The sequence below is a fragment of the Adiantum capillus-veneris genome, chromosome 19, assembly GCF_014529385.1.
Source record: "Adiantum capillus-veneris isolate H3 chromosome 19, ASM1452938v2, whole genome shotgun sequence".
In the NCBI taxonomy this organism is placed as follows: domain Eukaryota; kingdom Viridiplantae; phylum Streptophyta; class Polypodiopsida; order Polypodiales; family Pteridaceae; genus Adiantum; species Adiantum capillus-veneris.
The window spans coordinates 146,200,761-146,272,849 of NC_140949.1; the positions used below are offsets into that span (position 1 = coordinate 146,200,761).

Here is a 72,089-nt window from a genome sequence, read left to right on the forward strand (position 1 = left end):
TAGCTGCAAAAAGGAGGGTTTGGAAAAAGAATAGGTCACAAGCATGGTGGGATAGGTGCAATGAGCCAGATTTTCCGGACTCTGAGTTTCACCGAGCTTTTAGAATGAGCAGAACCACCTTCGATCAGCTTTGTGAGGACATTGGTCATGTTGTTTCCAAGGAGGACACCATGTTGCGCCAAGCAATTCCTGTTCGACAGCGCGTTGCCGTGTGTATATGGCGTCTTGCATCAGGTGAACCTCTCCGCCTCCTCTCTAAAAGGTTTGGCCTGGGGATCTCCACTTGCCACAAGCTCATCTTGGAAGTATGTACTGCTATAAACCTTGTGCTGTTGCCAAAGTACATCACATGGCCATCGCACGCGCATGCCCAAGCTATAAGAGAGAGCTTTGAGCGCATTACAGGGATTCCTGATGTCGTAGGTGCTATTTACACTACCCATTTGCCCATTATTGCACCGAAGGTGAATGTCACGTCTTACTTTAATAAGAGGCACACAGAACGGAGCCAAAAGACCTCATATTCAATAACTATGCAAGGAGTTGTGGATGCGCATGGGTTGTTTACAGATATTTGCATTGGCTGGCCAGGCTCGTACTCAGACGAGGTTGTGTTGGAAAAATCGGCGTTGTACGAAAGGGGACTCGATGGTTTTTTACATGGTGATTGGGTGGTTGGGGGTGGAAGCTATCCGCCATTGGACTGGTTGCTCACCCCCTATCTTGAAGAGCAGCTCACATGGGCACAGCATGCATTCAATGAAAGAGCAGAGGAAGCCCTTAAGATAGTGCAGAGCGCGTTTAGTAGGTTGAAAGGGCGATGGCAGTATTTGACGAAGCGTGCAGAGATCAAGGTCCAAGAGTTGCCTGCTATTCTTGGAGCATGTTGTGTGCTGCACAACATCTGTGAGCAACTTAATGAGCCCTTTGATTTGGACCTTTACTTCCCCGTTCAAGATGATGATACATGTTGCGAACGCTTACCGTGGTCTCATCTCTCACTGGAAAGGCGTGAACTCATTGCTCAATCTCTTCTGCATAGCATGCATTCTGGAATGATGTCTTATTAGTGCTGCTTCCATTCGTTATATGCGTGTAAAATCTGTGCGCAGCTTTCAGATCACGCTCCAAGTAAGCACTGGAGGATTGTCTGCTGTTCCATGATTTTGTGGTAATAGTGGCAGAGGATGGCTTTGTACTAAAAGCATCCAGAGCTTGTATTTTGAGCCAAGCTGAGTAATGTGGATGCTTCCAAGTGTGGAGCTTTTTTAAAATTATTGCAATTTGTTATTATCAGTGTTAGCATTCTTTTGTACTCTTGGTCTCAGATCTTTTGTATGGGGATTAAGGTGTTCATGTACTTGTCCATAATTATCTCATCCCTTGTTCTGTTCTGAGTAGAGGATTGAGCACTTGTTGTTTGATGAAAGCCTGCTCCAGGATGGTGACGCCCTGGTCCAAGTCGCAGGTGCTGGTGCCCTAACCACTCCTACCTGTTCGCCTGTTTTGATTTGTATGGAATTCAGATTGATGTTGTAATTATGGAACCAACGTAAAATTGGGAAATGTAGTAAGTTTGGGTATTGGGGGCGACATTTTGCAAATTTGGGCACAAATCCACGGCTCCGATTTTGCCTTTGGTGCCTCTAATAACCCCCACACTAGATACCCTCCCACCATGCCCGTGTCACTTAAGAGAGTGAGGGAGGGGGGAGGGGTCTCTCTGACACAAGCGTCAACTGGTATTGTATTAGTATGTAGGTATGACTCGTGGCGGACAGTTCCTTTTTGGATCCTAATTTCTAGGTGAGATTTTGAATCATGTAGAAATGAAGCTGTGAATCATCCAGAAAAATATCCAAATCAAACAATCCTGCAAAAGTCTCAATGCATTTAAGAATGTCCATCACACCCGAATTCACAAACTTCAACTTTATGCGATGGCCATTTACAGTCTTACCAATTCTCAAACCACCTCTTGTTTAAAATTAATGAGTATGACCTAGACCCAAGCTTACTCTCTAGGTCTGTGTGAGAGAAGTATGGCTGACACCCATGTTTTATCCTCGTGACATTGATGATTTGCTGGACTTGCTAGCTTAGTCATTAAGCGGAAGGGGAATTTGCTTTGACCCTGTAGATTGGACCCTTTAATCTCTGAGAAGGAAGAATGGCCCAGAGAGTGATGGAGCACCATGAGAGAAGACAAACACAATGTGCAAGTGAGAAGATCACTTGAGCAATAACTCGATAACTCAAGCTAGTACTCATACAGCTGGATAAGGGAGAAAGAGTCTTGGCTCACCTTTAGTAACCTAGAGCCTTGTAAAAGTGGAGGTGCCCAGAAGGGCTGACTAATACTTAGCAATGTGCCACATCATCAAAATAATGAGGTGGCAAAATGCTAATAAATGTGTGGCATCAGCATAGAAGCTACTAAAAATGGGCAAAGTGGACAAAAAATGCAAATGCAGGGCCATGTGGCCATAAAAACATGAGCGAACCTAGAATGCCAGCATATGGTGATGACTCATCTCCAACTGAGAACCTATTTGAAGTTTCTTGGTGCAGTAAGATATAATGTATCATTGGTACTCAAAAGTCTAGACATGTACAAAAATGATCAGTTTGGCCATAAGCTGTTCAGATCATGCTTTAAGATATATGGCTTTGGTTTCAGGCAATTGGTGACCTACATGTCTGCAAATCACAAACACATGATGCTTGTTTCCATAAAGGTAGCTCCTCTTAATTCTCTAAAGTAGTTGATCAAAATAAAGTGTGCAAGAAATTGCAAATGGTTGAAGAAATAGTAGTGAGAGCTTATAATGTCATAAGCTCCTCTTAGTATCAATCACGCAGTTGTATGCAAAAAAATATGTTACAAGCTTATGTGAATTGAATGAAAGGCATCTAATAATTCTACCATCTCAACTAATGTCTTATCAAAATTAACCATCAAAAGTCATTTCAAATCAAAAGATCTTGAAATAGGAAACATTGAGACAAGCATATTGGACATTTTGAATCATGTATTGTACTAGAAGTGCTTATTGCGGTGCTTTTGTAGCGATAAAGTGATACATAACAAAGCATATGGTTGTCATTGCGAAGGTGGTATGGATCGATAAAGAATAGTATAAAATTTGAGGTCAAACGTGTTGGCACTATCAAAGAGAACTCTATAAAACCAATTATACCAACAAACCAATGGCATACCCATGGGGCTTGCTTGCGTGTAATCTCTATCTTCATCTCAAATTTGAAGCTGGCACAAAATCATATTGTGGCAATTGCTTTTATATAACAAATATAGAGACACTTTACTGGGGAGAGATAGAGAGAGACAGTTCCAGAGACAGATTACAGATTTCTTTTCACTAAATATGGGACAGCCAGAGAAGCAGTCATCATTGCAAAGCTCGGCCCACACTCATTCGGCCACTACCGGCACTCTCATCGACCGAGCATTGGAGTTACAAAGATCCAGACGGCCACGATTGAGGAGAGGGGCTACACAGCATCGATGAAGACTACAACAAAGGATTCGAGCCATACTCTCTCGATATCCACAATGCCGATGAGGATGGATTCTAGTAGTAGTATCTAGTTCTTTTGAACCCAAACATGGTATTAGATTCACCATTTTGTAACAGATTGGTCTCATAAGCCATTTTGGCGATGGTGACTTTTGGGGGGGGGCGGGCACGTTTCCTCCAGTTAATGGGATTTATATTTAGATCAGCCAGTATGTATGTCGAGGGTAAGAAGAGAGTGCGCTTGCACAAAAGCTCATGAAAATCACCATTATGCTTCAATAATTTCCACTTTCCCGTACCTTAGGCTACGGCTAAATTTAGATTGCTGTCTCAACTATTCAACAGTCTATTTAAAGTTTTTGCATTTCTAGTGAAAGGTCTTGCAAGTAAAAATTAGCAGTTACAAAAAGAGAACAGGGTGGGTCCACAAAGACCGAGGACAAGGTGAAAATGGACCAGGTGGATAGCATGTGTTTAAAACCTGCAAATGCTCAGGCTTATAGGACAAAAATCATATTGATTATTCTTTTTGGATACTCGTGCTAATTGATCCTATTGGGCTTTTAAATGATTAACCATACTTCAAGTTCAAAGCAAATGAATATTTGCCTTTACAAGCTACAATATCTTATAACTAGATAGAACTATTGATGATATTCAGAGGCTGTGATTGATAGTTAAGGTTGAATGCCACCTCTACTAGCTTGTTTTCAAAAGGCTAACTAAGTTTAATGCTTTTTCATGGTGACTTCCATATCCTTGGCAACTCACAGAGAAGACCATTACATAAAGAGGAATGTGATTGCTAGGCAATTGGTCTTTCATTGGCTACTCCAAAGAAAGTTTTTCGAAACCTATGCGATTCCATGCTGCATGGCTTTTGTGAATATGTAAAGACTTTATACAAGATGTGATGCATGTAAATATGTATCAAAATGAAGTTAGCAAGAGGGCTACTCAAAGGCTGATGATGATGGAGGTCTTGCTCATAAGCCCAGGTTGATTTCTCAACCTCTCCATGGCAGGTAGACCCCCTCCCCCTGCACATGCCCATGATTCAGGACCCTTTGCATACGAGAATGGTGAGACCCAAAGTTGATATGTACATCAGAAGCTACCGTTAAGTTGCTTCATTTGAGATTACACAGCAGCATCTTGGGCATGTATCAAATTTAGCATTTTAAAGTGGTCGTACACAGAATTAAAGAATGCTACCCAAGACCAATGTTATTACTAAAGAATGCTTTCCACACTGTAGACACCCACGACCGATGTTATTACGTAAGAATCAATCTATCAACATCTGCAGAAATTAAATATCATAACAGCAGAGAGTAAAGAACAAGACTACCACCTCCGTCGCTTCTTGCCATACCATACAGCAAGCAAGCTAACACCAATGGCAACAGCAATCCCTGCAGAAATTTGGAGTACAAACGGTGAAGGCTTTTCGAGTAACATCTGGCCTCTATCTGCCACAGCTGCTATAAGTGAACTCGACTGGCCTAGTTGCTCTTTAAAAGTAAATGGGAATGCCAGACCCTGCCTTCCCAGGAGTTCCAAATCCAAAACACACGGCTTCAATCTGGCAACTTTTTCTAGAGCAGAGTATTCCTCCTTGTTGCCACCTTCAAGAAATGCCCCCACCAGATGCCCTTTTTCAACCCAAAAAGCGCCGAATTTTTTGTCATTCGGCTCCCCAAACATGATACAATCGCCCACATTGTCTCCATAGAATTGCCAAGATAGAGTGAAGACCCTGGAATAGAAAAACGGAAGATAGTCGTATTCATGCACTTTCTCCGGGGACATAATTGCTTGCACAGCATGAGCAGCTGATTTGCGAGCATGATCCACATGCTCCAACCTTCTCGTATCTCTGTATGACTTCAACGGGAAAGTCACGACATCTCCTACAGCATACACATGTGCATTGCTTGACTGCATCTTTCCATTCACTTTAATCCCACCTTTCTCAAGTGTAAGCTGACCTTCAAACAAACCAATATTTGGTCTGATTCCAATCCCTACAACAACCATGTCCGCTTCGACATGTCTCCCATCCTTCAAGACAACTGCAGTCACCTGCTTCAGGGGACACGGCAGCTTTGTAAGACTACTAGGAAAGTGAGCCATTTTAGAGTACCTAGACTGGTGACATGGATCGCGAAATAAGTACGCACCTTCTTCTCTTCATTACTCTCGAATGCAGCCATGACGGTACCTTTTATGAACGTCACCCCTCTTTTCCTATAGTAACCTTCATAAAATGCCGCTATCTCTGATGTGAACAAACGAGCCACTACGAAAGTAGCAATAGAAAATCAGATAAAAACAAACCTCTCTCTCTCTCTCTCTCTCTCTCTCTCTCTCTCTCTCTCTCACACACACACACACACACACACACACACACACACACACACACACACACGGGAGTGCATGTGTATGTGTGTGTGTGTGTGTGTGTGTGTGTGTGTGTGTGTGTGTGTGTGTGTGTGTGAGAGAGAGAGAGAGAGAGAGAGAAGAAGAGAGTTTTAACGTCGTAGGAAACTATCCCGAGAGAGAGAGAGAGAGAGAGAGAGAGAGAGAGCATACATTTGAGTGTGCGTGCGTGCCCGCAGAGAGAGAGAGAGAGAGAGAGAGAGAGAGAGAGAGTCTTACTGCAATGATGCTCAGGAAACACCATTGTAACTTTGATGTTATTAGACACCAAAGCTGCAGCACACTCCATACCAATATAGCCTCCACCAATGACAACAGCCATTCCCCCTTTGCAAGAAGCCATGACTTGCACAAGTTTATTAGCATCTTCCAAATCACGCAAATAGCATATATTATCCGCATCGGCTCCCGTTACACCAAACTCCTCAAGCCGTAGCACCTAAAACCAGATAACAGTTCATCTCTCTCTCTCTCTCTCTCTCTCTCTCTCTCTCTCTCTCTCTCTCTCTCTCTCTCTCTCTCTCTCTCCCCGAAAGGCCAAAATTTTCTTATTATGGTCAAAATGTCAAAAAACAATGATTTAAGCACTCAAAACTGAAGATAAGGCAGCTAGACGCGAAGTATTGTGTGTGTGTGTGTGTGTGTGTGTGTGTCCTTGTAAATAAATAAGTGGCTTGGGCTCCCACTCTGCAGAGCATCTGGACGTAGAGTCTGAGAGTGAGACCCAACCACTCTTGTTCTTTGAACTCAGATTAATACAAAAAAAGAAATACCGAAAGGGGCGCCAGCCTTTGGGGCCAATATCTCTAGGCACGTAACTCCACCAGGCCAGTGTAAATCTATTCTTAACTGTGAATTGTTTTGAAGTGGTTATTTGGTGCTGTCGCGGTCGATTCTTGACTTGGGGTGTCCAAGTCTGTTATAGTGGTATCAGAGCACGGCCGATTTCTCTTCTACGGGAAATCCGATCCCAATTTTTTTTCCGCGGCACCTATGGCTTCACACAAGGATCAGACGACTCCCTCTGCATCCGGAGATGCGGGCAGGGATCACAACGAAGATTCCGGCAAGGAGTATGGCCCGCCTCGACCTACTCAGGCGAAGCGACGAGAGATGGAGCATCGTCAATTGATCGGCGATGCAACAAAGATGATGCTCAATTTTACGAAGGACCCAAAATTTGCAAAATATATGAGCGAGACTTCTTTTCAGAAAGTGCACGAGCAGTGGCAGAAAACCACACCACCACCCCTGACACCCACTCTCAAGAAACCTTCTGTTCACAAGAAATATTCAAAGAAGGAATTAGAAGAGGTGGTTGATGCACGGATTGCTCAGCTTTTTGACGCACAGAACAAAGTTAAAAAGCATGACAAAAAGCAGAAGAAAGGCACTGACTTCCCGGGATATTTGGGTCGTCAGTCGACATTTGGTAAGGCAAAGAAGTTCGATTTGAAGGAGTACCCAGTTCTTCTTCTTCTTATCTTCTTCGGATGTGAAGAACCTCTTCGAGATTAGGAGGTTCAATGGAATAGGTTTTGATCTTTGGAAAGACAGGATTCAGGGAATCCTATTTCTTAAGGATTGCGAAGGGGCACTTGAACAGGTGAAGCCACAGAATATGACAGATGAAGCATGGGTTAGCATGAACAGGAAAGCCGTTATATACATTAAAATGGCCATGACAGATGAGACCGTCATTGATGTGAAAGGCCTCACGATTGCTTTTGATGTGTGGGAGAAGTTAAAGGGAATGTATGAAAATACAACGCCTGTCAACCAGGTGCACTTGATGCAAAAACTTGTTGGCATGCAACTAGATGAGTCCAAGAGAGCGGCAGAGCACTTGTCGTTGTTCGCAGGTACTTTGTCACAATTACAGGATTCTGGCTTGCCCCCTTTTGATGATAAGTTGAAAGCTATCTTCTTGCTTATGACATTACCTGAGTCATGGGAAACTTTGGTGGTTTCGTTGTCCAATAACCCCAATTTGACCTTTGATGGTGTTAGGGGTTCTATCTTGAATGAAGAAATCAGGAGGAAAGCAAGTGGAGAGGAAGGCAGCTTTGCCAACATGGTTAGAGGTAGGACAGAAAAGAAGAATGCTTATGCACAAAGGAGTAAGAGTAAGAGTAAAGAAAGGGGAAATGCAAGCAAAGGCAAGGGTGATGTGACTTGCTATCAATGTGGCAGGAAAGGTCATAAGAAACCCGATTGCAGGTACTATAAAGCTGAGTTAGAAAGGAAAAAGAATGGCGGAGAGAAAAAGAAAGAGAAGAAAGAAGTCAAGGCAGATGCACAGGATAGCTCAAAGGACAAAGAGAAGGCCAATGTGGCTTCTAGTGTCATGATTGAGGAGCTGTCAGATGTAGAGGACATCTTGTGTACCACTTTGTCAGATGATGATGCTTATGACTTAGATGCCTCTCTAAATGTTCATTCACAGGACATGCAGATCACCAAGAGTGATCTTATTGATGCTTTGTTGACTGTCAATGATGCATTGTCCCAAACTTGGATTGTTGATTCCGGTGCTTCATTTCATGTGACTCCTATCAAGGAGTGTTTCTCTACTTTTGATGTAGGCAAGCGTGGCCATGTATACCTTGGAAACAATCATGCATGTTCCATTGAGGGTATTGGCACCGTGCATCTCTCCATAGATGGCACAAATGAGCTTGTCTTGCATGATGTTAGATATGTGCCAGGAATCAAGAAGAGTCTACTTTCTGTTGGTCAGATGGATATGCATGGTTACAGCATCTTGTTTGAGAGAGCATCATGAAAATGACCAAAGGCTCAAGGCTGATTGTAAAGGGCACAAAGAAAGGGACACTTTACTGCATGCATGGAAAGGCCGTGTTGGGCAAGTTTATTGCATTGGCTGAAATTAACTCTCACATGGAGTTGTGGCACAAGAGGCTTGGCCATATGAGCCAAAAGGGCCTTTCTAAGCTTTGTACTTTGAACAAGCTTGATGCTAAAGGCACAAAGCTTGATTTTTGTAATGAATGTCAATATGGCAAGCAAGTAAAGCGTTCTTATTACTCTGGTGTCCCTCGTAAATCTTGTGTTCTTGATCTTGTACATTCTAATGTATGTAGCATGCCTACTAAATCTATGGGTGGTGCATGTTATTTTGTCTCCTTTGTTGATGATCATTCTAGGAAAATTTGGGTTTATTTACTTAAGTCTAAGGATGAAGCCTTTGCTGCGTTTAAGAGATTTCATGCATTTGTGACCACCCAAACTGGTAGAAAGCTAAAATGCTTGCGTACAGACAATGGGGGGGAGTACACAAGTGCTGAATTTAACAAGTTTTGTGAAAATTTGGGCATTAAGAGAGAGCTTACTGTGCAATACAGCCCCTCTTCTAATGGTGTGGCTGAAAGATTCAATAGGACACTTTGTGAGAGGGTGAGATGCATGTTGTCCACAGCTAATCTCTCTCATGGATTTTGGGGAGAAGCTTTGAAAATTGCAGTGCATATATGCAATCGATCCCCTCACATGTCTTTGAAAGGTGACATCCCTGAAGAGGTTTGGTCTGGCAAGCCTGCTTCATATGATCACTTACGCATTTTTGGTTGCGAAGCTTTTGTGCATGTTAAACCTGAGTTGAGGAGTAAACTAGATACGAAGTCCATTAAAGGCCTCTTCATGGGATATGGTGAAGAAGGCGAAATGGGTTACAGGATTTGGTTACCTCAGCTCAAAAGGGTTGTACGCAGCCAGGATGTTTTTAATGAGGCAAGGCTGCTTCAAAACAATTGTGCCTCAAAGCATGACCATAAAAGGCTGAAATTTCAGCATAACCAACCTCCTGTTAGGCCTATTTTTGACCCTCAGGATGCACCACAAATGGCTGAAAATGTAGACGATCTAGTGGTGTTTGAGCTAGATGATGTTGGACAGCAAATTGAGGCTCTTGAAGGGCATTTGCAGCCAAGAAACAATGCTGAAAATGGTGCTGAAAATGATGTACAGCAGCCCATTGTTGATGATTTTGTAGTGCCGCCTGATGTAAACTAAAACCGGCCTGTACAACGTAGAGGGCGGTACTATTTCAATTACCTGTTGACTTTACACAGAGCACTGAGAAGGGAAGAGAGCACAGTTGCGTCCAGCGACTAGAATGTCACTGCACACACAAGACTGACACCCTATAGGCCCCAAAGACTGGCGCCCCTTTCGGTATTTCTTTATTCAATTAAAGTAGACGATCCGACCACTTCGCACAAGCTTTCACAAAGCTGTCCAAACCTGGCGAGGGCTGAAAACGTAGGTTTTCGACCTGATTTTGGCAACATAACGGCGCAACAACCCCTGTAGGTTAAAAGCACCTGTCTAGGACGGATTCCCTCGCTATTTGGAAGCTTTCTGGTGAGCTGTCACAAAAATTCAGCGGGCTGTAATTCCCTGTTTTTCACTGCCGGGTGCCCAAAAGCCTGTACACGCATCCCAAGGCTCTCACGAGGCTCCCCCGAGGTTCCCTTGCAGTTTAGGTGCGAAACCCTAAACCTGCAGAAAAACGCAGCAGGCTGTAATTCGCTGTTTCGGATCGTTTTTAGCGGAGCGAACACGCCTATGCGTGTCCCAAGGGCTCCCGCACGCAATGGGACAGTTCCCCTGTGAATTGGACGAGTTTTCACGCGAGAAAACTCTCCAAACTCGCAATCTTTCGCGATGGAACTATGCGTACCTGTGGGGGATTAGCAATTAGCTAATCCGGTTCCTGTTCAGAAGGCTCTTGCCTTGGCAAACGCGCATAAACCCCCAGAACTGTACATGTTCATCTGAGTAGCCCATCTAGTGGGGCATTACCATATGTGCCAAAGGGGAGAGAGAGATGCACGAGAGCAAATCATCGCGCTACATGAGACAGAGGAGAAGGCAAGCTTTCCATTAAAGCTGTAGACCTGCACCCACTACTCACACACACACTGTAGGTCACTTATCATCAAAAATCAGCCTCCTCTCTCAAATTGGGCGCCCCCTCTTCAGCTGGAAGTAGCAAAACTGCCAGGAGCGGCCATGTGTCCAGTTTGCCCCTTTTGAGTTAATTTTCTAGTTCCCACTGACTTATAAAGTTATAAGTCACTTTCCGAGTGGCCCGGACTTCATTTGGCGGACACAGGCTTCCATACTCATCAGAATTCAGTGCTAACTCGCCCGACCAGTCCCCGATTGACCGACTCAGACTCCCGATGTGAGAAACCTATTCGGCCGCAGCCGTTTCACACTGGCCATGCAATGTCCACTTGCACCTTTTCAAGGGTTCTGGGGAAAACAAGTATAAATAAAAATAAATAAAAATATCTAGTACTTATTTACGGAAGGCAATAGGAAAAATACACCTCCTCAAAAATCTTGTCCTTAGTCTACAAAATGGGCGGGACTTTCTTCCCTCCTTCCACTATCTCAAATGGTGCCTTACCTGTTGACGTATGCATAGTGTTATTGTAAGCATATTCAACCAATGGAAGATGGTGTTCCCAAGTTGCCTTGTGCTCTGACACATAACATTTGAGCAGGTCTAAAACAATAGAATTTGCCTCTTCTGACTGTCCATCAGTTTGCGGATGAAACGAAGAAGAGAACTTTAGCGTAGTGCCCATGTTCTCAAACAATGCCTTCCAGAAAAGACTCGTCATACGTGGATCCCTGTCACTGACAATTGACTGAGGCATCCCGTGATATTTAAAGATATTGCTCATAAATATCTTGACCATGTGTTCTGGCTTTATCTTCTTCCTCAAAGGAATGAAATGGGCCTGCTTACTGAACCTACAAATGATAGTCCAAATCCCATCATTGCCTGTTTGCGTCCTTGCAAGATCAAAGATAAAGTCCATTGCTATGCTTTCCCATGGCCTATCTGGGATCGGCAATGGCTACAACAATCCCGGTTGCTTTTGTCTGTCAAATTTGACTTTTTGGCATACTAAGCATGATCTTACAAATTTGTCAACATCTTGACGCAAAGCTGGCCAATAGAAGAATGCCTCAACCCCTTTCATTGTCGCATCAATTCCACGATGCCCAGCATAAGGTGGAGCATGACTTTCCATCAAAATCTTTGGCCGTAACTGTTCAGTAACGCATAACTTTCCATGCATCATGAGAAAGTCATTCTTAAGCATATAGTGCTCATGATGTTGCCCATCAACAAGCTGGTCATAGATCCTTGCAAAATCTGAATCTTCAGCATATTGTGTCTTCATTTCGTCTAGTTCACAATGGTACGGAATTGACACTACTGAAATTTGGGGCTTTCGTGACAACGCATCAGCCACCACGTTCTTTTTCCCTTGCACATGCACAATCTGAAAACGGAACATTGACAAGATGTTTGCCCATCGCATGTGCTTCTCACACAGCTTCGTCTGTGTGAGAAAATATCGCAAGGTTTGATGATCCGTTTGGACAACAAAATCAGCCCCTAGCAGATAGTGTTTCCAACTAGTGAGAGCATGAATTATTGCCAGCAATTCTTTCTCATAGACTTGCAAGTTCCTTTCAGTCTTCAAAAGAATTCTGCTCTCATATGCGACTACTCGGCCATTCTGCATTAGAACTACACCAAGACTATGGCCACACGCATCACACTGAACCACAAAAGGTTTCGAAAGATCTGGCAAAATGATTACCAGATCTGAAGTCAGCTTCTCTTTCAAGTGTTTGAACGCTAAAATTTCCTTGGCTGTACACTTGAAAATAACTCCTTTTCCTTGTAGTGCATGGAGTGGAGAAGCAATCTCAGCAAAATTTCGGATGAACCTCCTGTAGTAGGAACATAAGCCTAAAAAGCTTCGAATGTCATGTACGGACTTCAAGTCTGGCCATGACCTAATTGCTTCCACTTTAGCCGGATCCATGCGTACCCCATCCTTTGAAACAATGTGCCCAAGGAAGTGAATCTCTTGCAAAAAGAATTCACTCTTCTTCGCATTAATGAGTAGCTTGTTCTTACGTAACTCATTGAAAACTGCAGTCAAGTGATCCCTATGCTCCTCTTCGGACTTCGAATAGACAATCATGTCATCAAAGAAGGTACCCACGAAGTTTCTATGTGGTCTAAAAATTATGTCCATCATTCTATTAAACGTGGCAGGAGCATTTGTGAGACCAAATGGCATGACAAGAAACTCATAGAGACCAAATGTTGTCATGAACGCAGTCTTATGGACATCTTCTGGCCTAATGCGTATCTGATGGTAGCCACTCTTTAGGTCTATCCTTGTAAACAATGACGCTCCCTCAAGCCGATCAAGAATGTCATCTATCCTCGCTATGGGGAACCTGTTCTTGATGGTATTCTTATTCAAGGCGCGATAGTCAATGCACATGCGCCCTGAACCATCCTTCTTCTGCACTAAGAGTACAGGCGAACAAAAAGGGGATGAACTGGGCTGAATCAGCCCCTTCTCTAAAAGCTCGTTGACCTGACTCATAATCTCTTTCTGCTGGGCTGCACTAACCTTGTATGGTGGTATATTCGGTGGACTAGAACCTGGCACAAGATCGTATGATCCTCAGGTCTCTCAAGAGGTAACTCCCCTGGCAAAGAGTCCGAAAAACAATCACTGAAACCACTCAAAAAAGTTGACCTGTCTTTATCTAAGGTAGACAAATTAGATACAACTTGAGGTACTTCTTTTGCAAAGATCAAGTACGCAGAAAGATGATTCTTTATTACAGATGAAATAGCAGAAGCAGAAACAACTGGAACAGACTCGCCTTAAAGCTTTACATCAAGGACATGAGTCTTTCCTCTATGTACAAGGGTAATTTTTTTGTTGTAAGTATCCACCATAGCATGCAACCTGTAACACCATGGGATACCCAGTAACACATCACAGCCCTCAAGTGGCATAATATGAAACTCTTCCGCATCCACATAACTCTGAATGTACAGACGAAGCTTCCCCAAAATGGGAGTAACGGGCTCTGAATGACTTGGGCATTCCAGACTTGCTTCACCTGTCATACCCATCTCCTCTGCATGAATGCCCAACTTTGATGCCAATTCTGGTGATATGAAATTTGCACGGGCTCCTGGATCAAAGAAAACCAGCACTGTCTGGTCTCTAACTTTGCCCCAAGCTCTGCACAACTCCGTGGCATCTGTGTTTGGCTGGTCTCCAACCAAATCTGGAACAAGTCCTGCACTTGGCTTTGGCTTCTTCCCTTTATGGTCTGACTTGTCATCCTTATCCTTTGATTTCTTCTATGGGCATTCATTTGCAAAATGTCCTTCCTGTTCACAAATGTAGCATTTCTTGGCCTCCCTAAGAGCTTTCCGTTCTTCAAAAGTTTTGCCAGAAAAATGCCTCTTTTGTCCTTGTCCTCGTCCCGAAGAAGACTTAGACTGCTTCTTGGACGTATCACCTTCTTCAGTGGAGGGCTTCTTTGTGGGAGGCTCAGAAGGCTTTGCTGCAACATTGCCCTTGGCTGAAAACTGTTTTCCCTGGGACCCTTTCTTGTGGTTATTAAATCCATCGGAATCTCCCTTCGACAGATTGTTGGCCACTCTTGCATTCTCTATCAACTGAAACATATTCATGACAGTAGTCTTTGTGCAATAGTCCTTGATTTTCTTGGGCAATCCGCAACAGCACTTCTCAATTTGTTCTGACAATGGCACAAACCTGTAAGAGGTGACTGGCAATAGTGCGGCCCAAAACTGTTTATTGTACTCTTCCAAGTTCGCACACTGTTTAGCATTCAACTCGTGCCATTCTGTCATCACATCCACTTCAAAAGTGTTTGTCAACCATGCAGGCGCAAAAAGCTGTTTGAATTGGACCCACGTTGTTGGGGCTTGACCCTGGTTCAACAATGCGGTCCACCATTGAAGCGCATTCCCTTTCAAGAAAGTGGCAGCCTTACGTATAAGCGCTCCCTAGCGGAATTTGTCCGAGCAAAAAACGCCCAAAAAAAAATTTTATGCCGTATTGTACCGTACGGAAAGGTACCGTACGTACGTACGGATTCTACTCTACTGGAAAGTCAGTGCTTTTCTTCTGCTTTTTGCCGTGCTTTTTGGCTTTCTTTTGCGCGTCAAAAAGCTGAGCAATCCGTGCATCAACCACGTTCTCCAGTTCCTTCTCCGTATATTTTCTTGGAGGCAGAAGGTTTCTTGAGAGCGGGTTTCGAGAGTGGTGGTGTGGTTCTCTGCCACTCCATCTGTACCTCTTCCAAAGAGGTCTGATTCATATATTTTGCCATCTTCGGGTCCTTAGCAAAATTGAGAATCATCTTTGTTGCATCGCCGATCAACTGGCGATGCTCCATCTCTCGCCGCTCCGCCTAAGTAGGCCAAGGCGGGCCATACTCTCTGCCGGAATCTTCGTTGTGATCCCTGCCCGCATCTCCAGATGCAGAGGGAGTCGACTGATCATTGCCTGAAACCATAGGTGCCGCGGAAAAAAAATTCGGGGATCGGATTTCTCGTAGAAGAGAAATCGGCCGTGCTCTGATACCACTGTAACAGACTTGGACACTCCAAGTCAAGAATCAACCGCGACATCACCAAATAACCACTTCAAAACAATTCACAGATCACAATAGATTTGCACTGGCCCGGCGGAGTTCCGTGCCTAGAGATATTGGCCCCAAAGAAAGGCGTCCCTTTCGGTGTTTCTTTTTATATTAATCAGATCAAAGTACAAGAGAGTGGCTAGGGTTTCACTCTCAAACTCTGCGTCCAGATGCTCTGAGAAGTGAGGCCCTCACCACTAATTTAAAGATTACAAGGGATGCCCAAAAGCAAACCCCAAAAGCTTTTAAAATAAAAAGTATCAGTTCTCTCTCTCTCTCTCTTAGAGAGTCTTTTCTCTTTCTTTATAAAAAAAAAGCAAGATTCACATCGCTCATCATTTCCAAAAAAAAAAAAAAAGCCTCCGCGATTTTCGGAAATTAGGGTTTTTGGCAGAAATTAGGGTTTGCAAGAATTTTAGGGTTTCTGGCAGAAATTAGGGTTTCTACTATCCGCCACGTCATCACTTTGTGACACCATATGTCTGGCAAAGAACGCCATGTTTCATGCACGCACAAAGCATATTGATGTGCGGTATCACTTCACACGAGAAGTGCTTGAGGATGGCCTTATTACATTAGTTAAGGTCCATACATCACAAAATCCAGCCGATGCTCTCACTAAGTGCTTACCCAAATCACAACATCATCTATGCATAGAGATGGTGGGAGTCACGTAGCTTAAAGGCGCCATTTATGCCTTTAAGAGGGAGGTTGTTGGGTTAAAGGCCCAAATGGCCCCCTTTAATGTACATTTTAAAGGTTGGCCAAGTTCACATTGAACTTGGCCACTAATTTATTAAATTGGTCCTTATACAATAATAAAAGGGATAGTGAGTTTTTACAAACTCACTCACTCACTTATCCCCTTGAGAAACTTACGTACCCTCTCTCTTCTGCTAGCGCTTCCTCTCTTGCTGGCCTTCGCCTCCCCTCTCTGCACACACACTGCACTTCCTCGCGTGCTCTTTCACTTGCACACACCGCCGCGCGCCCATTGGGTGTCAGACACTGCTTAGAGAGCAATCTTTCCAGATGCATTGCGGTTCATTAGTGATTGCCAGGGGTGCCCGCAGTGGCTTGGTATATCCTATGCATGTATCTGAGGTTCGAGACGTCATAGTTTCGGTTTTGTTGCTGGCATGCGTTGAGCGAGAGACAAGACGTGTCTCCTTCGCAGGTGAGCTCCACCATGCTCACGAGACAGGGCATTTAGCTGTGCAGGACGTGCCAGTAGACTCTATAGAGATAGAGGTAGAGCGACAGTGCTCTAGTGAGACACAGCAGTTGTCATCGGAGTTTGTGCACAGACAGGTAAAGCAAGTCTGCTCCCTAGACACACAGGCAGAGATGACGGACATGGAGTTCTTTGATATGCTCATGCTAGAGGCTGATGAGTTGATGCCAGGACACACATTACCACCTATGGATGAGAGGGCGGTAGACATCCCAGTGTCGGTGATGACACATCCATACGTAATGAGTAGTTCTGATCATTCAGTCCATGCAAATAGCATTGAGGAGGCTAGTACAACCAAGTTTGCACATATTTCATCAGCGTTCGGGCGTCTCATGTACGACCTTCTAGTGTCGAGGCCCGACCTAGCAACTGCAGTGGGAGCATTTGCAGCAGCGATTGTCAATCGTACGATGACCGACACTAGCATGGTGCATAGTGGAGTTTTGCAGACCATAAACAGTTGTCTGCGAGATTTACATACAGGCTCTAGCGTGGATACGCACGCTCGCCTATCACGAGAGCCAATACGACTGCCTGTAGATCGATTGAGCGACCTAGTGGGCGTAGGTTGAGAGAGTCTCTCACCTATTTCTTGTATATACTAGTAGTTTAGCTAGTAGGCTCCACTTATCGGCACAGTCGCCTTTAAGTGGGAGGTTGTTGGGGTTAAAGGCGCTGTGCCTTTGCCCGGGTCGGACGTCCAGTGTCCGGCCGCCCACTGACTATCCTTATTCTTATGTATATACAAAGAATAAGGAGCAGCTCATCATTGAGTCTGGCTCCACCCACACAGTATCTCTCCCTTCTCCTTCTCCGCAAGCACGCATTCCGCACTACTGCACACTCCATTTGACATCGCTTTCGCGGGAGGACGCTACTCAGAGCACTCCAAGATTTGGAGAGCTGCCTCTTATTTTAAGGGGAATGCTCGAACTTGGTGGTCCACGCTTCTTTTAAACAAGACTGCGCCAGTTAAATGGCTGAAATTTAAGAAGCTTTTTATTTCTTCTTGGCTAACTCAAGAGTATGAACGCGATATACGAGCTGCTTGGAACCATCTTCGGATGACCAAGAGAGATACAGTGGACGCTTATTACGAGAGATTCTGAAGCTCTTTTCTACACGCCTCTTCATTCAAGAAGATTTCGTTCAGAGAACAGATTGAGCGGTTTACCTTGGGTCTACCTACAGAGATCCGAGATCACTACTTGGAACAGAAGTCAATTTCTATTCAGGAGTTGATGAGTCATGCGAAACGGGGTTTTGCCATTCACTCTGGCAGTCTGACCTACCCCACCGATGAGGTCATGACACAACGAACCGAACAGACTTCAGCGAATGAAAGTAGAAAGAGAAAGAGCAACCCAGAAAAGAAGGATGCAAGACCCAAGCTTACTTCTCAGAAGAGAGCTCGCTTCATCAGGGAGGGGAAGTGCTTTGGATGTGGGGAACATGGACATTCTCCACGAAGTGCCCTAAAAAGGCACAGAAAGAACAAAATGACAAGGACGACGAAAGGCCTGAGAGTTCAAGAGTTCGAGAGCAGCTGAGGAACGTGGAAGAAAAGGCAAGATGAAAACAGGACTGGTGCCAGATTGTGTGGGAACGGATCCCAACACCATGGGCGAGAGTACAGAACTTTGCCGAGCTTAGGGCAAAGTGAAAGACCAAGAGGCCTTGATCTTCTTTGACGGAGGAGCCAAGGCCAACTTCATTTCACTGGAATTGGCGGCGCGGCTCGAGATCACTCCCGATCGGATGGAACCACTTGCGGAGGCTGTTCTAGCGACACCCGGCAGGGACGTAGCCATTACACCTGTCATTGGCAAACTTCGGTTGCATTGTCAGGGGTATTTGGGGCATGAGGACTTTTATATAATTCCTTTGGAAGGTTGTGATGTTCTCTTGGGAATTCCCTGGTACCACAAGAACAACGCCGTGGTCGATTATCGGGCGAGGAAATCGACATTGACTACAGAGAAGGGCAGAACCATTGTACTTGACATTAAACTGAAGGGCGAGTCTGTCCCTATTGTATCGGCTTCGGCCATTTCTAAATTAATGAAATCCAGTCTGTTTGTTTACTTGATCTTTATGAAAGGATTGAGTGATAAGGATAGGACAAATATGTCTAAACTTAATAAAGAATGCCAAGATTTTCTCCACTCTCACGCCGATTGCTTCTCAAAGGGCCTACCAAGCGAGTTACCACCTACTCGTCCTGAAGATCATACCATTGATCTGATACCTGGAAGCACACCACCGAACCAGCCACCTTACCGCATGACCCGAGCACAGAATGAAGAAATTATGAACCAAGTGAAAGACCTCTTGGAAAAGGGTCTTGTCCAACCTAGTACTTCACCATATTTCTCTCGAGTGTTGTTGGTTTTGAAGAAAGACGGATCTTGGAGAATGTGCATCGATTATAGAGCTCTCAACAAAATCACCATCAAGAACAGATTTCTGATTCCTAGGATCGATGATATACTCGACAGATTACAGGGATCCTCGTGCTTTACCATGATTGATTTGAAGAGTGGATATCATCATATCAAAATCGCACCGGGAGACGTCTGCAAGAAAGCTTTTCGGACTACTTTTGGGTTATTTGAGTTTTTGGTGATGCCTTTTGGCTTAACCAATGCTCCTGCGACATTTAACCGGGTGATGGACAGGACTTTTCGAGAGTACAAGCTTCTTTTCTCCAAGAATGAGGCAGAACATAGAGATCATCTGCTTCAGGTCTTGCAGGCATTACGAGATCACAAGTTAGTGATTAATGCTGTCACGTGACACATCCAACCCCATGTGTCCGTGGACGAGCTACAGCATAACAGGGTTCAGTCAGTCCAGTCCGTCTAGATTAGAAGTGATCTAGCACTTTTGTGAGTCTATTCGTAGACCGTGCATGCCCAGTCACTTAGTATAGATGCATATCCTCTGGGTGCACACAGCATGATCATCAGTATTCCCATCAGATTCCATCACGAGAATTTTCCAGTGCATTTAGCCTATTTTCCCTATTTTTGACATTTTTCACTCATTAATTTAAGTGATTTTCCAACAAAAGTAGGTAGGGCAATTTGGGTAAGAAAATATATAAGCAAACCAAAGTTAGCACTAAATGGCAGAAGAGGCAGCAGGAGCTCCACGCTCAACAAGCAACTTCTCAACAGAACCCCCCCAGGAGACCTAGCGTTTTTGGAGCAGAGCCATCACCTAGCGTTTTCATCACAGATCAGCCAGCAATTTGCTTTTGCAGATTCCGGCGACACAGCAGAACCTCAGAGCAGCCTAGCGTTTTGCATTTTGCAGAGCAACTGGCGACAGCAACAAAAATTCAGCCCTAGCGTTTTTGGTTTGCAGATCAGCCCCGGCGTTTTGCAGCTTTACCGCGACAGAACAGCAAGGAATATTAGCGTTTTCAGTTTTCAGCAGTTAGCACCCGCAGATCAAGCCCCGAATGTAACCGGCCCGTGGGGGCGGTAGACGTTGGCTTTCACCCGAAATTCTTTACTTTAGACACACACAGAGAGAACGTGCAAAGTAAACCTGCTACGGGAATTAACACTTGTATAAACACACGGCTCGGAAGCTAGAATGCCCCGAGCAGACGCCGACAACCTGTAGGCCCCAAAATTGGCACCCCTTTCGGTATTTCTTTATTCTTTAAGAGGGTAAATTACAAAGGAGAGTCCCGGGAATCTTTCACCTGTATCCCGCAAGATACTACCTGATTTGGCCAAATTTCGACAACATAACAACCCCAAAACTTGCACGAAATCAATTCCCCTGCTAGAACTCGCTTCTACTGGCGTATACCCTCTGACTTCTGCCCAAAAACAGTAAATTCAGCACGCTATTTATTGGTTTTTGCCCTGTTTTCAGCCCCAAACGGTCCCCTAGCTGTCCTCTACCAGTGGGGCACGATTCCCAATGGTCCTAGCGTCCGTATGGCTGAAAAACACAGTCAATTTACAACGCATACACCGCTGATTTTGCACCTATACGGTGAGGTTATGACCCTCACCGGTGCCTGCTTTGGAGTAGTAGTCAGCTACCCCTGTTCCTGCTCAAAGAGGCTCTTGCCTCAGCACAAAAGCATGAACCCACACAGCTTTACATCAGTCAAATGAGGAGCCCTCTTGTGGGGCATCACATAACTGCACATAGGGGAAAGAGAGAGCAGTGTGTAGCGTGCAGGGCATCACCACACTGTACATAAGAGGAAAAGGAAGCACTCCATAGCTCTTAACCTGTGACAAAATGCAAATGAAGTCCTCTTCCAGCTTAAAATTCAGGACATTTTTCCTGTAGGAGGCAAGTCCATGAAAAACTGACACTTGGCGCATTTACAAGCATTTGCCCATTTCGGGTTTGCCGCTTAATATCTCAACCGAAGCGTCAGTTAACTTCGCGACAGAGTTGTAAAATGTTCCCCTAGTCATACCGGAGGTAGTGACGCGAACACATTTCACGGCCCAAAATAGCAGTTCCCTAAATTTTAGGGAACGATTCCGTTGGGCTCCCTGTGGTCATCTGACCATCTATCCTCATCGGGACCGCATCCAAAAGTGCAATGTGGCCCAACTGTCGGATACTTTCTGTTGGCAGTCACACCTTGACTTTAGGCCTTTATTGAGTTCACTTCCTAGTATCCACCAACTTGCTAAGTGCAACGGGGGGGACCTATATGATCTTGCTCTGAGCCTAGACATCCTCTTACCATACGAATTCCAGTGCCGACCACTACCCATCTGCGGGTGAAACTACCGTTCACATTGGCCATGCAATGTCCGACCGTTTGCTACTTCAAGAAGAGGGTCTCAAAAATAAAACAAAACCTCTTGGAAAGAAACCAACAACTAAAGTTAGCAGTTGCCACGTCCTCGTGACATAGTTAACAGTTGCCACGTCCCCGTGACATACCCCCCTCTTGAAATCGCAAACGTCCTCGATTGCATACCATAAATTCACGCCACTGATGATCTTGTGCTATCAACACCCTTTTATCATCGCATGTATCCGCAAGAAAGGTCATCACATATAGATACAAATGACTTAATACTTTTGCCATTTCCATCTATTACACTGAATTCATATGTACATTTGATGTACTAGTTGTATCATTACTCCTCCTTTGCACACGTTGGGTTGGGACATAAGTAGGTTGTAACCCAAAGGCTTCAAGGTAAAGCTGCAATACATTTGGTGACTCTGACAGTTCATGCTCTTCCATCCACTTTGCATCCATAGGGGGATAGTTCTTGAACTTCACCAAATAGCGTCTTGCAACTTGTTCTTTAACTTTTCTGTCCTTATGTGCCAAGACTTGCTCAGGTACCAGGATCTCATCAAGTTCCTCAACTTCTAGTTGATCCTCATTCGGCATATCTTCTGGCACATTACCCACGAAGGGTCTTAGAAGACTCACGTGAAACGCATTATGAATCTTCCATGCATCAGGCAATTTCAGCCTGTAATCCGCATCGCTGATCTTGTCAAGCACTTGAAAAGGCCCATAGTAACGCATGCTGAGCTTAGGAAACAGCCGTTCCTTGCCCTTCATCTTCTTTAACCTTGCCTTTTCGAACCTTAACAGAACCCAATCACCAGGTGATAACAGCAATTCACGACGGTGACGATCAGCAACCTTTTTCTGCTTTGCCTGAGTCTTCGGCAACTTTAATCTTCTTATACATCTCATCCGTGTTTTCAACATATCGATCTGCCTCAATGATCTTGTCCTTTGTATGCAAAACGGGAGGAACCTTTTTGCCGCCTTCAACAATCTCAAAAGGTGCTTTGCTAGTAGACGAATGCACCGTATTATTGTACGCATACTCAAGCATAGGCAAATACTGTTCCCACTTGCCCTTATTATCTGACACATAGCATTTCAACAGATCTAAGACAGTAGAATTAGCCTCTTCTGACTGTCCATCAGTTTGTGGATAAAACGAAGACGAGAACTTGAGCGTAGTGCCCATGTTCTCAAACAATCCTCTCCAGAACAAACTGTTCATGCGAGGATCACGATCACTGATAATCGATTGTGGCATACCATGGTACTTAAACACATTGTACATAAATAAGTGTGCCATCTGATCAGATTTTATCTTCTTCCTGACAGGGATAAAATGGGCCTGCTTGTTGAACCTGCAAATAATGGTCCATATACCATCATTCCCTGTTGGCGTTCTTGGAAGATCAAAGATAAAGTCCATAGCAATGCTTTCCCATGGCTTATCCGGAATCGGCAGTGGTTGTAACAACCCTGGTGCCTTTTGCCTGTCAAACTTGACCTTTTGGCAAACTATGCATGCTCGCACAAAGGCATCCACATCTCTCCTCAAGGTAGGCCAATAGAAGAATGTCTCTACCGCTTTAACTATTGCATCAATGCCACGATGCCCTGCATACGGTGGGACATGACTCTCTTCCATGACCTTATGTCGCAGTGACCTAGTGACACAAAGTCTGCCATGCATCATCATAAAACCATCTTTGAGGAGGTAGTGCTCGTGATGTTGCCCCTCTTGTAATACAATTGTTCCAAGATCCTTGCAAAATCTTCATCAGCAGTATATTGTTCCTTCATGTCATCTAACTCATGATGATAAGGAATTGACACAGCTGAAATTTGTGGCTTTCTTGATAACGCATCAGCCACAACATTCTTCTTGCCTTCCACATGCATAATCTGGAAGTGGAACATGGAAAGAATGTTTGCCCATCGCATATGCTTTTCGGATAACTTTGACTGTGTCAAGAAGTATCGCAAGGTCCGATGATCTGTTTGGACAACAAAATCAGCACCTAAGAGGTAGTGCTTCCAGCTAGAAAGCGCATGAATCACGGCCAAGAGCTCTTTCTCATAGACTTGCATAGTTCTCTCTGGCCCTTGCAAAATTCGGCTTTCATAAGCTACTACCCGTCCATCTTGCATTAGCACTGCTCCAATGCTACTACCACACGCGTCACACTGGACCACAAATGACTTCCTGAGATCTGGCAAAACAATAACTGGATTTGAAGTCAACTTTTCCTTTAAGAGACTAAAAGCTGAAATCTCTTTTTGGGTCCATCTGAAAGTGACCTCTTTCTTTTGCCAAAGAGGCGATGCTATCTCTGCAAAATTTCTGATAAACCTTCTATAGTAGGAACACAATCCCAAGAAGCTTCTGACATCGTGCACACTTAAAGTCTGGCCATGTCTTGATAGCTTCGACCTTTGCGGGATCCATTCTAACACCATCCTTTGAGACTATGTGGCCAAGAAAGTGGATCTCTTCGAGGAAGAATTCACTTTTCTTAGAATTGACAAGTAACCTGTGACTGCGCAGCTCTTCGAACACAATGGTCAAGTGATGCCTATGCTCCTCTTCATTCTTCGAATACACTTATCATGTCATCGAAGAACGTTCCAACAAACTGTTGATGCGAGCGGAAAATCCGGTCCATCATTTTGTTGAACGTGGCAGGAGCATTTGTTAGCCCAAACGACATCACTAGAAACTCATAAAGACCAAATGTCGTTCTAAACGCAGTCTTGTGCACATCCTCTGGCCTTATACGAATCTGATGGTACCCACTCTTAAGGTCTATCCTGCTGGAAATTGCAACACCCTATAAACGATCGAGAATATCATCAATTCTAGGAATAGGAAACCTATTCTTGATGGTATTCTTATTCAACGCACGGTAATCAATACACGTGCGCCATGAGCCATCCTTCTTCTGCACTAGGAGCACTGGGGAGCAAAAGGGTGAAGAACTAGGCTGAATCAGCCCCTTCTCTAATAACTCCTCAACCTGGCCCATAATCTCTTTCTGCTGCGCCGCACTAACCCTGTAGGGAGGTCTATTTGGTGGGCTACACCCTGGCACCAAATCTATCCGATGGTCCTCAGGTCTCTCTGGCGGCAATTGCGACGGTAATGAATCAGAAAAACAATCACTAAACTTTTGAAAAATGCTGACCTTTCTCTATCTAACACAGATAAATTTGATTGATCACTATCTGAGACATCACGTGCAAAAATCAAGTACACAGAAAGATGATTCTTTATTACAGAAGTGATAGCAGAAGCAAATACAATAGGGACTGACTCTCCTTTAAGCTTTACATCCAAGATGTGAGATTTGCCCCTATGCTGTACAGTGATCTTTTTGTTGTAGGCATCCAAGACTCCATGCACTCGGAACATCCACGGGATCCCCAACAAGGCGTCACAACCTTCCGGCGGCATGATGTAGAACTCTTCTGTCCACATACGACTGAATATGCAGACGCAGTTTTCCAATGATGGGAGTAACACACTCTGAGTGGCCAGGACATGCCAACCCTGCCTCTGCTGTGTACCCCATCTCTTCAGCCCTGATGCCCAGCTTCATAGCTAACTCTGGTGAGATAAAGTTCGCTTTGGCACCTGGATCAAAGAAGATAAGTCCGTCTGATCCCTAACTTTACCCCATGCCCTGCATAACTCACTGGCATCTGTATTGGGCCTGTCACCCACCATGTCTAGCACTAAACCTGCCGTGGGTTTAGGCTTCTTGCCTTTCTGGTCTTCTTTATCCTCTGAGTCAGCTGGCCTTTTCCTTTGTGGACAATTGATAGAAAAGTGACCAGGTTGCTCGCATATAAAGCATTTGTTCTCAGCCATTAAGACCTTCTTTTCCTCGAGCGACTTGCGCACAAAAGGCTTCCTTTTCTGTTTCTTTGCCTGCGCTCCAGAAGTCCCGGCTAAATCCTTGTCTTTGGTGGCCTTTTCTGACCCCTGTGACGCATCAGGAGCCGTTTTCACAAAAGGCTTCTTCGCTGAATTTTTATTTTGCTGCCCTCCTTTGTCACTACTCGAAAATCCATTGTCCTCTCCTTTCAACAAGGCAAGACCAGTGTTCGCAACTTCCATAAGCTGAGTGAGGGTAGCCACTCTGTTCTTTGTACAGTAATCGCAAAGCCCTTTAGGCAACCCACAACAGTACTTCTCTATCTGCTCTGTCAATGACACAAATCTGTAGGAGGTCACTGAGAGTAACGCTTTACAAAACCTCCTATTGTACTCCAGCAAGCTCTTGCACGAAGCTGAAGTAAGCTGGTGCCAATCTGTCATGACGTCGGCTTCAAATTCATTTGATAGCCAAGCATATGCAAACATTTGCTTGAAGTAAACCCAAGTGGCGGGTGCCTGTCCTTGCATTAACAATGTCGTCCACCATGTAAGCGCATTGTCCTTTAAGAAAGTGGCAGCTTTCCTGACCTTCGAGGCCTCTGTAAAATTCCCTCCCGCATAAGCTGTATCAAACTGCTGGAGGAAGGTAAGAGCCTTCGTCTTATCCTCGAAACCACTGAAGGTACTAAACTTTACAGCTGCACCACCTTCTTTGTAAGCCTTCGGCTTCTCTAGTACCCCCAAGTTGTCATATGGAATGGTCTGCACCATGGGCACTGTAGTAGGCATGATCGGCACATCTTGGCCATTCACATTTTACGTCAGAGGTGCGATATCTGGCTGCTGTCCAGAAAAACCAGCCATGCCAGAATGACCCTATGGCACCCCAAACTGGCCCTGGTGGCAGTGGAAACCTTGTTGCATGCCGATACTACCATACATGGGGTTTGGCATGATGCCTTGCATACCCCCGAACACTATTCCTGGCATGTACGACTGACTTCCAGGCGCATAACCAGCCATACTTTGGAACACTGATCCACCCCCGAAATACCCAGAATGTACCGTGGGTGGTGGAAAAACTCAGTGCATAGCCTGGTATCCAGTTCCCTGTCCATTCAAGACAGCATGCTGGCTTTGAAAGGTGGCGGGCTGAACTGGCATAACCTGTGGAATAGGCGTTCTAGCCACCTGTTCAAGCACGGGAGGAACTTTTTTGGAGCCCCTAACTCCGCAACATGCGAGTGTTCCCTTTCCTCCTGAGCCGCATGAAGTACCTGGGCTTGAGCATTAACAAGCTCCGTACGGGGCGTAGGTTGCCTATTTTGCTGTTGCACTGGTGGTGCTTGCATCAACTCCATAAACCTCGGATTCTGCACCAGCTGCGAAAAGACATTCACCGCGGCAACTAACTGAGTCTTGAACGCATCATCCTCAAGTTGCCCAGTCATAAAGCCCTGTACTATTGGAGGGACATTCATATTGACAGGAGGTACAGACTCACGTGGCCGTGAGCTCTCGCCAATCTCAAAAACCATAGGGATCTCCTGCCTGTCCTTTGAAGAGGAACCCTCTTCCATAATGCCCTTCCCCTTGTCGGCCATAGTGTAATCCCCGCGTTCCCGCACTCTGTGTCTTTACCCAAAACAATCAAGGCTCACTCTTTGAGGAAAAAGTGATTGATGTCCCGGCAATGGAACCATGTAACCGGCCCCTGGGGACGGTAGACGTTGGCTTTCACCCGAAATTCTTTACTTTAGACACACACAGAGAGAACGTGCAAAGGAAACCTGCTACGGGAATTAACACTTGTATAAACACACGGCTCGGAAGCTAGAATGCCCCGAGCAGACACCGACAACCTGTAGGCCCCAAAATTGGCACCCCTTTCGGTATTTCTTTATTCTTTAAGAGGGTAAATTACAAAGGAGAGTCCCGGGAATCTTTCACCTGTATCCCGCAAGATATTACCTGATTTGGCCAAATTTCGGCAACATAACAACCCCAAAACTTGCACGAAATCAATTTCCCTACTAGAACTCGCTTCTATTGGCGTATACCCTCTGATTTCTGCCCAAAAACAGTAAATTCAGCACGCTGTATTTACTGGTTTTTGCCCTGTTTTCAGCCCTAAACAGTCCCCTAGTTGTCCTCTGCCAGTGGGGCACGATTCCCAATGGTCCTGGCGTCCATATGGCTGAAAAACAGTCAATTTACAGCGCATACACACGTTGATTTTGCACCTGTACGGTGAGGTTATGACCCTCACCGGTGCCTGCTTTGGAGTAGCAGTCAGCTACCCATGTTCGTGCTCAAGGAGGCTCTTGCCTCAGCACAAAAGCATGAACCCACACAGTTGTACAGCAGTCAAATGAGGAGCCCTCTTGTGGGGCATCACATAACTGCACATAGGGGAAAGAGAGAGCAATGTGTAGCGTGCAGGGCATCACTCCTAGCACCACATTGTACATAAGAGGGAAAGGAAGCACTCCATAGCTCTTAACCTGTGACAAAATGCAAATGAAGCCCTCTCCCAACTTAAAATTCAGCGTATTTTTTCCTGTAGGAGGCAAGTCCATGAAAAACTGACACTTGGCGCATTTACAAGCATTTGTTAGCTGCAGCGGAATGAATGTTGTATTTTCTCAAGATTAGTGATCTTTATTGCTCAAGGTTCCTTTTAGTTCTTAGGGAAAGAGAGAGCTTTCCGTCTTATGGAGAGTGCTATGATCACGAACAAAGTGAGTGGATTGTGCGTGCAAGTGAATGAGACTAAGAGAAGGAGAGAGAAGAGATACGACACTCGAGAGGTTGTAAAACCCTCCTCCGAAGGCCCCACTCTTGTTGGCGAGAGTGGTCTACTTTGATTGCACAAAGGTGTACAATGCGAATGCAATGGACAGATGCAAGTTGGACTATGCCGATGACGACGACGGTGATGACGACGGCGACTGAGGCTGAAATCTGTGATCTTCCTTATGCTGAATTTCTTGGACTGTTTTAGGGCTGAAAATGATTGTGGTACTGCTGTTTATGGCTGAAAATGAATGTCTTGCTCGGGGGTCATGCCGAGGGGAAAAACGCTGAGTTACTGTACCTCTTTGGCTGCGTTTTTAATGGCTGATGTACCTGCTGAGAATTGATGTAAAAACGCTGAGGCTCTAGGTCAAGATCTGCATCTTAACGGGCTGAATATCTGCTGCCAAAAACGCTGCCATGGGCTGAGAATCACTAACGCTAGGGTTGTTGTTCTCCTTGCCAAAACGCTGGCTGTGGATATCAAAAACGCTAGCAGTTGGGGGCTGATCTGCATAGGAACACAAGCGCCAGAGATTGGAGGTTGTGGGCGATGACTGCAAGAGGGAAAAACGCCAGATGAGGGGAGATGGTGGCGATGGATCTGATGCTAAGAGGGGGTACTGCTGAGAAGTTGCCTGTTGACCGGGAAGCTCCTGCTGCCTCTACTGCCAGATAGTGCTAACTTGGGTTTGCTTATATATTAACTTAGCAAAATTGCCCTACCTACTTTTGTTGGAAAGTCACTTAAAAATAATAAGTGAAAATAACCAATAAATAGGAAAATAGGCTAAATGCACTGGAAAATTCCCCTAACTGATGCTAATGGATTCTTATGGGAATTCCGATGATCATGCTGTGTGCAACCGGAGGATATGCATCTATGCTAAGTGATTGGGCATGCACGGTCTACGAATAGACTCACAAAAGTGCCAGATCACTGCTAATCTAAACTTGACTGAACTGACTGAACCCTGCTTTGGTGTCGCTTGTCCATGGACACATAGGGTTGGGATGTGTCACGTGACAGCATTTGCCCGTTTCGGGTTTGCCGCTTAAAAATATCTCAACCGACGCGTCAGTTGACTTTGCGACAGAGTTGTAAAATGTTCCCCTAGTCATACCGGAGGTAATGACGCGAACACATTTCACGGCCCAAAATAGCAATTCCCTAAATTTTAGGAAACGATTCCGTTGGGCTCCATGTGGTCATCTGACCATCTATCCTCATTGGGACCGCATCCAAAAGTGCAATGTGGCCCAACTGTCGGATACTTTCTGTTGGCAGTCACACCTTGACTTTAGGCCTTTATTGAGTTCACTTCCTAGTATCCACCAACTTGCTAAGTGAGACGGGGGGACCTATATGATCTTGCTATGAGCCTAGACATCCTCTTACCATACGAATTCCAGTGCCGACCACTACCCATCTGCGGGTGAAACTACCGTTCACATTGGCCATGCAATGTCCGACCGTTTGCTACTTCAAGAAGAGGGTCTCAAAAATAAAACAAAACCCCTTGGAAAGAAACCAACAACTAAAGTTAGCAGTTGCCACGTCCTCATGACATAGTTAACAGTTGCCACGTCCCCGTGACACCGAACCTCGCAGATCTCACCTTCCCGTAGTAGCAGTTCCTCGAATCCTCGCCGCACGGTCAGGTTCCGCAAGGTTTACAGTTTCAGCCCAGAAAATGCAGATTTCAGCATCTGCATTTTCAGCGCGTTGTCGTTGCATCGTCGTCGTCGACATCGTCACCGACAGAGTCAGAATTCAGCAGATAGAAGATTAGCAGATTTCAGCCCATAGCGTTTTTCGACAGCAGTAGAAAGATTGCAGATTTCAGCCCTTTGGTCGACTTCATCATCCCCGTCGTCATCGTTGACATAGACTAGACTTGCATCAGTCTCATGCATACCATTTGTACCAGATTGTGCAATCATAAGTAGACCACTCTCGCCGACGAGAGTGGGGCCTTCGGAGGAGGGTTTTACAACGTCTCTGGTGTTGTATCTCTCTTCTCTCTCTATCTCTCAGTCCCATACACTTGCACGCACAGTGTCCATTCACTTTGTTTGTGATCATAGCATTCTCTCATTAAGAACGGAAGGCTCTCCCTTCCGTAAGAACAAAAGGAACCTTGAGCACAGTTCGGAGCAGTCATCTTTAGCAAAGCGCAAATGTTCATTCCGCTGCACCTAACAAATGCAAAGAAAAGTGAATTTTTCCTACCAGAGATACACTTTTTGGGACACATCGTGTCCGCAGAGCAGGAGTGCAAATGGATCCGGCCAAGATAGAGACTATCATGATTGGCCCGGTTTGAAGAATATCCATGAAGTTAGAAGCTTCTTGGGACTGTGTTCGTACTACAAGCGGTTCATTCGAAAGTTTACGGATGTTGCTTCCCCTTTGCATATCTTGACATAGAAAGGAGTCCCTTTCTCGTGGGGACCCACAGAGGTGACTGCCTTTCCGGCATTGCAAGATAAATCGACTACGGGACCATTTTTGACTTTGCCGGACTTGCAGAAGTCATTTGAAGTATATTGTGATGCTTGTGGTCGTAGTCTGGGTGCGGTCTTAATGCAAGAAGGCCATGTCATTGCTCACGAGAGCCGATTGTTCTCAAGGCCGGAAATGACAGCAGAGATTTATGAGAAAGAGCTTTTGGCGGTTATCCATGCTCTTACTCAGTGACGACATTACCTACTAGGAGCGGATTTTACTGTCACAAAAGCAGCTCTCGGAAAAGCAGATGCAGTGGGCGAACATCTTGTCACAGTTTCACTTCCAGATTGTCCATGTGCAGGGACGGAAGAATGTGGTGGCAGATGCTTTGTCTCGAAAGCCGTTGGTTCTTGCTATTTCCGCGATACATCATAGGAGCTTCGAGGATATGGTCGACCAATATGCCACAGATACAGACTTCGCAGACGTTTTTACACGGATACGAGATGGAGAGACAGTAGCGGGATATTCCATTCGGGCTGGCTACTTGATGAGATAAACCATGTTGTGCGTTACACAGCTGTTGAGGGAAAAGGTTATGACTGAATGCCACTGTCCACCTTTTACGGGTCACCGCAGCATTACTACCATCATGAAAGGGGTAGAGAGATACTTATTTTGGCCGAGACTCAAGAAGGATGTGGAAGAGTTTGTGCACAGATGCTTGGTATGCCAGAAGGTCAAGTTTGACAGGCATAAAGCACAGGGATTGTTACAGCCTTTACCCATACCCACCCGCCCCTAGGAAAGTATTGCAATGGATTTCATTTTTGATCTCCCGAGAACACAGAGTGGTCACGATGGTATCTGGACTGTTATTGACACATTTAGCAAGCAGGCTCAATTCATTCCAGTAAAGAAAACAATCAAGCCGGATCACTTAGCGAGATTGTTTGTGGCGCAGATTTTCAGATTACATGGCATGCCTGAGACGATTGTCTCCGACAAGGACCCCAGATTTACGAGTTTGTTTTGGAAGGCAATTTGAGAGAACATTGGCACGCGGTTGCAGGTCTCGCCATCGTTCCACCCGCAGACTGATGGGCAATCTGAGATTGCCAATTCAATGGTTTAGATTTATTGAAGTCTTATATCTCGGATCAGAAGACTCAATGGGCAAAGTACTTACCTTTGGTGCACGATACACTCTTCAACGGGGAAGGCGCCATTTGAGATTATTGAAGGTGCTGCGAAGCTTCCACCCTTCCTAAGCACGAAAGATAAGATTTTTGAAGCGGATGAGTATACGCGAGACTTAGACACGGCTTTTGCCAAGGTTCGCGAGGCTTTGCAGAAATCTCAAGAACGGCAGAAAAAGGCAGTGGATCGCCATCGTCGCGACTTGAAATTGAAGGAGGATGATTGGGTGCTCTTACGTTTTGAGAAGGCACGCCTGAGAAATAAAAAGGGAAAGGAGAGGCTTTTTCCAAAGCTTAATATGCTATACTATGGACCTTTCCAGATCTCTGAAAAGATAAATGATGTCTCCTTCCGACTGAAACTGCCTGACACTTGGAGGATTCACAATGCATTTCATGTCAGTCTCTTGAAACCTTTTAAAGGTGATGTGCTTGATGATAGGGAGCCTGATGAGCAACCCGAAGTGGAAGAAAACGAAGAGATCCTTGTTCCTAGACAGATTTTGGCAAATAAGGATACGAAGAATGAAGGTAAAGTCCGAAGGCGGTTCTTGGTTAAGTTCAAGAACTATCCTACATTGGATGCGAAGTGGATGGAGGAGGAGGACCTAGCAGATACTCCTCAGATTGTGAAACTTTACCTTGAGGCTTTTGGTTTAGCATAGTCTACTCCAAATGGAACTCAAGAATTCAGCTTGGCCGGAGATCTGGTGCAGTGGGATGCACAAGAGGGGAGTTACTCCGCTCCTTTGTCAACAGATGCCTCGATTTTGATACTAGAGTCACTAATGTCTCTTTGAGCTTCAGAGATACTAAGAGCTGACAGTATTCTGCTGTATGACTTTATGAAATGGAATTCCTGAATATGAAACTGATTTGTTCTTGACTTCTTTTTAAGTGCAGAAACTGATAGACGAAATGACTGCAGCATTTTGGTCTACTTGATCTCAAATAGACATGGTTGCAATAGGGGTTAGTCAATCGGACATCGATGAGGTCCCGAGTGGATCTAGATGCGATTGCTAGCTACATTGCCGATAAATCATGATCTAAGATCCAAATGAATGTTGAAAGTCATGTGATGTCCTCTGATGTCGTGTTATGTGACTGTCGATTGGTACATGTGCTAGATGTGTGTTCCTAGTACGTAGGTGCTAACAGTCAGTGTCTGTTAAGACAGTTTATGGCCTCCGTCTGTTTGCAAGCATAATCGAGGACGATTACAATGCTTTCAAGAGCGGGGTATGTCACAAAGTGATGACGTGGCTCAGGGGAGGGTCGGAAAAACCTCTTGGTGGGGAAAATTCTTCACCACCACCCTCATGCTCATCACCTCCATGCGAAGTATCCATGCCGCTTCGGGTGATGACTATCCACTAAAGTCTTGGGTTCTTAAGTTCACAAGGAACTTGGGTTCTTGTGGGTCTTGGGTTCTTGGGTTCTTGGGGGTCTTGAGTTCTTGGGTTCTTGAGGTTCTTGAGTTCTTGAGATTCTTGAGTTCTTGAGGTTCTTCTTTCACTTGCAATCTGTGTTAGAGAAGGATCTTCTCTTCACCCGAGTTCTGCTCTTTTCCGCGGGCGCACCCCATGGCGGCCTTGCACTCACACCAAGGTTGCTTTTTCCCACCTCACGTCGATTGGCCGGTCGCTAAGTGCACGGTCCGCTCTCAATGAGTGAAAAGAGGCACAAGGGGAGGCTGGACAAGCCCTTCTTTCTTGGTTTCCTGTCACTCTTCAAAAACACGATTAGGAATCGACACGCCCAAGAGGACTTGGGTTACGTGCGACCGCAACAAGCAAAAAAAAATAAAAATTATGTGGTTCTTGTGGTTCTTTCCTTGAGTGATACAGAACACTGCCAAAGCTCTGATACCAATGTAAGGTGCAGCAGAAGCGAATGTTGAACTTTGCTCAAGATGCGTGCTCCGAATTGTGCTCAAGGTTACTTACGAAAGGGAGAGCCTTCCGTTCCTTTAGTGAGAGAGTGCAATGGACACAAACAAAGTGGTGAACACTATGAATGAAGGTGCATGAGACTGAGAGATGGAGAGAGAAGAGAATACAACACCGGAAAGTTGTCAAACCCTCCAACAAGGGCCCCACTCTCGATTGCGGGAGTGGTCTACTATTGATTGCACAATATGATACAAGGGTCCAATGCAATGAGTCTAAATGCTGCTATGTCAAGGTCGACAGTCTGGACGACAAGGACGAGTCTAATGCTGAAAACTGAATGTTGAACGTTGAATTGCTGCTGTTGCAAAAACGCAACCTGCTGATAGCAAAAACGTTGCTGAAACCGCTGGTTCATGGCTGTTTCAAAACGCTGGTAATGGCTGAATTTGCTGCTTCTTATGGCTGTAAAAACGCTTGACAACAGGTTGCAAAAACGCTAAGAGTGCTTAGAATTCTTTGCGAAGACGCCGTTGCGGTAGGGATCTGCAACAAGGGCTATCGCTTGCTAATCTTGGCTGAATTTGCAGCAATCTGAAGTGAAACAAAACGCTGGCTGAATCTTGCTTGTCTAACTGGCGTTAGTTGATAAGTCCAAAAACGCTGCAGTAGGTACTTGATTTGAACTCGCTGGCTGAAGTGGGAAGTTCCAAAAACGCCAGGCTGAGGGCTGAAATCGCCAAGTCTCCAAGGCTGAAAACGCTATGGGTTTTGTCACAAAGTGATGACGTGGCGGACAGCAGAAACCCTAATTTCTGCCAGAAACCCTAAAATTCCTGCTAACCCTAATTTCTGCCAGAAACCCTACTTTCCGGAAATCGCGAAGGCTGAAATATTTTTTTAATTTTATTTTATTTTTTTTGGAAAATGATGAGCGACGCAAATTTCGCTTTTTCTCTACTTAAATGAGAAAGAGAGAGAGAATGCTTTTGCTTTCATGTTTTGACTCTCTGTGAGAGAGAGAGAGCAATTGCTTTTGATTTGAAGCTTTTGGGGCTCTGCTTTTGGGCATCCCTTGTAACCTTTAAATTAGTGGTGAGGGCCTCACTTCTCAGAGCATCTGGACGCAGAGTCTGAGAGTGAAACCCTAACCACTCTCTTGTACTTTGATCTGATTAATATAAAAGAAATACCGAAAGGGGCGCCAGTCTTTGGGGCCAATATCTCTAGGCACGGAACTCCGCCGGGCCAGTGCAAATCTATTGTGATCTGTGAATTGTTTTGAAGTGGTTATTTGGTGTTGTCGCGGTCGATTCTTGACTTGGAGTGTCCAAGTCTGTTACAGTGGTATCAGAGCATGGCCGATTTCTCTTTTACGGGAAATCCGATCCCCGAATTTTTTTTCCACGGCACCTATGGCTTCAGGCAATGATCAATCGACTCCTTCTGCATCTGGAGATGCGGGCTGGGATCACAACGAAGATTCAGGCAGAGAGTATGGCCCGCCTTGGCCTACTTAGGCGGAGCAGCGAGAGATAGAGCGTCGCCAGTTGATCAACGATGCAACAAAGATGATGCTCAATTTTGCCAAGGACCCGAAGATGGCAAAATATATGAACCAGACCTCTTTGGAAGAGGTACAGATGGAGTGGCAGAGAACCACAACACCACTCCCGAAACCCGCTCTCAAGAAACCTTCTGCCTCCAAGAAAATATACGGAGCAGGAACTGGAGAACGTGATTGATGCACGGATTGCTCAGCTTTTTGACACGCAAAAGAAAGCCAAAAAGCACGGCAAAAAACAGAAGAAAGGCACTGACTTCCCGGGATATTTGGGTCGTCGGTCGACATTTGACAAGGCAAAGAAATTGAAGAAGCGCGTCAAGTTTGAAGACCTGCCCAGTTCTTCTTCTTCTTCTTCTGACAGTTCTTCTAGCTCCTCGAATTCGAGCGAAGAAGACAAAAAAGGTAAAAAGCGAAGCAAGAAGCAACGCTTTGGAAAGGGCAAGAAAAAGGCAAAGAAGGCTACATCTCGCCCAAAGACTGACAGTTCTACTGAGGACTCGTCTACAGACTCAAATTCCGATGACGGAAAGTTTTATGCGAACAAGAAGAATTTTTACAAAGCCAACCAGTATGACTTTCTCGAAGATAAAAGCAAGAAAGTCCGAGAGTTTAAGGAAGGTGGCAAGTTTGATACTTTTTCAGGATACTCGGATGCTTCGAAGGCTGTGTCTTTTTTTCAGCAGTTTGACATCGCTTTCGCGGGAGGACGCTATTCAGAGCACTCCAAGATTCGGAGAGCTACCTCTTACTTTAAGGGGAATGCTCGTACTTGGTGGTCCACGCTTCTTTTAACAAGACTGCGCCAGTTAAATGGCTGAAATTTAAGAAGCTTTTTATTTCTTCTTGGTTGACGCAAGAATATGAACGAGATGTACGAGCCGCTTGGAACCATCTTCGGATGACCAAGAAAGATACAATCAATGCTTATTGTGAAAGATTCTGGAACTCTTTTCTACCCGCCTCTTCATTCAAGAAGATCTCGTTCAGAGAACAGATTGAGCGGTTTACCTTGAGTCTACCTACAGAGATCCGAGATCACTGCTTGGAACAGAAGTCAGCTTCTATTCAGGAGTTGATGAGTCATGCGAAGCGGGGCTTTGCCATTCACTCTGGCAGTTTGACCTACCCCACAGATAAGGCCATGACACAACGAGCCGAACAGACTTCTGGGAATGAAAATAGAAAGAAAAAGAGCAACCAAGAGAAAAAGGATGCACAACCCAAGCTTACTCCTGAGGAGAGAGCTCGCTTCATCAGAGAGGGGAAGTGCTTTGCATGCGGGGAACATGGACATATCTGCGCGAAGTGTCCCAAAAAGGCACAGAAAGAACAGAATGATAAAGAACGACGACAGGCCTGAGAGTTCGAGAGCAGCTGAGGAATGTGGAACAAAAGGCAGATAGAAAAGCAGAACTGGTACCACATGGCGTGGGACCTGCACCGAATCTAATGAATGAAAGTACAAACTTTGCCGCTTTTGGGGCAAAGTGAAGGATCAGGAAGCCCTTTTGAAGGAGCCAAGGCCAACTTCTTTTCACTTGGAATTGGCGGCTCGATTTGGAACTACGCCCGACAGACTGACGCCACAGGCGGAGGTAGTTCGACTGGCACCAGGATGGGATGTTGCCATTACACCGAGCATTGGCAAACTTCATTTGCAATGACAGGGGTGTTCAGGGCACGCGAGTGACGTTCTACTCGGGATCCCTTGGTACCACAAGAACTACGCCGTGGTTGACTACCGGGCCGAGAAAGCGACTTTGATAAATGAAGGGCTTAGAGATTGTACTTGATGAACTTCAGTTTCTTACTCATTCTTTTGGCAAAGAACTGAACGCTGGATAAAGGTTGAATATGTTTTGACCTGATCAAAAGAACGCCAAGATTTTTCTCCACACTCATGCCGATTGCTTTTCAGAGGGCCTGAAGATCAAACCATTGATCTGATACTTGGAAGCACGCCACGGAATCGGCCACCTTTCCGTGTGAGCCGAGTACAGAACGAAAAGATTATGAACCCAGTGAAAGACCTCTTGGAAAAGGGTCTTGTCCAGCGTAGTACTTCACTGTATTGCTCTCCAGAGTTGTTGGTTTTGAAGAAAGATGGATCTTGGAGAATGTGCATCGATTATAGCGCTCTCAACAAAATCACCATCAAGAACAGATTTCCGATTCCTAGGATCGATGATATACTCGACAGGTTACAGGGATCCTCCTGCTTTAGCAGGATTGACTTGAAGAGTGGATATCATCAGATCAGGATAGCGCCAGGAGATGTCTACAAGACAGCTTTTCCGACGACTTTTGGGTTATTTGAGTTTTTGGTGATGCCTTTTGGCTTAACCAATGCTCCTGCGACATTTAACCGGATGATGGATAGGATTTTTCGAGAGTACAGGCTATTTGTTGGCACTTTCTTGACGACATCATTGTTTTCTCCAAGAATGAGGTAGAACACAGAGATCATCTGCTTCAAGTCTTTCAGGCATTACGAGTTCACACCTTAGTGATTAATGCTACGAAAAGTGAATTTTTCCTACCAGAGATACATTTTTTGGGACACATTGTGTCAACAGCAGGAGTGCAAATGAACCCGGCCAAGATAGAGACTATCCGTGATTGGCCCGATTTGAGGAATGTCCATGAAGTTAGAAGCTTCTTGGGACTGTGTTCGTACTACAGGCGGTTCATACGAAAGTTTGCAGAGGTTGCTTCCCCTTTGCATACCTTGACACAGAAAGGAGTACCTTTTTCGTGGGGACCCACAGAGGTGACTGCCTTTCAGACATTGAAAGAGAAATTCACTACAGGACCAGATTTGACTTTGCCGGACTTGCAGAAGTCATTTGAAGTATTTTGTGATGCTTGTGGTCGTAGTCTGGGTACGGTCTTGATGCAAGAAGGCCATGTCATAGCTTACAAGAGCCGTTTGTTCTCTAGGCCGGAGATGACAGCACAGATCTATGGGAAAGAGCTTTTGGCGGTTATCCACGCTCTTACTCAGTGGCGGCATTACCTACTCGGAGCGGATTTTACTGTCTTTACAGACCATCAGAGTTTGCGCTACTTCTTGTCACAAAAGCAGCTTTCGGAAAAGCAGATGCGGTGAGTGAACATCTTGTCACAGTTCCACTTCCAGATTGTCCATGTGCAGGGACAGAAGAATGTGGTGGCAGATGCTTTGTCTCGAAAACCGTTGGTTCTGGCTATTTCCGCGATACATCATGGGAGCTTCAAGGATATCGTCGATCAGTATGCCACAGATACAGATTTTGCAAATATTTTCACACGAATACGGGATGGGGAGACAATAGCTGGATACTCCCTTCGGGAAGGCTACTTGATGAAAAAGACTATGTTGTGCGTTACACAGCCGTTGAGGGAAAAGGTTATGACTGAATGCCACTGTCCACCTTTTACAGGTCACCGCGGCATTGCTACCACCATGAAAGGGGTAGAGAGATATTTCTTTTGGGCGGAGACTCAAGAAGGATGTGGAAGAGTTTGTGCGCAGTTGCTTGGTATGCCAGAAGGTCAAGTTTGACAGGCATAAGGCACAGGGATTGTTACAGCCTTTACCCATACCCACCCGCCCCTGGGAAAATATTGAAATGGATTTCATGTTTTTGATCTCCCGAGAACACAGAATGATCACGATGATTTTCCGATTACATGGCACGTCTGAGACGATTCTCTCCGACAGAGACCCCAGATTTATGAGTTGGTTTTGGAAGGCAATTTGGGAGAACATTGGCACGCAGTTGCAGTTCTCGTCATCGTTCCACTTGCAGACTGACAGGCAATTTGAGATTGCCAATTCAGTGATTTTAGATTTATTGAAGTCTTGTATCTCGGATCAGAAGACTCAATGGGAAAAGAACTTACCTTTGGTGGAATTTGCCTACAATAACACGATACACTCTTCGACGGGGAAGACGCCATGTGAGATTGTTGAAAGTGCTGCGAAGGTTCCATCCTTCCTGAGCACGAAAGATTAGAAATTTGAAGCGGATGAATATTCGCGAGATTTGGATACGACTTTTGCAAAGGTTCGCGAGACTTTGCAGGAGTCTCAAGAACGACAGAAAAAGGTAGCGGATCGCCATCGCGACTTGAAACTGAAGGAGGATGATTGGGTGCTCTTACTTTTGAGAAGGCACGCCTACAAAAGAAAAAGGGAAAGGAGAGGCTTTTTCCAAAGCTTAGTATGCGATACTACGGACCTTTCCAGATCACTGACAAGATAAATGATGTCTCCTTCCGATTGAAACTGCCAGATACTTGGAGGATTCACAATGCATTGCATGTGAGTCTCTTGAAACCTGTTAAGGGTGATGTGCCTGATGATGGGGAGCCTGATGAGCAACCCAAAGTGGAAGAAAACGAGGAGATCCTTGTTCCTGAACAGATTTTGGCACATAATGATACGAAGAAAGGTAAAGTCCGAAGGCGGTTCTTGGTTAAGTTCAAGAACTTTCCTGCATTTGATGCGAAGTGGATGGAGGAGGAGGACCTAGCAGATACTCCTCGGATTGTGAAACTTTACCTCGATGTTTTGGTTTAGCATAGTCTACTCCAAACGGAACCCAGAATTCAGCTTGGCCAGAGATCTGGTGCAGTGGGATGCACAAGAGAGGAGTCACTCCACTCCTTTGTCAACAGATGCCTCGATTTTGATACTAAAGTCACTGATGTCTCTTTGAGCTTCAAGGATACTGAGAGCTGACAGTATTCTGCTGGATGACTTTATGAAATGGAATTCCTGATAATGGTACTGATTTGTTCTTGACTTCTTGTGAGTGCAGGAACTGATAGACGAAATGACTGCAGCATTTTGGTCTGATTGATCTCGAATAGACATGGTTGCAATAGGGGTTAGTCAATCGGACATCGATGAGGTCCCGATTGGACCTAGATGTGATTGCTAGCTACATTGCCGATAAATCATGGTCTAAGATCTGAATGAATGTTGAATGTCATGTGATGTCCTGTGATGTCTGGTGATGTCCTGTGATGTCATGTGATGTGACTGTCGATTTTGTACATGTGCTAGATGTGTGTTCCTAGTACGTAGGTACTAACAGTCAGTTGTCTGCTAAGACGGTTTATGGCTTTTGTCGGTTTTGCAAGTGTAATCGCGGTCGATTACAATGCTTTCAAGAGGGGGGTATGTCACAAAGTGATGACGTGGCGGACAGTAGAAACCCTAATTTCTGCCAAAAACCCTAAAATTCCTGCAAACCCTAATTTCTGGAAATCGCGAAGGCTAAAATATTTTTTTAAATTTTTTTTTTTTCTGAAAATGATGAGCGACGCAAATTTCGCTTTTTCTTTGCTTAATTGAGAAAGAGAGAGAGAATGCTTTTGCTTTCATGTTTTGACTCTCTGTGAGAGAGAGAGAGCAATTGCTTTTGATTTGAAGCTTTTGGGGCTTTGCTTTTGGGCATCCCTTGTAACCTTTAAATTAGTGGTGAGGGCCTCACTTCTCAGAGCATCTGGACGCAGAGTCTGAGAGTGAAACCCTAACCACTCTCTTGTACTTTGATCTGATTAATATAAAAAGAAATACCGAAAGGGGCGCCAGTCTTTGGGGCCAATATCTCTAGGCACGGAACTCCGCTAGGCCAGTGCAAATCTATTGTGATCTGTGAATTGTTTTGAAGTGGTTATTTGGTGTTGTCGCGGTCGATTCTTGACTTGGAGTGTCCAAGTCTGTTACAGGTTTTGGGTGAAAACGCCAGGTTCTTGGGGGTAGTCTTGCTTGAGAAGGTGCCTATTGAGCAATGCTCCTGCTGCCTCTTCTGCCAGAAGGTGCTAGCTCTGGTTTCCTTATATATTTCATTAGCAAAATTGCCCTACCTAGTTCCCAACAAAAGTCACTTAAAGATAATAAGTGAAAATTGCTAAAATAGGGAAAATAGGTCTATGCACTGTAAAAATGCTCCTGATGGGTTCTGATGGTAATCTGATGATCATGTTGTTTGCAACCAGAGGATATGCATCTACTCTAAGTGTCTGGACATGCACGCTCTGCGAACAGACTCACAAAAGTACCAGATCACTTCCTATTCTAGACTGACTTGACTGAACTGAACCCTGGTCTCCACGGGCACATAGGGTTGGATGTGTCACGTGACACGCCGAGTCGACTCTCTCTCTCTCTCTCTCTCTCTCTCTCTCTCTCTCTCTCTCTCTCTCTATCTATCTATCTATCTATCTATATATATATATATATATATATATATATTAAAGTTCAGTGATTTTGAAGTTTCTGTTTGTGTGTTGCTATTGATTTCTCGCTTGGAGTGTCCAAGCCTGTACTTATTAATAAATCATTTTCATGATTTATTTGTTGGGCGTGGTGGACAATTTCTCCTACCTAAGCCTAAGGAAGTTCATAAATCCAATTCATGGCCTATAAAGGGACCTCAATAGCTAGTGTTTTCAACAGATGGAGGTAGCGCTAGCAAGAGAGCAGAACCTGCCCAGCATTTTTTGCAAATTCAGCCAGCGTTATCTACAAGAAGTCCTCAGCCCTAGCGTTTTGCAGTTTCATGTCTAGCGCTAGCCTGAGCCCAGCAGATCAGCCAGCGTTTTCAGTTTTTAGCCCATGCCATTGCCGGGTTGTGCAAAATTTGCTAATGCTAGCTTCTCCAAGATACGGTCCAGTACTTCAGCAGCCCATTGAGCCTCCCCTCGGCCATTCCCTCGCCGGCATCAAGTGCTCCACTGCTGTCCATCATCGGCATTATCGAGATCTGCATTTTCAGCCCTGCTTTATGCGAGGGATCTGCTGCATTTTACGTTGCAAATCTGCATTTTTGCAGCCAGCTTCCAACCCTTCAATCCTCTCACATCAGGAGCGCAATTCAGCCCAAGATCTACCCCTTGGTGGCCATCCGCAATCCCACATCGAGAAGGATCCAAAGGTGCATCAAATCAGCCCCGGAGGTGTCTGGTCTTGAGGAGTTACCGCGGTGACATTCATCATTCGAGTTAGTAGATTCTACACTTGAGGTATTGCATGTGTGTACATTCCATTTACGCAATCAAAAGCAAATACCACATCGGCAACGGTGTGGGGGGGCCTTGAGAGGGTTCGTTGGGACCCCATCGGGTGTCATCATTCTCTTCTCTCTCTTTCTCTCTCCTTCTACACATCTCTACCGCACTGTCACAAACTGCTTACATGTCAAGCCACTGAAGAACGGAGCCAACCGGCAGATCCCCGGCCGAGGGGCCTAAACCCTAGAAGCAGCAGAAGAAGTTTTACCAACTTGCAAAGTCTTGCCAAGTGGCCTATTTTGAAAACCAATTCCCACCAACTTATGGGACCCCGTTCGATGGGGCCCTGGTGACACAATAAAGCAAGACCCACTCACACACACAGAAGATGCATAAAAATGTGATGACGTGGTTGTACGGAAGACTCGGAAATCACGCTGACATGATGACATGGTGGACTAGACGGACAGTCCTGGATTTTGCGCTGATAGGCTATACAGATTTTCAAAAATTGCGCCGATAGATTTTGGGCGCCAGCTTTTGAACGAATTGCTTTTAAGTTTGAAGCTTTCCATGTAGCTGCTTTTCAAGGGCTCATTCTCTGGCATGCTTCCTGAAGAAGGTGCAAAGTCTGGAGTACCGGCATTGTACTGAGTTCAAGCAATATAAAGAAATACCGAAAGGGGCGCCAACCTTTGGGGCCACTGCTCTCTTGGGATGAAACTCCGCCACTCCCCGTCTCGTGCCGCCTATCTCTTTTCCCGTCTCGTGTCGTCTATCTCTTTCAATTCAGTTGTTATTTGAAGTGCTTAAAGTTGTTCAATCTATTCTTTTTCATTGGCACGTGGTGCCGGTCTCGTGACACTGGTATCAAACCTTTAGGCGTGTGCTTATTTGAAAGCATATCGGTCTTACCAAAGAGCAGACAGAGCAAGATGGCGCTTCCAAAGTTCACCGGAAATTTTATTTCAAGAATCTTCGTGTCCCAACCCGGACTTATTAGCCACTCCCACCCTTACTTCTCGCGCATCAAGCGCGCTCCCGTCTTCACTGCTCTGTCTTACAGGGCATAAGCCATAAAGAACATAAGACATGGCGCTCATGGATTCAACAGAATACTTGCAGTTCTCCTCAACGAGCTTCGCGACATTCTTTCGCGGCATCCTCAGCAGAATCTTCCGATGCTATAAAGTTTTCAACAGTTTTTGAATAACATGTTACCCCCTCTGATGCCCCAAGTGCTACCTCCTCCTCCGCCACCAAAAAGTACAAGAGCTTCAAACCGACAACCTTCCCAGCCGTCTATTCCGATCAGGGGAGTCTTCAGGAATACGGTGCAGCCATCAGACCCTAACCCTATGCAATCACCTTTGCCATTGTCATTGCCCACACCTCCTCCACCACCACCGCCAACAACCTACAATGGTTGAAGCCCATTAGGATACCCTTATTATCCGTACCCGGGATACGCACCTAACCAACCAAAAGATTTCAAGGATTGCGGCACGACGGTCAAATTTTTCCCCTCTTCCGATATGAATAATGAAAGATCGGAAGAAAGCATTGCAGTTCCTGCAGCAATTCAACAACATCTATGCTTTGGGGAACTTTACAAAAGAATCCAAGATTTCTTGAGCAACGGGATTTCTTAACGATAATGCCATGCAGTGGTAAAGCTCCAACGCGACGCACCGCATGCTCCAAGGACCTGGCAAGCTTTCAAGACAATATTTGCACGCAGTTATATGACTTCTCTCTTTGAAATATGGATTTTGGCAGAATGGGGGCAACTTGAAAATGCTTGCCACAGAGACCATGGACGATTATAACCAAAGGTTTCTCGACGTGTCACGTGCGCACTTCACTTGCGCTACGTGGACATGTTCTACCATAGTTCTAGCATGATCCAGTATAGGACTGAGCTTGGCACCTTTGTGAGCGTCCAAGCCGGTCATAGTTGCATACCCTCTCTTGCAAAGAACAGTTATTCCAGCATGTAAGCATTTGTGCCGCATGAACCACCTCTTATTTGGTCACTTAAGTAATAAGTGATTTTTAGCTATTTATTGGAATCGTGGGGGACTGAAATGAGCCTGCTCGACCCAGCTGGAGACAGCTATATAAGCAAGCCTGGGGCGCCTAGTGAAGACAGAAGAAGCAGGGACACAAAGATGGCACGCACCCGGCAGACAGGCAGCACCCTCAGGATCTCTAGCGTTTTCTTAGAGCAAGAACCAACGTTTTCAGCCCATAGACATCTGCGTTTTCATATCAGCCTTGAACCTCGTTGTACCACACATGTAACAAACTTGGACACCCCAAGTCAAGATTCTACCACGACACAAAGGGATTCACTACAAAACACTTCACAAATCAAAAGAGAGTCGACACGGCCCAGCATAGTTCCGTGCCAAGAGATATTGGTATTAATCTTTGAGCAAAGTACAACCGATCAGCGGGTGCTCGCTCTCAGACTCTACGTCCACATGCTCTGCAAAGTGAGCCCCTTGGGTCACTTATAAAGGCTTTACAAGGGTTGCTAAAAGCAGAGCCCCAAAAGCATTAAACTTAAAACAAATGGCTATAGAAGCTTCTTTAATTAAAATCTGCCCACTAAAGCAATTAACGTAGGCTGTGGAAATCCGTACAGCCAGCCAGCGTAAAAAGCAGAGGGGCCGTACAGTTCTGCCACGTCAAAATATCAACGTAAAAAGCGGAGGGTCCGTACAGTCATGCCACGTCAACCTGTCAATGTAGAAGAGCAACTGTACTACCATCCAAGACAATCGTCGGGTGACTCCGGATGTAGTCGCGTAATGATGCCTGATCTCCGACATCTCGCGGGTAAACTCTCCAAGAGAGTCCAAAGCACTAAAGTCCCACTCCAATCTGTAGATCCAAGCAATGAACCTGTCCATGAAGAGATCCAAGATTCTCTCCCTAAGTCCATGTAGACGCTTTTGTGTAAGCAAGTGATCTGACATGTCGAGATCAAGTGGTAAGTATCTGTCCACCCAAGATGGAGTTGTCTTCTCTACGAATGTCGGAATCCCATATGCCATAAGCATGGCCATATCTCGTGTGAACTCCTCTAATGAGTGCATAGGTGCCTAGAGAAGGCAGAAGAAACAAGGACAAAAGGAGGCAAGCACCCAGCAGACAGGCAGCACCCTCAGGATCTCTAGCGTTTTCTCAGAGCAAGAACCAATGTTTTCAGCCCACAGACATCAACGTTCTCAGATCAGCCCTAAACCTTGCCATACCGCACCCTTCCCGGTTGCAGATCCTCACCGCATCGACCACAAGTAGCAGATCAGCCTAGCGTTTCCGTTTTCAGCTCAAAGCAACGAGCGCTTTGCAGATTCAGCCCAGATCAGCTAGCATTTTTGCATTTCAGCTTCGCTGTTAGGTGCAGCGGAATGAATGTTGTATTTTCTCAAGATTAGTGATCTTTATTGCTCAAGGTTCCTTTTAGTTCTTAGGGAGAGAGAGAGCTTTCCGTCTTATGGAGAGTGCTATGATCACGAACAAAGTGAGTGGATCTAGTGCGTGCAAGTGAATGAGACTGAGAAAGGGAGAGAGAAAGTTACGACACCGAGAGGTTGTAAAACCCTCCTCCGAAGGCCCCACTCTCGAGAGTGGTCTATGTCTTGATTGCACAAAGGTGTACAATGCATATGCAATGGACTATGCAACTTGGTCTATGCCGATGACGACGATGGTGACAACGACAACGACGACGATGACGATAACGACGATGACGACGATGGCTGAAATCTGAGATCTTCTAATCGCTGAATTTCGGGACTGTTTCGGTGGCTGAAAATGACTGTTTTGGCTGCGTTTTCTTGGCTGAAAAATGAGGTTTCTTAGGGCTGAAAACTGATGGTCTTTACGGGCTGAATCTGCTACACTTTAGGTGAATAATGCCGGTCTTAATTTGCTGCTGAAATCCAAAAACGCCAGGGGCTGAAATTGGTCCTTCTGTCGCCGGGGTTCTGCAAATGCAAAAACGCTAGGCTGATCTGCTGTGTCGTGATGACGCCGGGGCTGATCTGCTGTGCACAGATCGCCAAGGCTGATCTGATGCAAAAACGCAAGGGCGGAAATTGGTCCTTCTGTAAATGCAAAAACGCTAGGCTGATCTGCTGTGTCTTGATGACGCTGGGGCTGATTTGCTGTGCACAAATCGCCAAGGCTGATCTGATGCAAAAACGCTAGGTCTTCTGCGGAGAAAACGCCAGAGTAGTCACGGGGGTTGGTCTTGCTGAGAAGTTGCCTGTTGAGCAAGGTGCTCCTGTTGCCTCTTCAGCCAGAAAGTGCTAACTTGGGTTTGCTTATATATTAACTTAGCAAAATTGCCCTACCTACTTTTGTAGGAAAGTCACTTAAAAATAATAAGTGAAAATCCCAATAAATAGGAAAATAGGCTAAATGCACTGGAAAATTCCCCTAACTAATGCTAATGGATTCTGATGGGAATTCCGATGATCATGCTGTGTGCAACCGGAGGATATGCATCTATGCTAAGTGATTGGGCATGCACGGTCTACGAATAGACTCACAAAAGTGCCAGATCACTGCTAATCTAGACTTGACTGAACTGACTAAACCCTGTTGTGGTGTAGCTTGTCCACGGACACATAGGGTTGGGATGTGTCACGTGACATTCGCATACATTGGCGGTTGCAGATCCTTGCCGCAATACCGCCGCAGTTACAGAGCAGAAGTACCTAGCGTTCCCAGTTTTCAATCATTAGCAATTCAGATCTTGACGTCATCGTCATCTACGTCATCATCATCGACAAAGACTCAGCAGTACCCAGCATTAGTAGCATCAATACATTAGCATCAACATCTCAGCATTCAATCATTGTATGAGCATTTGTGCAAGAATAAAGAAAGTATTTGCTCTGGCAACAGAGCAAGGGGGCCCTTGACGGTTTGGGACCGGACATCCCCTGTCGTCTCTCTTCTCTCTCTCTCATGTCTCTTTCTTTCTTTCAGTTCAGTTCAGTTCTTTCAAGCGAAGTAAAGTGTTCCTTGTGTTTGTGCGGAGTACTAGATACTAGATTCGAGCTAAATCCATAAACACTTCCGTTGCACATGACACAACATCTACCTTTCGGTGTCCTTTAAGTTCATTTCCTTGGAGGACCAATGCGAGCAATACACCATTGGACTACCATCACCGTTGCAGGAATATTGTCTATCCAAGCAAGTCTCAACCATGCAAGAACTTATGGACCATGCCGTGGTCGGCTACAAACTGATGAAGGGAAAGTTGGAGTTTTCCACAAAAGCAACTCCGGCCACCAACCAAACCTCTCGGCAACAGCGAACAAATTCTCGGGAGTCCCGTGAAACCAACCTCAAAGGCCTCGTCTAACACAGAATCAACAAGAAACCCTTCTACAAGAAGCCTGATGCTTCGGATATTTTCAACCAGGGCATACATCCACTACATGTCCTAAGCGAGCCTCGACGTCTCTAGAGCAACCTTCTGCTCCCACGACATAAAGATCCTCAGGGCCACCTCCAACTAAGAGAGCTAGACCCGCTATTGGACTAGTCCCTGACATCTATGGCATACGCCTTAAAAGTACAAATGAATTATGTCGAGCATATGGAAAAGTCAGAGGCTTGAAAACCCTTATTTTCTTTGACCTCGGAGCTACAAAGAACTTCATCCATCCAGAATTCTTGAAGCAGATGCACTTTGATTATGATGCAGAGGATGGAGAGTAGAAACCGAGCTAGCAACGGGGCAAACTCAAAAAGTGGTACCGCTCATTGGTGCTCTTCCAATGACTAACCAAGATTATCATGGAAAAGCCGATTTCCACATTATGAAGCTGGGCAAATGCGACGTTCTCTTGGGCATGCCTTGGCACGACAAGGATGATGCAATTCTCCACATCCGGAACCGAACCATTACCCTGATGCAGAAGGACAAGCCGGTCGTCCTCAAAGTTCGACTATCCGAACAAAAACCCGAATGAATTTTCGAGTTGTTTTGTAGTTAGATACTTTTGAACTCTGTTTGAGGAAGCATTGTTTGAAATTTGTTTGAAATGGATGGTATCTGTTTTAAACCTGTCTTGGTGCTGATTTGAACTATATGACTCTGGTTTAAAATACTTGTTTCATTGATTTGTAATTTACTCCCGGGTGGAGTAGTGAGAAATGTTGTTTTGGTATTGTGTGAACCTCGAAACGATGCACAGGGGACGTCTGGGAAGCGTTTCGTTGTATGCTTGAACCTCCAAGCGACACAGGCTACAGTCTGGGGAGCGTTTGGTTGTACCGTCCTCTAAAGTCATGACCCGGACATTTTACGATTATTTGCCAGGGGAATGACCAGGTAGTCGTTGAGTAGCTTCATACCGTAGATTGTCTGTCTCAAGGGAGTACTCAGCTACGTTGTTCATTGTGTCTTGTAACATGCACATGTGAGCATTTGTGTTGCATTGTGATGTGTCAACCACTGAAAATTCCTTATTGGATGAGATACTTCTGGGAAACCAACGACCCAAGATATCAAGAGTTCCGATCTAGAATGAGACTCCTCATTGGATGAGATTCTTTTTGGGAAGCCAACAACCTAGGAAATCAAGAGCTCCGATTTGGAAAGAGAAAACTGATTGTCCCTCAGATTGTCCCTCGAAATGACCCTTGGAAATTTTTGCAGTGTAACAGGAAACGGGCGAAACGCAGCCCAAACGTTCTGAAACGGCGTTTCAGACGAGTCTTGTTCTCGAAACAGAGTCGAGAACGGAACGCCATTCTGGAACGGGGTGTAACCGGAATGGTGCTCTGGAAACGAGGGGGGGGGAGGGAGAGGGGGACGTGAGACGGAACGTCGGAGCGGGTAAAAGTAGGCATTTGGGGGCATATTTGGGTTGTTTGAGGGACATATTTGGGGCACTTTGAGGGCAGGTTTGGGGACAATTTTGGGGTTTTTTAGGAGTTGATTTGGGACTAAGCTGAATGGAGGTAATTCAAGACTTACTTTAGTCGACCATTCTGGCCCTCTTCCCGTTCCACCCCCCCTCCTCCTCCCCGTTCCCGTCCCATTCCAAAACCTCTTGTCCCCATTCCCCGTTCCCGTTCCGGGTAATCGTGAATTTTTGAGCTAACTTGACTTGTTTTGCAGGTATGCTGTAATCGTGGACGATTAATTTCTTTCAAGAAGGGGGGATGCCACAAACTACTGACGTGTCAGGACATTGAAGAACGGAGATCCCCGACAGAGGGGCCTAAACCCTAGAAGCAGTAGAAGAAGTTTTACCAACTTGCAAAGTCTTCCCGAGTGGCCTATTTTTAAGACCAATTCCCACCAACTTATGGGACCCCGTTCAATGGGCCCTAGTGACACAATAAAGCAGGACCCACTCACACACACAGAAGATGCATAAAAACGTAATGATGTGGCAGCTATCTGAAAGAACAGGAAATCGCCCTGACATGATGATGTGGCGGATTGTATGGACAATCCCAGATTTCGCGGACACGTTGTACGGATTTCCGAAAATTGCGCTGACAACCTTTGGGCGCCACCTTTTGGACCAGTTGCTTTTGAGTTTGAAGCTTTTCATGTAACTGCTTTTCATGGCCAAGGGCCTTTAAATATGAGCCAGGGGCTCATTCTTTGGCATGCTTCCTGGAGAAGGTGCAGAGTCTAGAGTAAAAGCGTTATACAGAGTTCAAGCAATATAAAGAAATACTGAAAGGGGCGCCAACCTTTGGGGCAATCTCTTGGGATAGAACTCCGCCACTCCCCGTCTCGTGTCATCTATCTCTTTCAATTCAGTTTTGTTATTTGAAGTGCTTAAAGTTCTTCAGTCTGTTCTTTTCCATTGGCACGTGGTGCCGGTCTCGTGACACTCTCATTCCCTCACTTCACGGAAAAGTAAAAGAAACCAAGACTCAAGCTAATAGAAAACACAAAGGAAGTAAGGGTGTCACGTGCACATCTAACCCTATGTGCATGTGGACAAGCTACTTCATGACAAGGGTTCAGTCAGCCTAGCTTAGGTACTGTTCTGGCACTTTTGTGAGTCTGTTCGCAGACCGTGCATGTCCAGGCACTTAGAGTAGATGCACATCCTCTGGTTGCACACAGCATGATCATCAGCATGACCATCAGATTCCATCAGGAGCATTTTACAGTGCAGAAAACCTATTTTCCCTATTTTAGCCATTTTTCGCTTATTATTATTATGTGACTTTGTTGGGAAACTGGGTAAGGCAATTTAGCCAAGGCAGTATATAAGAAAAGCTAGCGCTAGGGCAGAAGAGGCAATAGTCCGCAACTGAAGTGCACCTTCTCAACAAGACGGCAAGAGGACCTAGCGTTTTCAAGCCACCAACACCAGCCAGCATTTCCTCAACAAATGCTGATCAGCCCCAGCGTTTTGCAGTTCCTGATCAGCCTGGCGACAGCAGAACCCCTAGCGTTTTTGCTGCACACATCAGATCAGCCCTAGCATTTTTGGACAACAATTCAGTCTCAGTGTTTTGCAGTTCCTCGGCAACAAGTACCATATTTGCATCAACGTTTTGCATTTTCAGCGTATAGACTCCGCATCGCAGCCCCCGAACCTTGCAAATCTCACCTTCCTGCAGCAGATCCTCACCGCACGGTCAGATCAGCCAGCGTTTGCAGATTCAGCCCGGAAAACGCAGATTTCAGCATCTGCGTTTTCAACGCGTCGTCATCGCCGTCGTCATTGACATAAAGTCAGAATTCTGCAGATACAAGATTTGCAGATTTCAGCCCTTAGCGTTTTTAGTTTTCAGCCCGTCTCGTCGTCGTCGACATCGTCGACAAGTCCATTGCATTGTAGAGATTTGTGCAATCAATAGTAGACTACTCTCGCCATAGAGAGTGGGGCCCTCGGAGGAGGGTTTGACAACATTCCGGTGTCGTATTCTTCTCTCTCTATCTCTCAGTCCCAGCACCTTCATTCACAGTGTTTGCCACTTGTTTGTAATCATTTGCACTCTCTCACTAAAGGAACGAAAGCTCTCCCTTTCGTAAGTAAAAGGAACCTTGAGCACAATTCGGAGCACTCATCTTGAGCAAAGTTCATCATTCACATCCGCTGCACCTTACATTGGTATCAGAACTTTGGCAGTGTTCTGTATCACTCAAGGAAAGAATCCCAAGAAAATTTTTTTGCTTGTTGCGGTCGCACGTAACCGAAGTCCACTTGGGCGTGTCGATTCCTAATCGTGTTTTTGAAGAGTGACAGGAAACCCAAGAAAGAAGGGCTTGTCCAACCTCCCCTTGTTTCTCTTTTCACTCATTGAGAGCGGACTATGCACTTAGCGACCGGCCAATCGACATAAGGTGGGAAAAAGCAACCTTGGTGTGAGCGCAAGGCCAGCAAGGGGTGCGCCCGCGGGAAAGAGAGGAGCTCGGGTAAGAGAAGATCCTTCTCTAACACACATTGCAAGCTAAAGAAGAACCTCACGACTCAAGAACCAACCCAAGTTCCTCGTGAACTTAAGAACCCCAAGACTTCAGTGTATGGTCATTACCCGAAGCGGAATGGATACGTCGCGTGGAGGTGATGAGCATGGAAGTGGCAAAGAAGAATTTTCCCCACCAAGAGGTTTTTTTGACCCTCCCCCTTCTCCATCTACGCCAAGGATTGCAGCAAATCCTATGGAGGCTTTGGTCAAGACGATGATGGACATGATGTTACAACAAGAAGCGCAACGCGCTACCTTGGAGCGCGAGCGCAAAGAAAGAAAAGCAGAAAGAAAGGCTATCTTGGATCGCAAACGCGAAGAAAGAAAAGCAGAAAGAAAGGCCGACTTGGAGCGTGAGCGTGAGCGCAAGCAAGCGCGCTTGGCGGCCAAGAAGCGAAGGGCAACCTTGGAGCGTGAGCGTGAGCGTGAGCAAGCGCGCTTGGCGGCTGAAGAAAGAAAGGCAGCTATTGAGCTACAGCGTGAGCAAGCACGCGAAGCCCAACGAGTAGCGGCCGAAGACAGACGAGCAGCCTTGGAGTTAGAGCGTGAGGCGCAGAGAGACCAACGCACGCAAGAGTTGCCTACAAGTTCTCACCTCGAAACCCGAGCCGACCAAAAATGTTGGTGGTTCATCAAGTGGCGCAAGCCAAGATTCGGACTCCAACAACCTCGTCACCGAGAAGTTGACATTCAATAAGTATGACGGTAAGATGGATGCTAGTGTTATTCATTCTTGGTTGCATCAATTTAATGCTTATTTTGCGACAACTAAGAAGACAGGGAATAGCAAGGTTTTAACGGTAGCCATTACCTTGCCGGTGATGCCATTAATTGGTACCACGCATGGCAAGAGGCATAGTTGGCCGCGCACCTAGAGGAAGCCGACGGAGACGCGCCCCTTTCCTTCAATTGGGCCGACTTTCGAGACAAGCTCAAGGCGCGGTTTATGCCTCCTCGGTACCTAGCGTGGTTGAAAGAAGATTGACGCAATCTCAAGCAGAATGGTATGCCAGTCATGTCTTTTTCTAATCGTGTTTTGCAGCTCAGCACTCAATTACGCAAACCGGATGATGAGCGCAAAGAGGCTTTCCTTTTTGGGTTGGACAAATATATCACGTTTGATGTAGAAGTCTTCGACCCTGTGGATCTCAACAAGGCGATAGCAATTGCTCTCTCCCAAGAGAGGAAGCACAACAAGGGAAAGACTAAGGAGAACAAGTCGTCTCAAAGTACCTCCCAGACTTCTCAGAACCCTCAGAATGGTAAGAACGGTAACTCTTCACGCCAATCTTCCTCTAATTCTTAGGAAAAGACTCTTAACAATGAATCTACCCAAATAACCCGCGAAGTCAATTCCATTCTTCTGCTTTTTGTCGTGCTTTTTAGCTTTGTTGGATGCGTCAAAAAGCTGTGTAATCCGTGTATCAACCACCTCTTCTAATTCTTGCTATGTAAACATTCTTGGAGTAGGAGGTTTCTTGAGTGCCGGTTTGAGGGGTGCTTCTGTGGCCTTCCCCACTGAGAGTGCACTTCATCAAAGGATGTCCGCGTCAAAAATTTTGTAAATTTGGGATCCTTCGCAATGTTGATCATCATCTTTGTCGCATCGTCAACCAATTGTCGACGCTTCATCTCTTCAATCTCGGCCTCAGTAGGCCGAGGCTGGCCATACTCCTCGTGAAAATCTTCTTCGTAATCTCTTCCCGCATCCCCAGATGCAAAGGAGGTCGACTGATCTCTGTTTGAATCCGTAAGTGTCGCTAGAAAAAGGATCGGACTTCCCGGTAGAAGAGAAATCGGCTGCGCTCTGATACCACTATAACAAACTTGAACACTCCAAGTCAAGATTCTACCGCAACACAGCAGAGATTCACTTCAAAACAGTTCACAATTCACAATTGATTCGACACGGCCCGGCGGAGTTCCGTGCCTAGAGATATTTATTATTGGCCCCAAAGACTGGCATCCCTTTCGGTATTTCTTTTTGTATTAAATCTATGCTCAAAGTACAAGGGAGTGGGAGGGTCTCACTCTCAGACTCTGCATCCAGATACTCTGAGAAGTGGGAGCCCAAGCCACACTTATAAAGGTTTACAAAGGATGCCAAAAGCAGAGCCCCAAAAGCTGCCCATAAAAAGCATCCAAAAAGCAATTCCTCTCACAAGCTTGCTTGGTAAAAAATAAAGCAGCTTTTGCGTAGACTTTCAGCCTTTGCGTGGAGAAAAATCCATACAGCTGCCTGTAAAACGCGGGGGTGTCCGTACGCTGCTGCCACGTGGCTGTCCGTACAAGTTTCTGCTTTTTGCACCGCGTTTTCTGCCGCAATTTCCGAGGGACCGTACAACAGTGCCACGTCAACATTTCAGCCAATTTTCCCGGGGATGTCTGCCAGCCGGGAAGTGTGTGTGTGCTCTGCGGCCCCAATGTCCAGGGCCATGCCATGCCACGTCACCCATTTGTGACATTACGACAGGATCTCCTCCTAGCAAGAGAACTGATTTGGAAGGAGAGAGACATGCCTCATAGCATCTGTGCCATCCAGAGGGTATGGAACATCTCCGTGATCGCATCGTCTTTGAATAGATGCCCTGCGGAGAAAAACACAAGGAGAATATCCGTGCTGCCCATAAACACTGGCGACCATGTGAACCTCATGCACTGACTGCTGCCCACCATGAAAAGAGATTGGAGCAAGTTGAGGGCTTGATGATCAATAATGAAACTAAAATCTCTATCATACTCATGATTCTAGGGCTTGCAAGCCTTATCTTTGTATTCCCACACTCAATAATATCGCTTCCTGTGTTGTGTCTTCTTGAGTTTCTCCCATCTTCCTGTACATTCGAGCAGCCATATTTCCAACAATTTGACTCTAAAGTATGCTCCTTACCATAATCTCTCAATTCTTCGATGTGTAGCAATATCTCTCCACGTACTTCCCTAATTCTCAACACCACAACAATTCATCACTCGTAATGAGTAGGACTTTGTCATGCACACTATAGTTGCGTGACTTTTAGGTAGACAAAAGGGAGAAACCTTGTCAACATCATAATTTGTATGATCCATTCATCCCTCTTAATATGTAATTTCTATAGTCTAGCATGTCCAATAATATCAAGTGGCGGAGATGGGCAATCCAAAAATAGCAAGTGGTGGACTCGATGACCCAAAAAAGCAGGTGGCTGATTTGGCAATCCAAAAAATACACGGTGATTAAAAAATGGCAGTAGGTAACCACACTAGCACCTCATGCATGGCAGGTGGACACACAAGTAGTGCATGCATGGAAAGTGGACTTACAACAGCCCATTCATGGAAAGTGGACACATTGACACTCCATGCATGGAATAAGGACACAAAGGCAATGCGTGCATGGGAAGTCGACATACAAACACTCCCAACATAGCAGGCGCAGGCAAGTGGCACAAACATCTCAGTTTATACTAGCAGTTTATACTACCACGGGTCTATACCTTGCACTTTCCTTCAAAGGTGAATCTGGGCTTATCTTGGAGTCATCTAGGTATATACTAGCAGTTACATGCTAGACTATATATTTCTAGATCGCCATCTCAGCCACTTGATATTATTGGCTCGTCAAGTTCACAACTTGTGTCAAGTGCAACAGAAGGGTTTAAGGATTTTAGCTCAGATCTAGTACTTTGCACAAACACAAGGTTACTTTACTTTACTTCACTTCACTTCACTTCACTTCTCTCTCTCTCTCTCTCTCTCTCTCTCTCTCTCTCTCTCTCTCTCTCTCCTTCCTTGCCCATAGATGAACCAATCCAAAGGACCAAATTCACACACACTAGATTCATAAACCTGGTAGGGATGCATCTAGACATACTCGAGCACCTGTGGCTATGATAAGGGTCTTGTATGTGATGGTCTCCCCAGCCGCACTTAATAAAGTCCTCTTCTTCACATCCACTGACTTGATGCGGGTGCTGAGCACAAGCTCCATTCCTATATAGGAGAAACGAAATAAAAGTTAATGCTAAGGGGAGCTTCTACAGTTTTGAGAGCATCTGCCTCTCTCAACCAAATATTACCATGGTCTTTGTACCACTTGGGTGTTTGCCTTTCAGCACCAACACCGACACAAGTGTGGAAGGATGGTAAAGCTGCTGCACCTGTCAAGCACAAAGCACAGAGTTTTTGTTCAGATACTACTAGAAGTAGGGTAAAAGAGCTCCATTGTCGATAATGAGCTGCAATCCCCACACGAAGACAGCCAAGCAAACTTATACGTGAAAATCATTCTTGAAATGCAAACAACACATCTGTGACTGGGCCACCAATGCAACATGCAGCTTGTGTATATCTTCCAGTTCACAACCTTTGTACAGAGATGCTTTGTGATATGACAGCAGTTTGGCGAAAGAACACAAACCTTCTGGCAAGAGGCAACCCTTACTCAAAGCCGGGCGTTCATAAGGAGCAACCTGCATGAACGAGAGTCCACCATTGCTGAATTGTGGAGAATGGGAACCAAACAAAGAGGCCATGATTGCAGCAGTTGAGAATGTTAAGGACGCTTACAGCTTCTTCAGAGATGATGCAAAGATCCCCATGAGGAATTCCATGCTTGACAAACTCCAAGGTCGCATAACCGGCAGCTACACCGCCCCCTAAAATCACAATCTTGAAGGCCCTCCCCATTAGAGCTGGTGCATAATTGTCTTCTCTTCTCTGCAGACACAGGAACACAAATGAGGGCTTGCACACACGCACAACCTCACCCTGGTTTCGTCACGATTACAAAGGTATAGGAGAAGTACGAGGCTATGGAAACCTTTCGCTCCGCGCAAATACTTTGAAAACAGACAAGTTTGGAGCAAAGCTAACCTCAGCTTTTTGCGGGATTTCTCTGATTATGTGCCTTTTCCCAGAGAACATCCGAAGTCCTTTACCGACCTCAACATTGGCGATCCTTGCATCGAACCAGAGCTTTCAACATACGAGTGTCTAAGGCCCGTGTCACACACGGGCGTCGGACAGGGCCCAAAACAGCCGCTCGAAGATGTATCTGCAGTAAATTAGAAGTGAAAATCAGCGAATGATTGTACGTAGGTGGAAGTACATCTGCTGACGCAGAGAGAGAGCACTGTCAATGTCGTTTGCACTATAAATCTTTTGCGTGTCTGTTGACGGTCTTGGATGGATGAAGGGCTCAAGCCACCTCACTAAGCACAGCAACAGACATCTCCTCCTACTAATAGCCTTTCACCAACTTAGTTGCACACACATCTAGGTAGACGTATGTGGCACAGGCCTAGCCCATCCTTTGAATGGGAGAGAGGGAGAGAAAGGGTTACATGGCAGACAGTGAGCTCTCAACCATTTTTTGGCGGTTCATCGTTGTTTAATTTAACCTAATATGTGCCATAGTAACTGAAAATAGCCAACTTATGGAGCCTGCTATCATTCCAAGGAAGAAAACAGTCAAGCCGGATCATTTAGCAAGACTGTTTATTGCACAGATTTTCAGACTACATGGCATGCCTAAGTGAAAAATTCAACATGAAGTAGGAATCTTTTGTGATTCTCTTCTCCCTTTCAGGTTTTTCTCTCTCAACAGTAATTGCCTTTTTTTTAAAAAATGGCATGAACAGCTTGCTCTTGATGACTGGCACTTGATGGTCGATGGCCTCACGTCTATGGCTTTACATGGCATAAAATCCGAGGACAAGCAAGTTGTTGGCGATGGCAACCCCTGACGAGCCACCTACTAGGAGGTTGTTGGCCCTTGATGGCCTTTACACAAGAGCGGGAAGCCCTAACAAGCAAGCTAACATAGAGCAAGGGCATAGGGGAAAGGGAGGGGCGAGGTTGGGAGAAGTCAAAGGGGACAGAGGGGGGTTGGGTGGAGGTGAATGGGGCAGATGCAGCGGAGGAGGAGTGAGACACGCAGACGATCAAGTGCAAAGGGAGGGGAGGAGGGAGGGGGGAAGAGGAAAATCTAAGTAATAAATGAATTTTATTTTGCATGTACATGTTCGTAAGGGCCTCGTGTTAATGAAGAGTCCTTTTACGAAGGAATGTTAAGAGATTCCCTCTCCATCAATATGAACCCACAAAGACTACTTGACAAGTTTAATTTGAAAGATGCTCTTTGTATTTTTCCCTCAACTTATCTATCATATTATATGTACTCTCCACATTTGGTAGTGAATTGAAAATCCATAATGTGGCTTCTCAAAGGATCAATAAACCTTTCATTTAGCATGGAGGCTCCTCCTGCCAACTATAAAGCTAGAAAATTTAAGGCAACCTTTTGTTTTTAGTGATTGAAGGAGCTGTACTCCATCGTCTTCTCCCCGAAAAGATGTAGATGATGGTTCCGAATTATGAGGCAAACATCCATAGAGGTGGACACAACTACCACTCAGAACAACCCAAGTAATGATCTTGAAGGTAGATTCAAGAGGCTCCATTGCTATTGAGTTTTAATCCTCTCTCTCTCTCTCTCTCTCTCTCTCTCTCTCTCTCTCTCTCTCTCTGTGTGTGTGTGTGTGTGTGTGTGTGTGTGTGTGTGTGTGTGTAATGAGTTGGTCACTTGTGATAGCTATTCCAAGTTGGTCAATTAGAGTTTTTTTTTTTTCAAGAAAAAGATCCATCAATTAGTTACTGAAACTGCCCATAGGGCTACAACCACCTCTTCAAGAGAGGGCTACAACAACCATGTGGTCAATTAGAGTTAGTTCATATCAGGCAAGCAAAATCAGATAGAGACTTTAGATACGAGAATAGACTGACTAAATGAAGTACGAGATTGGAATTGAAATGGAAACTGAAACTACAATATGTATCCAAATCAGTATAATTGGAGTACAACAATATGAGCCAAAGTATACTCTGAGCTTTTTGACAAAAGAGTACAAGAGTACAAGAGCATAATGAGATCCAAGACACTAGACTCCCAAGCATATCTAACTATAATCTCAAGCTCCTAAGATTAATTGTCTGCGGGTCCTTTACATGCGGGTTCACAATGATTTCTAGTCCTCAATCATTTTTTTGGCCCTGACAAACAACACCCGAATTCCATGTCTGATTGCATGTTCTGTATGAGCTTGCTCAAGAATTGGTATATATTCGTCTTCCATGGTGCACATTTGCAATTGATTGTCCTTTCCTCTCTTGTAGAGGTGGTCCTCGATCAACACATAGCTTTCTGCTTCGGCTTGAATGTTTTTCATTCTCGATTTACTCAACCCCTCTGGTAAGACACCTTTGGTCAGGAAATCCACAATGTACGAACTCCACTTAGATGGAGCTGCTATTGTGAACATTGTTACATGTTTTAGAGGTGCCTGATTTGCACAAATGTCACATGAACTAATATAGTCATGAACACTTTGCTGCATTCTCGGCCAATACACACCAAGTCTCATCAATCTCCAAAATGTTTATAAATTTCCATTGTAAATTCTTGTTGTTTGCACATGAGCTTGGCTCAAGTACACACTCTTTCTGTGGGCTCTATACATAGCCTCAATAATCCGTTGCTCCCATGCTTATATAGCCTTCCAGCTATTAGCACAAGTATTCGTGTCTTCTCAATGAGTGATGGCTATCTTTCAATTTGCAGTGAACCAATGGTGAGCAAAGGTGTGACATGTTCGCTCCACCTTGGCACCATCTTAATATTGAATAGGAACAAGTCTAGCAGGTCATCATCAACTCCTTTTGGTGCTTCACCGTGAGTCAATCTAGACAAGTGGTCATCCCGCTGATGTGTAGTTTCTTTTTTGACTACCACGATGAAATCGAACTCAAGCAATATTATAAACCATCGAACAATACGTCCTGCATCGCAGGGTTTGTTCACCAGGTATAATAGTGCTTGATAATCCACAAAGAACACAATTTTTTTGTGAGAAGGTAGTGTCTAAAATTTTTCATTGCATAGACCTTTCCTAGCCCTTCTCTTTCCAAGGTTGTATAATTCTTTTATGCACTATTAAGCTGTCTGTTGGAGTAACAGATGGAAAAATCCATGTTGTTCTCTTCAGGTTGTGCTAGGATACATCCGATAGTATATGTCGATGCATCGACGTGGACATGGAATATCTTCGTTCAATCCGGAGCTTTCAGAATTGGAGCAAAAATCAATCTTTGCTTCAATTGCTGGAATTCTTTGACATTCTTTGGTCCACTCAAATTTTGTGATGAGAGCATAGAGATGATTGTGTACATATAGATGAATCTTCTATAGTAAACACAAATGACCCATGAAGGCTTGTACCTCCCTAGCTTTCGTTGGTCTTGCTAGAGAAACAATCACTTGTATCTTTTCAAGATCGGTGGAAATGCCATTCTTGGACACAATATGCCCTAGAATTTTCCCTTGTCTTACCATGAAGACACATTTCTCCGGATTCAAGCAAATGCAATAGGTTCTGCATTTCTCAAAGATCTTCTTCAAATGCTCTACATGCTTGTTTCTTAGGAGAGAATGCATGCATAAGTCTTCCATGTAGATTTCTAAGAATTGTCTTAGATATTCGTTGAATGCATGACTCATCATGTGGAAGTGCATTGGTCACGCCAAATGGCATCACTTTATAAGTGAATATGCCCCATTATATCGCAAAGGTAAAGGCCAACTTATGTTGATCCTCTGGCTTAATTGTAAGTTGATTGTAGCCTGAAAGGCCATCAAGAAAGTTGTAAGCCTCCTTCTCAATCACATGATCAGTAATCCGGAGGGGCTAGTTGTCTCAAATGATAGTAGCATTTACTTGTTTGAGATTTACACAAACTTGCGATAAATTGTTCTTCTTAGGCACTACCACGATCGGTGACACCCAATCTATGTATTCAATCTCGTAGATAAACTCCGCTTCCTTAATCGTCTATCTTCTCTTTGATTTTTATGGCAAAAGTTTCAATGTATGTACAGGGACGTTGTCCTGCAAGGTGTTGCATCATCCTTAAGGGGTATTTTATGTCGGCGAATGCTCGGAGCTACTCGATAACTCGTCCTCATCATCAATCTCTAGTGCATCATCTCATGTGTAATGGAATTGGCCTATTTAATTTGAGAGTAGCGGAAATTAATGAGAGTACTTTTGAGAAATGACTTTGTGAGCATAGCGGGTGAACATAATTGAAGATAGCAACATAATCATAGCAATTAGTTAACTTGGCATGAACAATACTTTTGCAAGAGAGAGAATTTAGAGAACATGACAACAATTGAGGACCGGATTTATGTGGAGCCGGTCCCCCCTCCAATAGGCATTTGTATTATGATTTCTCCCATTAAGAGAGACTTGTTACAATACAATCTTTGTGTTCCTTGTGACCTAGGTGATGCAATGAAGATGGAAAGCTTCATGCATCACAAACATAACATAAACTTGAAGAAAGCTTTAACTATCCCAAGCCTCAGTCCCAAGACCTCAAACACCTTCGAAGGTGGAGAGAGCTAGCAGGGAATGAGGGTAGGGAAGAGGAAGAAGAAACATTTCGTAGGAGAAAGAATTAGTTCCTCACTTATCATAACTCTTGTTGCTAGCATACATAATATCATAGTAATGAAGAAGAAGGAGATGGCAAGCTTAAGCATTGAAACATGGCTCTTGGTTGGATTTGCACTCCATATCCAAGAGTGTTGGTGTAGGCTCTCAACCTCTACTTGCTTGGAGAAGGAGAGGGAGCTCTTGCACTTTGTATAGCACACAATGAGAGTGTTTGTGAGTGTGTGTGGGTGAGTATACCCCCTAAGCAACCCCCTAGCTTGCTTGGGTCGACCCCCCCTTGTAGCTCATGCTTGAAGCTCATTGGACCCCTCTAGGCCTAGCCAATCACAACCGGGAGGCATTACAAGCAGCAAGGGTAGCCTTGAGACAAGTGTCCCCCTTTCCCCTTTGAGAGAGAGGGCTAGATAAATGCTAAATCAATTAATTAAATCTCCTAAATTATTATTGGACCCCTTGGGTGGCCAACCAATAGGCTTCAGGCACACCATGAGGGCAACATGAGGAGGAACTTGACAAGTGTCCCTTTTGCTTTCTTTGTACCATGCATGCCTTGTGTGAGTGTGTGGGTGTTCTCTCTCATCCCCCCTCATGTAGAGCTCGCCCCCTCCTTGTAGGGATTGAATCTTTGACTTTTTGACACCTCAAGCCCCTCATGCATAGGCCCGGTTCCCACCACAAGCTTGGCCGTTAAGCACTTTAAGCTTGGGCTAGGTTCTCACCTTAAGTGCAACCCTAGCATCTCAAGCATGTCAAGTACCTCAAGCATCTCAATAATTAAGCATCTCAAGCACCTCAATCATCAAACACCTCAAGCACCTTAGTCATCAAGCATGACAAGCACCTCGAGCTGGGTCGGGTTCCCGCGCCTCAAGCTCGGCCCTAGCTTACCTAAGGTCAAAGGCTTTTTACACACATTATTGGAGGTCTTCAATGAAGCTAACCCTAAGGTCTTATGCTCCATTTGCTAGCCTTGCTCTTTGATAGACCATCTCTCATTTGGGCCCCTTTACCATTGGCCCCGTGTTGAGATAGATCTATAAGCACATGTCTATATCTTAACACTTGTTCCCGTTTATTCTCCCACATTAAGTGATCAATTTAATATGAGAAAATCATTTGGGTTGGTTAGATATTAGATATTAGATTTTATGACATCATGAATCTTGGAATTCTTCATCACTTTCATAGTTCAGATCTTTGATGGAAACCTCATTGATTATGTGTTTGCACTCAACCATTTCTTGAGTCTCTAGGCCCTCGATTTTTGACCTTGATTCCAAGATAACACTCATTGTATGGAAGGGTGCTATGTCAAAACTCTCTTCGTCACTTTTTTTTTTTGGAGTTATTTTGTTCATGGTCCCACCCAAAAGATTCAAATGAATCTTCTAGAAATGGTTCTCGGAAGCAGTCTTTATCCTCAATTGACCTCTAAAAAGTGCAATCCTCGTTAATCAAGCTCTCATATTTGGACGCTCCACACATCCAAACATATGCTACCATGCAGGTGTTTGCTTCCTATGAACCGTAGTTGAGACAAATTCCTCTACAGGAGTTTGACTTACATCTTTATAACTATGGTCTTTGACATTGATCCTCATTGTAATGTCCTTGTGTCGCAAGTAGATATGGTCATAGCCCCAATCTTGCCCCATCTTAAGTTAGTGCATGAATGGTCATCCCAAAATAACGTCAAAATTGTTGCTCTTACCAAAATCCACTATGGCAAATATTTGCTCATACTCAATTCCACACGAGGATTGTAGCAACGAATCAGACTAATAACATTGAGGGTAGTGGAATTAAGATGATTATTGTGAGCATTTCTTTAAGATAATTCATCATGAGCATAAGAAAAGTACTTGATGGTAAATAGCAAAATAACCATAATACCTGGTTAGCTTGGCATGAACAATCCTTGTAAAAGAGATAGAGAATTAGAGAAATTGACAACAATTGAGGACCGGATTTACTTGGAGCCGGTCCCCCCTCCAAAAGGCTTTTGTATCATAGATTCTCCCATGAAGAGAGACTTGTTACAACACATGCTTTGTGTTCCTTGAGACCTTGTTGGTGCAATGAAGATGGTAAGCTTCATGCACCAAGCTTATGCTCGTAACTATCTTGCAAAAACATTAGCTTATCCTCAGCCTCAATCCCAAGACCTGAAACACCTTCAAAGGTGGAGAGAGCTAGCAGGGAGTGAGGGAAGGGAAGAGGGAGAAGAACTAGCATACAAGAAAGAAGTATTTTCATCTCATATTACTCATATAGCATAGCATAGCATAGTAATGAAGATGAAGAAGATGGCAAGCATTGCTTTGAAGCATGACTCTTGGTTGGATTTGCATTCCATAGCCAAGAGGTGTTGGTGTAGGCTCTCTACTTCTCAAGCTTGGAGAACGATATCAAGTTCTTGCTAATTACACAATGAGAGTGTGTGTGGGAGAGTCTATGCCACAAGCAAGCCTCCTCCTAGCTTTGATCGACCCCTCTTCCTAGCTCATGCTTGAACTTCATTGGCTCTTCCCCAATTACAAGCTTAGGTCTTAACTAGCAATAGAGGTAGCATTTGGACAAGTGTCCTCCTTTCCTCTTTGAGAGAGAGTGCTTAAATAATGATTGAATAATTAATTAATTAAGCTTAATTCTTATTGGACCTCTCTCAAGGCCATCCAATAGGCTTTAGGCACACTATGAGGGCAACCTTGCTAGGGACATGACATGTGTCCTATATGCCTCTTGTGGAAAGGTTTGCCTTGAGTGTGTGTGCGCGCTTTGCCTCACATGTCAAAGGTTGGGAACTTGCATGTTCAGTATGTACGAGCCCCGGAAGGCTGCAAGCACACAACTATAAAGTCCTAGCAAGCTCAAAGGGGTAGGCCCGTGTCACTCACCCTTCAATGCGTCCGTTGTGAAGGATCCTGTGCCACGAAGAAGGAGCCGCCGCCGTCGCCTCATTTCCGTCGATGCCGCCACAATGCTCGATCACTCTCTCTCTCTCTCTCTCTCTCTCTCTCTCTCTCTCTCAAGCATACACACATACAAATACACATGTGAGTATACGAAGAAGGAGACAGAGATGAAGCAAGAGCACTTCTTAGATTACACCTCTTAGAACGAGGATTTTTAGGTCAAATGGCCCCTTTATAAGAGTTTGACCCATTCACACATGGACGTCCACAGTGGTCGGTTGTTGCAAAACTACTGTAAAAATAAGATAAGTGGTGCGTCTCTCATTGGTGATCACCTACACCCCTATTGGACCGACAAGCCCGGTCCAAGACTCAATCAAATAAATAATAAGGCGTCCTTCCTCAAAAGTGATAGGGTGTCCGTGAGGGTTAACATGGCCCCCTTCCTGATATAGATTCCATCCTCGGAAGCTATTGAGATGAATCTTGTTCGTCGAGGTGGAAGAGCATCTGAGGTTGAATGTCCTTAGCCTTCTTCAATCACTGCAAAATCAACCAAAATTGGCATAGTAATTGCATATGATTAAAAACCATATGCAATAGTAGGCACACAAATTGATTGGTAACAGAATACTAAACAATTTGTTAGCAGTAAAACATTAAATTGTAATATAATCAAACGTATAAGCAGTTGTAAAGGTAAAAAAATAAACAAGTCTAGGGTCGCTAATTTAACGGTCCAGAGGAACTAGAGGTCAACTATTAATACCATGGGAAAGCTTCTCAATTCTCTCTGGTCAATTAAGTTTTTTAATCACGAGAACCAAGTATTTCATGTCCAAGGGCTGAATAGAGGCTATACCTAGAAGACCTTGTAGTTAAGCTACGATAAAAGGAATTGCTCATGAAATCATCATCTGACTATTTCCTTTTCTTTGACCCCCCAAATTTTTGTTCACCTTGATCAATTTTGATGTGTGTGCTTATTTTGTACGCCTTGGGCTTTTTGCTTTTCAAGGAAAAGCGCCCACACTGGGCACCTCTAGGGCTCTAGTACCATAGGCAATACATGTGAGTGAAGTACCAAATCAAGCTGGGATTTCTCTTCTAGCGTAAGATTTTACATTGTGGCACTTTTAAATTTTTTTGTTTGTCATTGCATTTCAATTTTTAACTTTGGAGGATCATATGAGATTGTTTCCCTCCCTAGGCTTATCACACTAGTAAACTCCCTTTATAATACTTAAGCTAAAGGTCAATAGGGACTAAGCCCACTAGAAGCCCTAGTAAATTGCACACAATGCTACCTAAATCGGATTAAGAACACCTAAAGTAACCATTGATTATTAGAAAGGCATTCCCCATGGTATTAAGAGAAGATCTCTAAATCCTAACTTGGTCAAACTAGCTTAGCCAGACTCTTTGATTCTTAAACCTAGACAAAGAATTATGACAAAAAATTATATAGAATCTAATGTTTAATCTAAGCAAATGTGTTGAATATTGTACTACCAATCATATTTAAAGTAGACAAACATTGATGCTAAAAAGAAGACAAGAGGCAATGCTAATGGACAAGAAACACCTGTTCGTGTTGATGATCACGCTCGATTTGAAGAGTGAATGAGAGAAAGATTCCATGAAGTTCAAAATCCTAACAATGGCAACGCATTCCTGTACACACTAGAAAACACAAGGAATACCTCTAGGAGGCACATCAGTGGGAAGAGGCACCAACCTTTATTGAGCACAATTAAAAAACATAAAGAACCCTAACCTAATTATTTGCACCCCCCTAGAGAGTCAAAGAAACGGGATATTGAATAGATGGGCGTGTAGCCCTAGGTCTAAATCCCTATCCTTGTCTCATCGTCGAGAAAAACAAAGTCATCATCGGTGAAACCATACGTGTCATCCGTGTAATCATGTAACTCTTCCTCATCATTAGAGGCACAAATGTTCACTAAGAACATCACTAGACGTCTATAGTCATCTTGGTCAAGAGGGTAAGCTTATGCAAATCGGAGAGACGTTCTCTACTAAGTATTGATCAGTCGTGGTCAAGAGACGTATCAACCATTCTAATTTCTCAGAATTCCGCTCACATGCTAGCGTATCTACCAAATCCCATTCACACGCAAACATCGGGTAGACTATGTGAAACACTTGTGAAAACTAAAGAGGGTACCTCTCACCCAAGGTAAGAGTGGATGACTTTAGCGTACTAGCCATATCTGTACACAGAGATAGATGATGGTTAGTGTGCAAATATTATAAGGGTCATGTCAAAAGGTCATCTCCTTGTGCATAATGTGTTTTTACGATTTTGGGTCATGTACTAGAACTTGTAGGTTTCCAATTTTTTGTTTGGTGGCTCTTGCTCTTTTACTTTTTTATTTTTGTTTTCTTAAGTATAGGGCTATATATATACATTCCCTAAGATTGGAAGATTGAGAGGTTAGGGAGGAAGGTTAAGAGGGGAGCAAGTGAATGATGGATGTTAGCAAACACTCCCCCCTTCCTTGGGTAGATCATATCTTTTGGAACGGTGTCATCACCTTTTGAAACCATTTGTTCCAAGTTGTTATGGGTGAAGAATTTGACCAATAGTTTTTGACTGCCCTAGGCGTTTCATCTAGTTGCAAGGGTGGTAAGGTACTCTCCCGTGGTTTTATTTGCAACATTGTTGTAGGTGGTGAACTTACAACAGGAGGTGCAAATTCTTTCTTGTTTGTATGGATATGTACAATGGTAGGTGGAGGTTGTGTCGAAGCTTCTTTTTCGTATATGAACTACATGAAGAGCAAGAAGCTTCATTTGTTTTTTCTATTTTTGAGATGAGCGAAACAAGCCTTTCTTGCTTGGGTACCCAAACTAGCTCTGGATCAGGTGTATAGTGTTCTGTGATCTTTCCCTTCCCACGATCTTCAATCGGCTTTATTGTTACAGGATTTGACTTACATGGGTCAGGTGACATGTAAGAACACAATTTATGTTTTGGCACCCATATTTGATCATTTCCTTGATAGTAGCCTTGAGCTTCCAATAGTTGTTTAGCAATCCAACACAACGTTTTCTTACATTTCTTGGAGCGAGTGGAGCGTTTCTTACAAGGTTTCTGTTTTTTATCGTCAGAAATTATCATTAAAGAAGCTTTAGGGACCCATTTGTATGTTTTCTTAGTTATATTGCGATGGGTCTTGTGTGTCTCATTTTTTGTTTCAACTACAGAAGTTGAAGCTCTAGAGAGTTGGGCTATAGGGACATATGGTTTAACCTCCTAGACATGCACTGTTTTGGGTTCTCGGGAGGCGATATCTCAGGGACTATCACTTGAGTGGCAAGGCTAAGAGTTGGTTTTTGCGTTGTGACCTCCCAGTTCCCCAATCAATAGTGCATTTGGTCGCTATCATCCACGTGCGTCCTAGGTTTATATTGCCTTCCATAGTTCCAGCAGGCATGACCAAAAAGTCTTGAGCTACAGCCCCGTTGTCATACTAACTGACAGAAGTGTACCAGATTCCAAAAATCATAGTTTTTTTTCTTGTTGACACCCTTGACTTGGATAGTACTCTCAGATAGAGATGGATTTTCTAATTGACACCACATCCCATATGATAGCAGATTATATTTAGCACCCGTGTCCAATAAGGCGTTATATAGCACTTTCCCATAGGTGCTATTTAACTCAATAGAGTATCATAAAGGTGTGTCAGGGTCCAACCAATCATCCTCTATTTCAACGTGAAATGCATGTGTAACTCCAAGGTTGGCCTCTCGTTGGCGTTTTATACGTTGTTGTCAATCCTTAGCCTCAGCTTGAGCTTGTACCGTTTTCAATTCTGCTTGTGCCTTGGCTGCCTTTTTTTGATGGATGGCACGTAACTCCTCTGGGCTTAAAGGATCATAATATCTTTTAAATTTTCTCCCATTGAGGAATCCAATGGTTTCAACTACATCAAGAGTTTCCACACGAATGGTACCTTGTGGGGTCATTTCGCATACTCTATATGGTCCTTTCCCCGCATATTTCAACTTTTTCTTTTCATTACGAATTCCATACATAAGGACTTTATCATCAACATTGATATCTTTGTTCTTTAGATGACGGTCAAACCATTTCTTTCTCCTATCTTTCTCCACAAGTGCATTTTGCACGGCCAATTGTCTTTCTTCATCCAACCTCTTAAGGATATATAAACGCTCAACTAAAGGGTTACCATCTCAACCTTCTTGAGAAGCTACCCGCAGAGTAGTAATTACAAACTCCCATGGCATAACTGCTTCTTGGCCATATACCATCTTGAATGGTGTACAATTAATAGCCACTTTGTAAGAAGTACGGTAAGCCCATAAAGCTAATGTAAGCTTCAAATCCCAATCTGTGTAATGAGCTTCCACTGTTTTGGTCAAGATAGAAATTAAGGTCTTGTTAGTGCTCTTAGCTTGGCCATTTGCTTATGGGTAATACGGTGTAGACTTATGGTGAGCTATCCTGAAGTTTTTTGAGAGTTCCTTTATCACTCCATTTATAAAATGAGTACCATTGTCATAATCTCAAGGGGACAACCAAATCGTGTAATAATGTTCTCAAAGAGAAACTTGGCAGTCGACCTTGCATCAGCCTTATGTGTCGCCCTGGCTTCTACCCACGTTGTCACATAGTCTGGCAGCAATAATATATCGAGATTGAGTGTTAAGAGCTGCCGGACTAATTGGGCATACAAAGTCTAAACCCCATTTTTTAAATGGCTGAGTCACTTTAATAGTATGTAAGGGCATCCTATCCTTTCGTTGTGTGATCTTGTAACGTGTTCACACACATCACTACCACATGTATATGATAACAAATCCCCCCTGGAGTGATGCCGTGAATGAGAGTTGCACATGAGTAAAGGGAAGTGCCATGCCCTGAGGACATGATCAGTCCACAAAGGGGAGTAAGCCCAAAGCTTTGCGAAAAGCTTCGAGCTTCTCACGAGACAATGCCTTTGTGAAAAGATCTGCAAGGTTGTCCTATGTTGGCACATAAGCCACACTGATCTCTCCTGTTGAGAGCCTCTCCTTGACATAGTGGTAATGCACCTCAATGTGCTTTGTGCGAGCATGAAAAACTGGGTTCCTTGCAACTGCCAATGCGCTCTAACTGTCAGTGTAGATAGTGTTGGCAGTGTATTGTCCAACACCCAAATCAGCCATCAAGTGTCTGAGCCATACACACTCAACCGTAGCTATGAAGACTGCCCTGTACTCAGCCTCACAACTAGAAGTGGCCACAATAGTTTGCTTCTTGCTCAACTATGATATACATGAGCTTCCAAGCATGAAACAAAAACCACTTGTGGACACTTGCGTGTCAAAACAACCAGCCCAATTGAGTCCCAAAAAGTATGTAAATCTAGCGGCAATGATCCCCCCTTGGGATAAAACAAGCCAAGATATAAAGTGCCACTAAGGTAGCGAAAAATCCTCTTGACAGCTTGCTAATGCTTAGACCTTAGGCTATGCATAAATCTGCTGACCTGTGAGATTGCAAACTGAATATGCGACCTCGTGTTGGATACATAAATGAGGCATCCAACAACAGTTTGGTAAAGAGTGACATCTGTAGGATCGCGAACATCATGAAGACTCAATTTTAAACCTGCTTCCATGGGAGTGGCAATAGGTTTGCAATCCTCAAGTCCAAACTTACATAGCAATGTCTCTATGTAACTTTTCTGACACAAGGCAATACCACCATCATACTGCTTAAATTGTATGCCCAAATAATGATGTAACAGCCCCAGATCTTTCATCTTCAAAGTAGCATTCAAATCAGCCTTAAATTCAGAAATATGTGCCTCATTGGGACTAGTGATCAACAAATCGTCCACATAAAGAACAACAATGAAAAGTACATCGCCCTCACGCTTGACATACAATGTGCTTTCTACTGGACTGTTATGAAAGCCTCGTTTGACCAAATGAGTGCTAGCTTTCTCATACCAAGCACGAGGAGATTGCTTCAACCCATACAAAGCCTTCTTACATCTACACACTTTGTCCTCTTGTCCTTTCTTGACAAAACCGTGAGGCTGCGTTACATAAACTTCCTCAAATATGTCACCATTCAAGAAAGCAATAACAATGTCTGATTGATGTACATCCCAACCAAAGAGAGCTGCTAATGCACATAGAAAACGAACAGTAGTCATACGACAAGTGGGAGCAAAATTTTCTTCATAATCTATGCCTTTTTGCTGCGCATAACCCTTTGCAACAAGTCGAGCCTTATGGCGATCGATCTCACCATCCGGCTTTCATCTTGTAAACCCACTTTGTACCAATGGCCTTTTGCCCAGGAGGCAAATCACATAAAGTCCATGTGTCATTTTCTATAAGTGCATCATATTCTGATTGCATGGTAGCCATCCAATTTTTTGAATTTTGTGCTTCATCAAAAGATAGAGGTTCCTCAATATCATGTAAGCTAGACACAGCCAAAGCATAACAATCTGATGCATAAGATGCATGGCCAGAGCCTGAACGAGTACGACTAGACAAAGGTGCATCCAATTTATTGTCACGCAATGTATGCATCAGCCATTTTGGCATACCTCTAGCCTGCTCATTTTCAGCCCTTTCCTCATCAAGTACATCATGTACATATGCATCAGTAATAGGCTCATAAATGTCACGTGAGCTTACATTACTGTCTCTAGTACATGATAGCAAGGGCTGAACAGAATAAACACTAGATCCTGTGAAACCAAAATACGCTTTGTTTGCAGATGATACAACCTGTAATCTTTGCTTTCAGCACTATAACCAACAAAATACATTTGACAGCCTTATCATCCAATTTTTTGTGTTGTGTTTGTGACACCAAAGCATATGCCAAAAACACGTATGTGCTCAATAGAAGGCTCTCTATCATGCCATGCGTCATATGGAGTAATAGACTGCAAAGCTTTTGTAGGACACCTGTTAAGTACATAAGTGGCACACATGATGGCCTCAAGCCAAAAAGAATGCGGCAAAGCTTGACTTTTGACCATACATCGTGCCATTTCCGTAAGTGACGTGTTTTTCCTCTTAGCAACACCATTTTGCTGAGGTGTATAAGGCACTATACATTGGTGTTTTATCCCACGATTAGCAAGAAATGCATTAAATTCATGAGACATATACTCGATCGGAACGGAGGGTGCCCATAGTACATTTCGATACATTTTCAGCCATAGCCAAAAATTATTTGAAGCACATAAAAACTTTGGACTTCGCTTTAAGTTGAAATACCCATGCATGCCTACAGTAATCATCAATGAAAGTCAGAAAGTACATGTAATTGCCCAAGGACGGAGTTTGCATGGGCCCACAAACATCACTATGCACAAGCTGCAATCTACATGAGGTCCTAACTAAACCATCCTTTGGAAACTTAGAACGCTGTATTTTACCCAAAATACAGCCTTCACAAACATGTTTGACAGGTGCTTCAAGAGGCGGCAAAGAAGCAACCATATCAGATTTCTGCAAATGCAGCAAACTGACAAAATTCAGATGCCCAAAACGTGCATGCCACAGTTTTGCATCTGAAACAGCCCTTGAATCTACAACTGCATTTGCATAATTTTGTCCACACTTGTCATACAGAGTGATCTTATACAGCCCATGGTACAAAAGGCCAGATGCAACAAATTCATCACCAAATTAAGATCATGAATTATACATTTGTCATCCACAAATTTGACTACAAGTCCAAGTCTAGCAAGTGCAGATACAAGCAAAAGATTCTTCTTGATTGTAGGTACATAAAGTGCATCAAGAAGTGTGAAAGAACTGCCATTTGAAGCAGTAAG

The 72,089-nt window shown here is 44.5% G+C and overlaps 1 protein-coding gene across 4 annotated transcripts; it reads right to left on the reverse strand.

The window, feature by feature from the left end:
* Positions 1-4,692: 4,692 nt before the first annotated feature.
* LOC147435030 (monodehydroascorbate reductase 4, peroxisomal-like) lies at positions 4,693-56,957 on the reverse strand. Of its 4 annotated transcripts, none has more exons than XM_086491384.1 (8): positions 56,688-56,957; positions 56,382-56,531; positions 56,233-56,284; positions 55,892-55,972; positions 55,687-55,805; positions 6,201-6,420; positions 5,723-5,841; positions 4,693-5,624 (listed from the first exon to the last, which is right to left on the reverse strand). In XM_086491384.1, exons 1-8 carry the CDS (start codon positions 56,736-56,738, stop codon positions 4,887-4,889), a joined length of 1,530 nt encoding a protein of 509 aa, XP_086347510.1. In that variant the 5' UTR covers positions 56,739-56,957; the 3' UTR covers positions 4,693-4,886. The 4 variants fall into 4 exon arrangements, with proteins under 4 accessions (XP_086347510.1, XP_086347511.1, XP_086347512.1 ...); XM_086491385.1 differs by having other exon boundaries at positions 56,621-56,712; XM_086491386.1 differs by having other exon boundaries at positions 56,635-56,702.
* Positions 56,958-72,089: the final 15,132 nt, after the last annotated feature.

Excerpts from the sequence above, each read along its gene's own strand:
- LOC147435030 (XM_086491384.1), bottom strand. The coding sequence starts at position 56,738 with ATGTTCTCTGGGAAAAGGCACATAATCAGAGAAATCCCGCAAAAAGCT. Across the intron at positions 56,532-56,687 it reads AAATCCCGCAAAAAGCTGAG|AGAAGAGAAGACAATTATGC; the intron begins GTTAGCTTTGCT and ends CTGTGTCTGCAG. Across the intron at positions 5,842-6,200 it reads GTTTCCTGAGCATCATTGCA|TGGCTCGTTTGTTCACATCA; the intron begins GTAAGACTCTCT and ends CTACTTTCGTAG.